The 72,089-nt window shown below is 38.9% G+C and overlaps 1 protein-coding gene across 1 annotated transcript; it reads right to left on the reverse strand.

Moving 5' to 3' along the window:
* Nucleotides 1–17,019: 17,019 nt before the first annotated feature.
* On the reverse strand, nt 17,020–40,577 carry LOC132842452 (E-selectin-like). Its single transcript, XM_060865124.1, has 5 exons — nt 40,543–40,577; nt 38,885–38,943; nt 38,432–38,731; nt 35,490–35,581; nt 17,020–17,118 (listed from the first exon to the last, which is right to left on the reverse strand). The coding sequence occupies exons 2-5, from the start codon at nt 38,919–38,921 to the stop codon at nt 17,020–17,022; spliced, it is 528 nt and encodes a 175-aa protein (XP_060721107.1). The 5' UTR covers nt 38,922–38,943; nt 40,543–40,577.
* Between the last annotated feature and the right edge of the window lie 31,512 nt (nt 40,578–72,089).

The following is a 72,089-nucleotide window of genomic DNA, read 5'->3' on the forward strand; positions in this document are numbered from 1 at the left end:
TTTCCACATGTTCTTGTTTCACCTGCAATATAAAAACAATAAATATAAAAAAAATATGAAAATATAAAAAATTGACAGTCATTGACAAAACATCATAAAGAAAATTATATTTTATTATAATTAATAATATTCAAAATTAATGTTATTAATAAAACCAGCCTAAACCAGCAAATATGGATAGGTTAGCTAGACAATTAATTATTGATTATAAATGTGAAGATGGACTGCTGAAGAACACTTTTTTCTTCCTAAAACCACACGATTAACTAATGTATAAAGAATTTACATCTTACAAGTCAAATTCAGTTTCTCAATATGATTTCTAAAATAATGTTCACAAAATTGATAGCAATGTTAGCAAAGTCTGAACGGGAAACACAACGTGTCTGAAAGATTTGTAATGATAACTGGGCGGTTCTTGTAAATGTAAAATTAGGCTTTAAACAAACATATTTGACAATTAAAATAATATTTTTAAGTTCATTTCTGCATAATAACTTTACTTACTGAGTTTAAAATGGCGAACGACGAGAAGATTAATTCCAGAACTTTCCGGCATCAGCAACAGGCATCAGCAACAAGCAAGGACCGCCTATTGTATATGATTATTCTACCAAACACTGCATTAGTTCTCTTTTTGCCAGGCAGAACTCCTTAAATAACCAATCGCCATCAAGGGAGACCAGAGTGACTATTTTTATGAATCAGGATTTTGTCTTTTTTTTTGTCAGTCAGAGGTATTTTGCGGCTAAGTAAGTTAATCTAACTTATTTTTGAGTTATGGTTAGAAAATACAAAATTTCAAGTAGTGTTAACTCAATATTAGTTGATTATTTATGTAACGACAGAATTAGGGTTTACAGTGCAGTACAACAGAGAGTGTGGAAAAGAGGTGGAGAGGTGAGTGCAGGTGGGTTGGAGTGGCTGAACAAATGTGTCAGAAGTGTTGTGTGACAAAAGATTTCAGCAATAATGAAAGGAAAGATGTAGAAGACAGTAGTGAGAGCAGCTCTGCTGTATCAGTGAGGAAAAGACATGAGGCAGAGATGGAGGTAGCAGAGATGAGGATGTTGAGGTTCTTTTTAGGAGTGCCGAGGATGGACAGAATTAGGAACAAGCACATCAGAGGGACAGCTCAGGTTGGCTGTTTTGGGGACAAGGTCAGAGAGGCTAGATTGAGATGATTTGGACATGTACAGTACGTACAGAGGAGGGAGATGGTTATATTGGTAGAAGGATGCTGGAGATGGAGCTGCAGGTAAGAGGTCAAGAGCTTCGCTGTGGTGACCCCTAATGTGAAAAACCAAAAGAAGAAGAAGAAGAAGAAGAAGAAGAAGAAGAAGGAGATCTTTTTATGCACTATAAAGTGCAACATAAAGTGTCCGAGTTGGAAGAAAACTCTGCTATAACAAGGCTGAGAGAAAAAGTAGCCTCACCTAAAAACTCAAAGTTGAGAACTTTGTATGTGCATGTGTAAAGTAGAGTAAATGAAGGTGGTATATGTTTAAGACTTCACGACTTCAAAGTACTACATAGAAGCAACCACATACTCATTCAGACATATCTGACATCATAGACATGTTAAGAGTAAGCCTGTCACTAGCAGTAGGTGCACTCATTTATATTACCCATATTCTGACGACGGAAGTCACACACACCATAAACTGGCCATGTATTTAAACTCCACTAACAGAGCAGCTGAAATTATCAAACAAAATTTGCAGCCTTGATCGTTTTTATTGAACTAAAGACTGGAAATGCATTAAAATAAGAAAGGAATAAGAAAGATCCTTTCAACTCTCCTCTGTACAATTTATGATTATTAAGACTATTTAAGACTCAAGGGTGGGTCAGTAGAAAATATACGTCATTATGTCAACCTTACATAAGGCTTAAACTCAGCAATAATGTTCCACTGTACAATTATTAATTTTAAATTTTGAATAATTTTTGTAAGCTGTATTTCAAAGTTGTAATAACTGTCATTGATTTATAATTAACTCATTATTAATTGTTTATTGGTTTTTAATGTGATTTTCATTAAAATAAATCCCTTAATCATGTTAAGCAAAACATTTCCTATCAAGTGGTAGGAAACAACAGAAGAATTCATAATAATAATAAAACATACCTGAAATGTGAAAGAGGTAAACTATCAGTGTTGTAGCTGAGAAACTCAGAGTATCTCAGTGTCTTTCAGATCTGTTCTGTGGTATCTGATAACCCAGCGTTGCTGTTTTTTCTGTTTTTGGCTTAATGACATATGTAAACCAGCACTGCGATCTTTCCCTACTTTACAAATCAGATTACATGGAAATCTGAGGTGGACAGGACATGACTGATCAAATGAAGGACTGGAGTTCAATGTCATGGTCAAGTTGCCTTCATGTTCTCTTTATTGTGTAATTTAAAGGATTCTGTTCAGTTTTGATTGTTAGGCCTACTGTAGATTGTTAGAAAGTTTTTAGATTGTTAGACAGCTCAGCATACTGATATGTAACCATGGATACGGCCTCATAAGAACAGGTCTGGAAATCTGCAACACTGCAGAGAAAAAAGTCAAAAAAGTGAAGGCAGAGAAATACAAATACAAGGAACAGGCAGAAGTCAGGTGATCTACAGCACAAACCAAGATAGCAGGGATAATCCAAATTACACAAGCAAGATGATTATGAAGCATTTTGAAAGACAGGCCATTGTTCATCTCAAAGCACTCACTCCACCCATACTGTATACCAACAACAACAATATGTATACAGATATAAAAACTCCATAGATGATTTAACTACAGATAATTAAATTCAGCTCTGCATTTGATAAAATTAGTCCAAAAACTGTAAACTGCTCTCACAAACATATCACAAATATTTTTGATAATCGAAACAAATAGAAAAAAGTGTAAATTACAAAAAAAAGAAGAAAAGGCATATATATATATATATATATATATATATATATATATATATATATATATATATATATATATATATATATATACATATATATACATATCCACAGGTGTTACAATATTCATATATATATATACACATATATGTGTATATATATATATGAATATTGTAACACCTGTGGAAGTGACCCTAACCCAAGGTGAACATAGAGAGAGAAGCACAGAGTCAGCAGAATGTTTCAGTTATAAGTTTAAACACTTTTTTTAAACCACTTTAATTAAACCAAATCAGAATTTTGGTGAAAGTGTGTTAAAGTATTGGGAAACATGTGAACACTCTAACTGTCATGGTTGGCGCACCTGCCTCGCCTCCTGAACGTCAACATAGAGAAGCGTCTCCAGAATACTAGTCACTTCCTGACTACACCCCCATCATGCATCACGGAGACTGATTGCTCCGCCACCTGTTTCCTATCAGCCATTTCCTATATATACGAACTTGAACTTGACTCCGGTGCGAAGTCTCGATCTGCCATAGCGATCATTCTGAGCGGTTCTCGTTTGTTTCTAGTTCTGGTTTCTGATCTAGTTTCTGTATTCTGGTTTTCTGATTGTTTGCTGCCTGCCCTGACCTTTTGCCTGTCTTCCCGAGTTTGATTTCTGCCTGCCCTACGTTATTGTGTTTGCTAGTTCTGACCCTGCCTGTTTGTTTAGGAGTTTGTTATTAAAAGATGCAAATGGATCATCAGCCTTACGCCTCCTCATTACACTAACCTTAACCTTAAGGGTTCACTTTACTATTAACTGGAATAATAATAATAATAATAATAATAATAATAATAATAATAATAATAATAATAATAATAGGAGTTTCAATTTTAATTTCAAATTTGTCATTCCCTCTCACCACAAATATGTTGCTTTAGGAACAAATTGCTTCCTACTGTGCAACATTTTACATGAAATAACAGAAGACAGCAGTACACACAATCAGACATTAGACTCTACACAATGCTGTACAATACCATCTGTTATACAATACTGTGTGGATGAGCTTTTATAGGAAGCATCATTAATTATATTGTTAGTACACAGACTTGGAGTCAGATACAAGTGCAGGTGAGTGTTGTGTTTATTAACCAGGAAGACAATCCTTCATCTGTGTCTTAGTGAAATGGTATCGATTATTCATTGACAGAGACATCAAAGTACCTTTTGGACATTACTCAGGATAAGGGAATCTGCCAAATGTTGTAAATGTCAATGTACTTTTTTCTTTTCAAATAGAGCATTGAGCAGTTCTCTGCACAGAAAAAGCTCTTATCTCTGTTAAGTTACATGCTTAAACAAATTTACATGACCAACTTCATCATCCTGTTCCTAACAAGACCCAATGCTCCCAAACATGTTCATCCCATTGCCAAAAGAAGTATTATTTACTTAACTGGACAGCTTGTTCTTGTTTTTCCATTCTACTGCATGCTACATCTTCCTATGAAAGGTCATGTAGGTGACTTTTGGACCTCAGTGTTCCAGGCACACAGGTCACATCAGCAAGTCCTTCACTAAGATACTGGAAGATTTATTTTGCTCTATATTTTTCTATACTAGTATAGCATTAAACTTTATGTTCATTACATTCATGTTTTGTGGTTAGTATTTTGTCATTAATGTATTCTGTTATCTACACTGTTATAAGAAAAAAAGAGACAGAAATGATGCTATTAAAAGGTGCTATTAAAACACAGAACAACCTAAAACACAAAACTAAGTACATTAACACAGTTCCAAATAAATTGAATGTGTGCAAATACAGAATACCGTGTAAGACTGAATACTGTGTAAGACAGGACACAGAACAGGATGCAATACAGTGCATGGCAGTGGACAGATGCTACAGTTACAAACATAAGACATTTAACATCATATTGTAGCAGCATTGTATGTCAACACCCTCAATGTAAATGCCTTTCCACACCATCATTACCAGGTATTCATAGTCTCCCCTGGTCTCGTTTTCCACTGTTTATAATAAGATTATAGGCACTGTGCAGGTCCAATTTTGTTAAAAAAATTGAGGTGGAGAGATGAATGCAGCCTAAATTCAATGCCTCTTTGATATAATTTTCATCATTCATATAATGATGTACCTGTTATGGCCATGACCTATTAATGTGTACTAATGAACTAAATCTGAAGTTGTTACAATGAATAACAAAACAGTTTATACTAAAATAAGGTGTATAGTATGCATGGAGTTTTTAGTGTGATGAGCATGTGTACATGGTAAAGACTCACCCCCTCTATGATTTATCCCAACTGTTGTGGACTATAGAGGAGAACATGGCCCCTGGGTGGGGCAGCTGGAGCACAAGAGCAATAGACAATTAGAGCAGCTGTACTGAGAGAGGAGGAGAGAGTTTGATGGAGCACGGCACACTCAGGGAGGTAAGATGAGTTCACCAGGCAGTGAATTGATGCATGTCTGTGTTTATTTTTCACAGAGCCACTGAAAGAGACAGAAGACGTCACTCCCTGATACTGCTGCGCCCTGGAGCCTCTTGGGTCATGTCTCATCACCGCTGATTTGCTTTACTGCACAGAGCACACACAAGGACACACACAAAGACAAACATGTCCTGCCTTCACCTGCACTTTTACCCCACCTCTTCACTTAATAAAAGGACACTATTTTTTCTCTACTTTCCCTGTCTTGGGTGTGCCTGTGTTCTGCCCTGTTTTGCACTGTGCGTTCCTACAGTGTGTTTACAGAGCGTTGCCTTGTCCTTACAGACAACATCATGGTCTGCACAAACATACCAATAACCACTATAAATAATAATTAATGTTTAAGTATAATGATTTATTATAAATACCTTTTCATCACATCTCATCTCATTTAACTTACCTTTTGTCTAAATTGGATCTAAGTGACCTGCGGTCAGAGCTACTGGTAAGCAGTCCCCTAAAGCTGGCTGCTGTTCTGTCTACATGGTTGTGGTGAGATTTCTTATACTTTTACCTATGCTTATATTCTAATATCCTTATTTTTACTCATTTAAATCTTGTTTTTATTTATAACTGGATTTCAATTTCATTATGTGGATCATGTGTTTTTCGAACAGAAATATCATACTGACTTTCCACACAGACCATCTGTCTGTCTGTATGTTATGCTATGTATAGTCAGTCTGTGACCTAGTGAACCAATGTACATGTTTTCATTTACAGAGTCCATACTGTACGTCTATAATTCTCTCTAGATAAAGTCATCTGTAAAATAGTGTAAATGTAAATGTTAATTCATCGCCCTGTGCTCAGAGTAAAAAAGGTAAATGTAGCTCTGCTGTATGGTTCACATTTTAATCATCTGTCTGAATGATCTGAAGTCAGTGGCATGCAGGAACATGTTAAGTAGAGTTCATGTAAAGTAGAACAAAGGGATGGAGTGATTTGCATATTTCCATTTTGCCTGAAGGAAGACGAATAAGCAGCTCAGTTTATCACATGAAGGATAGTAGAAGGGTACAGAATTAAAATCAAGGTTTTGTCTTCATATTTCAGCCCCCTACTAACACACTACTCCAAGATTGAGCTGTTTCCTAAAATAATTAAAAACAGTCACAGTTTTGAAATATTTACAATTACAGTCAGTTTTACTGTCAAAACCATGAGACTGTATTAGTTATAACTACATTCTCATCATGTCTGTCTTCTCCTTTTATTTTACTCTCCTTGCACTATGTTGGGACTCTTGTACCTACATTACTACACTGAAAAAGTGTCTTGGATTTTTTGGAGAAGTGTCTTGGATTGGATCTTGGAAAAAAAAAAAAAACATCAGTTGCACATATTATAGTTTTCATACTATATTTTGTATACTGAATCGTCATTCACCAGACTTACTAGTTTAGAGCCATACTGTGCATACCTGTTATTATGCTGAACCTTTACAGTTTGTTGTAGGAAGCGATGAGCTAGTCCCTTCAGCCTGTGCAGTGAGACCACATCAGACCCCAAATACTCCTAGTCCTGCTCTTCAAACTCTGTTGGTATGGAGTAAATTATTATTATTCTCTACTTTCTAAAAATATATAAGGCAACACATTGTTTTAAAGTTGTTCTGTCCAAGAAAATGTCACAAATCAAATGTAGTTAGTGCCCTCTATCTTCCTATAGTCCAGTTTTACTGAATGCTGCTATATGGCCAATAAGACAAAGCCAGAGAGCCACCCACAGGTAGTCTGTAGTCACCTGATCTTCCTTTGGATCAACCTATTGACAGTGCAACAAATATGTGTTAATATTATAGTCATTTTCAGACACTTTGTTCCAGCACATCAATGTAGAATACAGAAATACTTTCATAGTTTGATGCCAGGACAGAAGTTGAACGTTGCTGATATTATCAGTTTGTTTATATGACACATAGAAAGTAAGGTTAGTTTTGATGGAAGTTTTCTGTGCCTGTTGAATATTGTTCTTATGTCTGGAAATTTTGTTTCAGGTGTTCAGTCTCTGGTGATTAGATACATGTTTGTGGTTTGTAATGTGTCACCAGCGGTACTCAAACACTACTCATTGATTTTATTAACTAAATAACTCAATACGTAATTTGATAAGAAAATTCATAGGTTTCAAAGAATTGCACATTTTCAATGTATTTAAAAGTACATTACATACCAAATGAACAGATTTGACCTGTAATTTTACTGACAATTATTAATAAATATATTAAAGTTTACAAACACACATGACCAATAATAAAACTAATTTCTATATAAATAAACCTTTTTGACCATTCACAACAGATTTACGATAAGCCTTAAATATAAAAACAGATAAACAACATGAAAACTTCACTAATAAGAGGCATTAAGAACATACCTGGGTGAATAACACAGAACTGCATTAAAAAGGTTACACCAAGAGTTCTCTCTCTCTCTCTCTCTCTCTCTCTCTCTCTCTCTCTCTCTCTCTTTCTCTCTCTCTCTCTCTCTGTGCGTGCGTGGTGGAAGAGTGAGTGGAGCGTGTGAGAGCGGTTGGCATTTTGGCAATTTTTTTCGCCGTTTTTCGCAAGTTTTTCCTTAAAACATCTAGGAATAATCTAGTGTGTGTGTGTATTCTAACCTGCATTCTATTGCACTACACTTGCAGCTTCAAATCTCTACCATCAAAGAAGAAATGCAGAGAAACATCTTGAAAGAAATCAACAAACAATGCCATGATAATATGCCTTTGCCTACTTTTGTCGGGCAACATCTACCAGCGACCTGGTCCAACTGGCCAAACAACAGACAGAGCAAACCTTCCTGATGCGACTACCTGTGGCTTCGGTTTTTGGTGGCATTGCCCCAGGCAGTGTCTACGGGGATCCGGCGTTGGCTTGCGTGGATTCCTGCGTCAGGCTGGAATGGATTGGTGGTGTTGGCTCCTGCGCGGATGGTGGGCTGGAGCTTCGGCGTGATTTGCCGAGGGGGCAGCGGTTTGCGGTCGCGGAGAGTGCGACAGCAGCTGCCGATGTCAGCCCTGAGCTTGGTGGTGCTTCTGTGCGGCACTTGGTTCTGGATGGTCCGGGACTTCGCTGTGGTTCACTGGGTGGACCTCCTGGTGAGACGGGAGCGGCTCCCGCGGATGTAGCCGGTGGCGGTCGCCACAGAGCCGGCGTGGTGAGCACTGCTAACATCCACAAACTCTTTACAGTCAATAAAGCAATACGCATGAACTGGAAGTGGAAGGTTGTTCGAACTGTAAACAACGCACGTATAATCTGGGATCAAAAAGTCAAACCAAAAGGTCTCTTTGGCGGACATTTAAATATCCGAAGCTTAAAATCAAAAAGCGATCAAATTATCCACATGATGACTGAATCAAATCTGGATTATTTTTGCCTATCCGAAACTTGGCTGCATAAAAATTCCCCTATTGCTGCGCTCGTTATTCCGGGGTACGTCTCCTACAGGAAAGATAGGACGGATGCCAAAGGAGGAGGGGTAATGATCTATGTGAGAGACAACATACAGTGTAGTGAAATACAGTGGAAAACCCCAATTGATCTACAGTAGATTGTATTGGGTTAAATTTATCTCTTGCACCTCAGATGGCTCTCACATTAATAGCCTTATATCGACCACCATCTGCTAACAAAGACTTTTATGATAATTTAAAGGAAATGTTAAAGCAATGTGATTTTAAAAAGGAGATTATAGTGATGGGTGATTTTAATCTACATTGGAATGATAACAGTACAAGGAAAAAAATGCAGCAAATTATGGATGGATTTAATCTTGTCCAGATGGTTAAAGGACAATTGTAGCACCTTAATTGACTTAATTTTTACCAATCATCCGGAACGGATCACAAAATCGTACAATATGCTAATATTGTGTGCTGGTGCTGATAACAAGAAAGTTAACCAGAAAGCGATTTGTAGCTTATTCCGGAAAAAAGGAGTAAATCGGCATTCCAAGGAGTAAACAGGAAGAACCTCATACAGCAATAAGAAATATGAACTGGGACACTATTATTGGACAACGATTTGGAAATAATCAGTCAGAATTTTATTGAATGCTTACAAACTAAAAGTAATGAATTTGCAGTGACAATTAAACATAAAAATAGAAAGTGTTCTCTTTCCTGGCTTAGTGATGATATCAAACAATTAATGAAAGATAGAGACAATGCCCTTAAAAAAAGCCATAAAATCAAAACTATCTTGTGAGAGACAAAAATTCGCTTTGTTAAGTAATAAAGTCACAAGGCAAATACAAAAAGCAAAGGCAGACTTTTTATCACAATCATTAAAAACTGTCATGGTAACTCAAAAGCGATTTGGGAACAAATTAATAAACTAACAGGTAAGACTTCTAGTAGTAATTCAATAAAGCTAAAGAATAATGGCATGCTTTTGCAGGATCCATCTGCTGTGGCTCAGACAATAAACAGGTATTTTGTTGATTCTGTTGATACCATAGCCAAAAGTTTCCCTGTGTACAGTAAATAAACTTACCTGTTCAGAGTTCAGATTTGTTAATTGAGCCCCCACTATGTCCAAAATCTGTATCCATATCCGATGTGGAAAAGGTAATTACACAGCTTAAGTCCTCAAAAGTAAAAGACGTGTATGGGATGGTCACACTCATGCTAAAACAAATAGGTCAGTCAATTATGGGTCCACTAACACATATCATTAATGTGTTGTAAAAGGGTTACATGTTACCTGTTTTTCCTACTCTCCACTAGGGGCAGTTGAGGGCTGAAACCCCAAGTATTTTACCAGGTAGTAGAGTAGAAGAAGAGAGATTTGTTTGGAAGTGGCATGGTTTGGAAGAAGCATGATTTTGCTCTAGTTCCTTTGAATCATTTCTTTTTTTTTTTGGAGTCCTTATTGAGAAACTTTGTTTCCAGTTCAATTATGTAAGTTTTGTTTTTTCTTATGTTATTTGTATTTAATCTGTTTGATTTGCATAACTTGAGTGTGGGCTTTCTAGTTAATGTTAGGTTTTGTTCTGTTGTAGATGGACTTTTTGAATGCTACTTTTCATCTGATGTTGGATCTACATGAACTGTAAAGGTTCTACTTTCATGGAATTCAAGAATATTTCCCAATGAAGCGCTAGTGCTGCTTTTGCGTTGAGGATGATCGGTATCCCGAGTACAAGGATCTGGCTCTGTGGGCCTTTTAACTGTGGATTACTTGAACACTTGGGTGTGCAGGGTTTTTCCTCATGAGCGGGAGGGGATTTTCAGATATGAAACATTGACTAGTACAACCATCCTCTGCTTCCAGTATTCAAAGAGTTATTTGCCCACAACTCCGAACTCTCATGTTTCAATGTTGTTGTTTTTTTGTTTTTTTTTTTTGTCTGAACCCTGATATCATTTATAAAATGATTTAAAAACCTATTTTTGCACATTATTTGTGATAATTCCTGGGAAATACATTAAGATTTTTCTAATTAGTGTAAAATTAGTAGTTGGTAAGCCTGTCCCAATTTTCACATGTATAGCTACCTGCCTCTGTAGGGGGTGGGGGTTATAGTGTCACTAGATCAAGGGACATTTCCTGAGTCATGGAAACTTGCTAGTGTTATTCTTATATATAAAGGTGGTAACTCCCTTCTAATATCTAATTACCGACCTATTAGCATTTTGCCAACAGTATCTAAAGTTTTTGAAAAACTGGTTGCTAAACAAATCACTAATCATCTTAATTGCAGCTCCTTTCTGTTACATTCAATGCAGTTTGGCTTTGGGCTAATCATTCTACAGAGACAGCAACATGTTATTTTTTGGAAAAGGTTAAATCAGATATGGACAAAGGAAGGATAGTGGGAGCAATTTTTTTGGATTTTCGCAAAGTATTCTATACAATTAACCATTCAGTTTTACTGCATAAATTTCATGCATTTATTTTTTCTTCCAAATTCATTCGCCTCATTAATTCATATATTTTATCTCGCTCACAAAGTGTAAGAATTGACCAATATAATTCCACACCCCTACCATTATCAACTGATGTTCCACAGGGCTCAATTATAGGTCCAATTCTTTTCAGTGTATATATTAACAATTTACCATCTTTGTGTAAGAACTGTGACACTTTGATGTATGCAGATGACAGTTGTCTTGGCTTATGGAAAATCTACAGAGGAAGTTGCCTCAAAACTAACAGAGTCCATGTCATTGATCTTAATCTGGCTTGAGCAATCCTGTCTGCAATTGAACATATCTAAAACAGTTTCCATGTTCTTTTCAAAGAATAATATATTTACAAAACCCGAAATTTTAATATCTGGCGATAGAATACAGGTTGTCACAGAATTTAAATATTTAAGATTTATATATAGATTCAAACCTCAATTTCAAAACTCGCATTAAAAAAATTAGTAATAGAATCAAATTGTTTAGTAAACTTTAGATTCATTAGAGACTTCCTTTCAACAGAAGCTGCTAAATTATATTTCTTTTCCATGATTCTAGCCCACATAACATTGTTTAATAGGCTGGTCTAATGTGCATTCTACAACATTAAAACCATTAGAAACTCTATATAAACAAGCTTTAAAAATACTTGACAAAAAACCATACCACTACCACCACTGTAGTATTCTGAGTAAACATTAGTTACTCACCTGGGATAATCTCATTAAATTCAACAATATCTGTTTAATTTATAAAATCAGATGTGGTTTAGCACCTCCCCCACTATGTGACTTTGTACAGTTTAGATCAAGTGAGGTTAGGGTAACCAGAGGAGCAGTGAAGGAAGACTGCATTGTCCCTCAGAGAAAAACAGCTTTTGGTCAGGCTGCTTTCTCCGTAAGGGCAGGTCAGCAACGGAACACAGTACCGGAAACCATCAGAGAGTCTTTGTCATTCTTTTCATTCAAAAAGAATGCAAAAAAATGGCTTGTAGAGAGGCAAACCTGTGGGCGAATTATATTGCTAATTATGTGTATAATTTTATTTTGTAATTTTATAATTGTGATTATTTTTTAATGTGGTTACTCTTTGCACATCTGGCAGGAGGACTGGCAATAAAAATTAGCACTTTTTAGCTAACTTGGGTACATTTACATTATTGTAATGTTAATTAATGTACATTGTACTCTTTTAAATAAAGAAAGAAACAAAGAAAGAAAGAAGTGTACTGGGTTTTAATGATATTAAACCAGAGTGGAGTCACTGTACAAACCACCGTTACCAAAAAGAGCTGCCGACCTCCAGTGGAGGATTTTACATGGTAATATCTCTGTGAACTCATTTCTGTTTTAAACCCTGGTATTGCACACGACTGTTCTTTTTGATCACAGAGAGATGGTTTTATTCACTGCTCCACTGCTGCACTGCTTTCATGGTTTTATTCACTGCTCCAGGTTGCAGTCACTGTGTTTTTACGGAGCATTTTAAGGTCTTTTTATGTTGATTTTACTGTTCAGTGTTTTATCTTTGGTTTTAAAAACGTTAGGAAACACAGGTTCAGCTGCCAACTGGTTAACTTTATCCTCGGTCAAGCAAAGATGGTAATATATCTGAGCCGGAAAAACCAGATTGCCCAGAACAATTTTAATTGATTTTAATTTTTACAGAAGTATGCATGATGTGGATGTGTTTAAATGTGTGGTGTTGGGAGAATGTTTTGTACTCTGTTGAGGAAGGAGAAATAAACTTTGCACCAGAATTAAACTAACCACTCATGTTTTACGCAATTTAGAAACCATCTTAACACTTATTTATTTATGTATTAAGTCACCATGAATTTGTGTAAATAAAGTGTTGTAAAAAAAAGTCTCTGTCTCTCTCTCAAGGAAGCTGAAGGTGTGCAGGCCGCAGATACAGTTGGGTGGAGCTCAGGTTACTGAGAATACAAAGAATCCATGTGATAACGGAGATGAGATCACTGTGAGCATGAATACTGAAATGGCAGAATCAGAGGAAAATTGTGTTGAGTGAATTAGCTGAAGTCGGTGAAGTCAAACTGGTGCCAGAGAAGACAGGTTAAAAGCTGAAGACTCTGTTGATGCCAAAATGAGGGATGAAGACACAATGTCTGAGATTTCTGATGTCAGGTCACAGGAAATAGAAGACACTCTCTGAAAGACATTAATGATTTTCTGGATGTAACATTTGGCAAAGTGGTTGATGTGAAGGACTTTTTTCCGTATCTAGATAAATTCATAGCATCAGCAGTGCTGTTACAAAAGACAGTGAGCCATGAAGTTCTGGATAAAAAGAAGACAGAAAAAGATGGTAACAGAACTAAGGAAAATCAAAGTAAAATAAAATAGTTAAATGGATACATCACATCTGGTGTCAGTTTTACTTTACTGTCTCCTTTCTGTCTCTATCTTTTTTTTTCCTTTTTCTTATTGAGGTGTTTAAAATAGGAACATTAAACATTAATGGAGACTAATGGAGTTTATAAGTATTAAAAAAACTCAATGTTATATATATATATTTTTTTTTTTACAAGAAACACTGACACTGATAATGAAGTAGAATGGGGAATGTGGTGGAAAGGGAACATTTCCATGAGTCATTGGACAAGAAACAGTGCTGGGGTTGCAATTTTATTTTCTGAACATGTAAACAACATTTTAAAGGTAAAGGAAATAGTTAAAGGAATATTGTTACTAGCAAAAGTAGAATATAAAGGTGCAGTTTTTGTTTTTATAAATGGTTATGCTCCTAACATTGGCCCAGAGAGAAAGATTCTCTTTTTTAGAAGTTGGTTCAGAAATATGATGAAAGTGTGTTATATTGGGGGTGACCTGAACTGTACCACTGATTTTACTCTGGACAAAAATATCTTTTATAGTATATAAAAAAATATCTTTTATATATATTTTATAGTATACTAATAGTATCTTTTTATCCACGATTATCAAATAAACCCAAATGACTGATACTTGGAGAAATAGACAAAGGTATAAGGCAGTATACTTGGCATAAAGTAAATGATAACCGGGTCAGTGGAGCAGTTAGTGGAACGTTAGACTTGTTTTATTTAAAAAAAGATCTAGAATAACAATGTGATGAATGTTGTTATTGCACCCAATGGGTTTTCAGATCATCACATGGTTTTATTAGATATAAATATATTGAAAGAAAACTATTATTGGTTTTTAATGTTAAATTATTACAAGATGTTTCTTTTTGTGAGATATTTAAAACTTTCTGGTATAGCTGGAGAATGAAGAAGGGTTATTTTAAAAGTCTTAGCCAGTGGTGGGATGTGTCAGAATTATAGTCAGTGTCAGTGCAGTCTCTACAAAGAGACATTGAATTCTTAGAAAAACGCATCATGGACGCAAACATCATTGACTGACCATCAAACGCAAACTCAGCTCCCTGTTACAGGAACAATATAAAGAGGCACTGATAAGAGCAAGATACTTCTCCATTAAAGACACAGAAGCTCCCAGTACTTTATTTTTTAATTTGGAGAAAAAAAAGTGTTCAGCAGAAGACAATGTGCCATCTTTGTCACCCTGATGGATCCATCACATCTGACCCTGTGGTAATGAGGAGACTAGCAAGTAACCTCTACAGAGAGTTATACAGTGCTGAGAGCTGTGATGCTGAATATGCTGAGGATTTATTCAAAGACCTGACACAAATACTGCAAACTCAAAAGCAGGAATTAGACTGGACCATTACACTTCAGGAGCTTACAGAGGTAATGTCTCAGCTATCCAAGGGACGATCACATGGAATAGATGGATTACTCGTGGACTTTTATCAACATTTCTGGATTTTAAAGGGACAAGACTTACATGAGGTTTTATCAGAATGCATGCAGAGTAAAACACTCCCTGTAAGTTGTCGGAGAGCAGTCCTATCACTGCTCCCAAAAAAAAGGAGACTTGGGACTTTTAATGAACTGGAGGTCAATTTTGTGTTCAGATTATAAAATCTTCTCCAAGTGCCTAGCCAATAAACTGAAACTTGTTTTTGATTCAGTTATCAAAAATGATCAAACTTATTGCATCCCAGAAAGGTCTACAATAGATAACCTTTTTTTTAATTAAGTGACATAATCAATTGTAATCAGCTAAATAAGAATAAACTGTGAATCCTGTCACTAGATCAGGAAAAAGCTTTTGATCAGGTAGACCATGGGTACCTTTTTAATGTGTTGAAACACTTTGGCTTTGGAGAAGTTTTTATATCCTATTTAGAACTTCTGTACTCTGAGGTATGTGTGATGGTTAAAGCAGGGGGAGGTATAAGTGCCCCAGTACTGGTGACAAGAGGTATTAGGCAGGGTTGTCCACTTTCTGGACAGTTATACAGTCTTGTCATCGAACCCCTACTATGTAGGCTCAGAGCAACACTGAAAGGGACTTTAATACCAAAAGTTAATGTTTATTTTAAGGTGGTCTTAGTAGCTTATGCGGATGGCATTTCTGTTTTTATCACCGAGAAAAAAGACATTACATTTTTAAAAAAGACCATTGGGACATATGAAAAAGCTTCGTCTGCATGGGTAAACCGGTCAAAAAAATGAAGGTTTTATGTTTTATGAGCACAGAGCCGTTCCACAATTTCTAGGAGGGCTACAGTGGAGAAGAGATGGACTAAAAATCCTGTTTTTTTTTTAAAGAAATGAACAATTCCAGAAAGAAAATTGGAAGGGGCTGCTGGAAAAGGTGTCTGCCTGATTGTCCAAGTGGAAATGACTATTACCACATTTGTCTTACAGAGGAAGAGTTCTGATAATAAACAACCTGGCTGCCTCAACTCTGTGGCACAGAACTATTATTATGGACCACCTGAAGAACTGGTTTCTAACATACAAAGAAGAATAGTGGACTTCTTTTGGAGTGGACAACACTGGCTGGGTGCTGCAGTATTTTACCTGCCATTACAGGAAGGTGGGCAAGGGCTGGTAGACATGAGGAGCAAAATCCGTGCCTTCCGGATACAAGCTGTGCAGAGACTCCTATACCACAAAGATGTGGTGTGGGAGAAAACTGCAAACGCCATCCTGAGGAGAGTAGGAGGCCTCAAGCTAGGCAAACATCTGTTCTTAATGAAGCTGGAAGAGTTGAGCTTATCCGAGTTGACTACTTATTACAGATCCGTGCTGCACACATGGAAAACGGTAACAAGAACAGACAATCATGGACAATCTAGAGCAATGGACTCTGGAAGAACACTCTTCTTCAACTCTTTAATAAAATCGAGACTGCTGTCCTCGGTGAGCATACGCAGGTGCTTACTAGACAACAACATCACAAAGCTGGGCCACCTACTAGATAAAGTAGGCTGGATACCAACGGAAGAGCTGAAAGCAGTGAGGGGGCTGAGATCTTTGCGTCTAACAGCAAAACTGCAGGAAGAACTGTACAATTCACTACTAAGCAGCTACAAAATGTACATTGGACAGAGACGTGGGACTACTCATGACAGGAGGAACGACATGGAGTTTCTGGGAATTCGATTTCTTCCTTCAGTGAGAGCGGAGGAAGAGGACGAATTCACAGGCTCCATTTTTGTCTTTCAAGACGCCACAGTTGAACCTCCTTAAAGACATGTCTAAGAAAGCCATGTACCAAATAACGGTGAAAGTGCTGCACGATGATTCCTTGAGGAGACACAAAGTCTCAAGGTGGCCAGGGATGTTGAGCCCAGATGTTCTTGTGTGAGACAGGTGGAGGACCCTGTATAAACCCCCTGTAGAGAAGCGTAGAAGAGTGTAGGTTCTGTGGGGTAAAGCAAGACATAGAACACTTGTTTTTAAGATGCCCGAAATTAAAAGGTCTTTTTAAGCTACTCAGGAGCATTTTTCAAAAATCAGATGAAGTAATCTCAGAGAAGGTTTTTATAGGTGGAGTGAAATAGTGAAACTGGTTTTATTGAAATATCTGATCAGAAAAAAAAGGGTTACAACGAGCTACTGTAGATCCAGAGCTTCTCTGCAAGTGGCTAGTAGCAGCTAGGATAAAGATTAAATTTGCTTGCTACAAGCTGACCAGCAATGCAATGGGATTTTATGAAACATGGTGTGTGAATGAGGTTTCATGGCATTCACTAAATTCCAGGGGTTTCGTTACCACGATGTAAAGTGGGCGTGTTTCTGGAGGTCTTGGAAAAATGTTCTTTTTTTGAAAGTGAAAAGAACCGTAAGATTTACATAAACAACCAAAAACTACGGTTATGGTTAGGGTTAGGGTTAGATTATCAAATAGGCCACACCTACCCGATGACGCAATATCTGTTACGCTGTTCTGAAATCCCTGAAAATAGGTGCATTCCCAGTAAGTTCAGCAACTTGGTGTGTGAATGAGGTTTTATGCACAGTTCATGAGAATCAATTTGTTTTTAACCTTGGATTTTCTTTAACCTTTTAGCGGTTGATTAAGCATATACTTATTTTAAATGGGTGAAATGTTTGCAGCTTTTTTCTTTTATTCTTTGCCTATTTATTTATTTATTTATTTATTTATTTATTTATTTTTAAATTGTTTTTAATTATACACTAGGGAAGACCCATGATGAAAAATTGTGAAGCACACGTTTGTGTCTGGCAAATAACGGATAAAAGTATTGTTAAACCTCAAACCTTTCTCTCTCTCTCTTTCTCTCTCTCTGTCTGCATGCGAGTGTTTGAGCGAGTGTGTGAGTATAATGCAAGTGTGAGTAAAAACTCTTATCTTTTGGTTATTTCTTTATGTTGTATGTTGTGTGATTTGAGTGACCATTGAGTGTTTGGTGAGTACTGTGTAGCGAGTAGTGTGTGTGTGTGAGATGCAGTAGTGGCAAAGTCGGCACAAGCCTTGGGTTAGGGTTAGGTATAAAATACCCTGCTGGTTTGTTGGTGACGTAATATGTGGGCGGAGTTATATGCCTGCCCAGAGAAGTTCGGACTAGTTCAGTCGCTACGGACGCGGCAAATTATTGTTTGTTCGGATATGTGTGTCCTTGAGACTGTAAGTTACATTTATTTATGGTTAAGATACACATTATGCTACTGTTTATGTGCATTACTAATTGTGAGCATCACGTTTATATATGTGTACTAAATTCTGGTCATGTGTAATGAGAAGCATAAGCATGTTTAAAGGTTAGCTTGTTGTTGCAATCGCCCATACTAGTAGCAAGACTAGTGTTAGATGCTAGTTAAGTTATTACTGGGGCAATAGCGCTGTATAGTGGCTAATAGTGAATAATTATGTTGGTTTTGTAGAAGCCAACATTCTGTTTTCCTATTTAAGCTTAGACAAAAATTTATTAAGAGTAACTCCTCCTAGGGCTTTTGAGCCAGATGAACCAAATTCGGATATGTTGTTGACCCTGGTCTGACGTTGTTGCTATTACTTTTGTAAGGGATTTGAGTACCGGTACTTCTAGTACCGGGTCTCAAAATAGCCTTTTTTCCATAGACTCCCATTATAAAATTTGGAGGTTTATAACTCGGCAAGCTTTTGAATTATCTACACCAACTCGGCCAGCTCTTTTAGGGTGATACTCTGAACAAAGTTTAAATTGGTGTACCGACTGGCTTTCCGGTTGTGCCGCAGCCCCGCCCCCAAATTATGCAAAATTAAAAAACCTTTTACAACATGGACATGTGACATATCAAAACACTCACAACAATGAGGGGAACTTCCTCACGTGTATTCTGATGATGTCACATGATGTCACATGATGTCACGTGAAAATAAAAAAAATTGCACATCATGGGCATGTGATATATCAAAACACTCAGCCCAATGAGGGAAACTGCCTCATGTGTATTGTGCTCACGTCACGTGACGTCACGTGATGTTCTATTTCTATTTTGCAAATTCATATGTTAAGTGAATTTATTATGTTGGCTTTGTAGAATTAAATGCAAAGCAATTATTGTTTTCGTGCATACTTATTATTATTAATGGTGCTTGCAAAGCAACATTATTACTATTGTGCCGGACAAAATTTCGGCGCGTAACTTGTCCCGCAGCTTTTGTCCTAGACCCATGAATGACGTTGTCAAATCGACCGGCTCATTGAGGAGAGGTGTGCTATGACTTTTCTAAGCGATCTGAGTACCGGTACTTCCGGTACTGGGTCTCAAAGTGGCCTTGTTTCCCATAGACTCCTATTATAAACTTTGGAGGTTTATAACTCGGCAAGCTTTTGAATTATCTACACCAAACTCGGCCAGCTCTTTTAGGGTGATACTCTGAACAAAGTTTAAATTGGTGTACCGACTGGCTTTCCGGTTGTGCCGCAGCCCCGCCCCCAAATTATGCAAAATTAAAAAACCTTTTACAACATGGACATGTGACATATCAAAACACTCACAACAATGAGGGGAACTTCCTCACGTGTATTCTGATGATGTCACATGATGTCACATGATGTCACGTGAAAATAAAAAAAATTGCACAACATGGGCATGTGATATATCAAAACACTCAGCCCAATGAGGGAAACTGCCTCATGTGTATTGTGCTCACGTCACGTGACGTCACGTGATGTTCTATTTCTATTTTGCAAATTCATGTGTTAAGTGAATTTATTATGTTGGCTTTGTAGAATTAAATGCAAAGCAATTATTGTTCTCGTGCATACTTATTATTATTAATGGTGCTTGCAAAGCAACATTATTACTATTGTGCCGGACAAAATTTCGGCGCGTAACTTGTCCCGCAGCTTTTGTCCTAGACCCATGAATGACGTTGTCAAATCGACCGGCTCATTGAGGAGAGGTGTGCTATGACTTTTCTAAGCGATCTGAGTACCGGTACTTCCGGTACTGGGTCTCAAAGTGGCCTTGTTTCCCATAGACTCCTATTATAAACTTTGGAGGTTTATAACTCGGCAAGCTTTCGAACTATCTACACCAAACTCGGCCAGCTCCTTTAGGGTGATACTCTGAACAAACTTTTAAATTGGTGTACCAACTGGCCTTTCGGTTGTGCCGCAGCCCCGCCCCCAAAATATGCAAAATCAAAAAACTTTTTACAACATGGACATGTGACATATCAAAACACTCACAACAATGTGGGTAACTTCCTCACATGTATTTTGATGACGTCACGTGATGTCACGTGAAAATAAAAAAATCAGCACAACATGGACATGTGACATATTAAAACACTCAGCACAATGAGGAAAACATCCTCAAGAGTATTCAGATGATGTCACATGCTCGTCTCGACTAGCCTCCGGAATTTGCCATGTGCAAGCACCATTCACATTTTCTTCAGGAAATGTACGTTCTAGTTAATGTGCTTGCTAAAGCACATTCTTGTTCTCTTGCATAATTATTATTAATGGTGCTTGCTAAAGCAACATTCTTATTCTCTTGCATACTTATTAATGGTGCTTGCAAAGCAACATTATTACTATTGTGCCGGACAAACCTTCGGCACGTACAGATGTGGCCTTTTAAAAAGCCCACCTCGGAGAGAAGAATGCCGCGGGGACCTCCGGCATTCTGAGAGACTCTATCAAAGGGGGGTCAAATTGTTCAGCGCAGGAAATACAAAACCTGTAGAGGGCAGTCGTGTTTCATGTAGGCTGACGAGTCGACAATATGTGTTATTTTCTTTTGCCGGTTACATAAACAGTCACATCTGCGACTATCTCCGCTGTCACGGCTGGCTTTTTGGTACCACTCGATGCAACTTTGGATTTCCTCAGTCGACGTGCGGTGTCTGTTACGGAAAAAATGCTTCTGTTGGTTTGTTGATGGTAAACATCATTGTTGATGGGGTTATTAGCGATAGTTTTTCGGTATTGCAGCAAATAGTTTGTTTTGTATTTCCAAATCGCTTTTAAATCTGAATAAAGAGTGTTATTTGGTGTAATTAGTGGTTTGTTTTTTATATATTATGGTGTAGTAGAGGATATGGCAAACAGCTCATCCTGAATGAAATCCCTCATTCCATATCTAAAGCATTTTGAGCGCAATATAAATGTATCATATTGTTATTCTTATTATATATTAATAATAAGCTAATTTATTTAATTTAATTAAGCTACATTTAAACAAAAAATTTGTTAAAAAATTTTTTTTATAACTTTTTTGTTTAAATGTAGCTAAAATAAATTGATTGCGACCACTTACCTTAAATAAATTTAGTAAATTGAATGAATGATTTTTTTCAGTGTGTGTTGTAAGATCTGTAAAGTTTTATCAGTCAATAAATATCTGTTTTAGTTTTCTATATCGTGTTTAAGTCATTATTTATATATTTTATAAAATACAATGTTATCTAAATACAATATGTGATGCTGAGGTATTTTTATTTTATTAAAAATAAGCTCCAGTTCATGTTCTCTAAACAATAAACACTGTTTAACACATGACTTTTAGTCTGATTATTTGCATTGAGCATATCGCAATATAGAGGTTGTTCTTATGTAGTTATGTACTAATTTAGCATTTTTTATCTGATATATCACAATAGAGAGATTAGCAACCTGCGCGGCGCAGATCGATTGACACATGAGATCAATATAACGCGAGAGTGATAAGCTTTTGAATGGCTCTCGCAGAACTTTGATGTCATAGATTGATTTGTCTGCGCAGTGCTGCATGCAGTCAAATACATGTAAACAATACGCCTGTTTCATTACGTTCAGGCCGAATACAGATGCCCCTACACGGTTCTAGACCTTTTTTAGGGTGGCTTCTGCCCCCCCTGTGTGTGATCTCAGCCACCCTAAAACTATAAGGATAATTTTTACTTTCATAAATAAACAATAAAAAGTACGTTAAAATGCAGGACATGTCTTCGATGGGAAAGAAAATTATTTATCAGTTTGATCCAAGAGCGATTTTTTTTACTTTGCTTTTACGCACATCCGTTGTAGTCTTTCAAAAGTGCGTCTTCAGCTGTCTGCTTTATTTGAACGGAGAAGCACAGGTACACGCAGCAAGCACGCGCAGTCAGAGCTGGAGGAGTTTATCTATAACGTTAATCGGCGGAAAGACGCAAAGACGGCAACCAAAAGCAGTGAAATTTCACTATTCCTATTACCAGAGTTGTCATATAATATATAATATAACTCTTCTTTTAAATTCTCTCTGAGGGCTAAAACCCCCTAAAGATGAAATCCTAGAACCACCCCTGCCCTACACTCGTAATATATTCATTTATTAAAAAAAAACGACATCACCCTCATGTCCATGTGTGCACGTTTAAAATAAAATATGATTTATTAAAAAAAAATAATTATGCATTATTTATAAAAAATAAAATATGCATTATTTATGTCTCCCCACAGTCTTTATTTTAGCTGCTTCATAACATTTAGCCTTGATAGACCACTGACACAACCCCCAATACTAATCGATCTCCTCTCAGGGATTCAAAAGAAAACCGTTTTTTCCTGTTTTCACCATGTTGTGGGGTGATTGCAGTTACTGTTTAAACTGCCTCCCTCAGATTCCTCTTTATCCATTTTCAAATATAAAATACTATTTATAATATGACTTGGCTCTTGCAATATTCAACTAGTGAATTCCCCTCAATGAGCCGGTCGATTTGACACCTCTTTCATGGGTCTAGGACAAAAGCTGCGGGACAAGTTACGCGCCGAAAAAGTGTCCGGAAGAAGAATAATAATAACTAGAATGTACATTTCCTGAAGAAAATGTGAATGGTGCTTGCACGTGCCAAGTTCCCCTCATCGTGCTGAGTGTTTTGATATATGACATGTCCATGTTGTGCTAACTTTTTGATTTTGCTTACTTTGGGGGCAGGGCTACACGTGACGTCACGTGATGTGACAAAAACACGCGTGAGGCAGTTCCCCTCATCGGGCTGAGTGTTTTGATACATGACATGTCTATGTTGTGCTAACTTTTTGACTTCGCTTACTTTGGGGGTGGGGCTACATGTGACGTCACGTCACGTGACCAAAACACGTGTGAGGCAGTTCCCCTCATTGTGCTGAGTGTTTTGATATATGACATGTCTATGTTGTGCTAACTTTTTGATTTCGCTTAATTTGGGGGCGGGGCTACACGTGACGTCACGTGACGCGACCAAAACACGCGTGATGCACTTCCCCTCATTCGGCTGAGTGTTTTGATATATGACACGTCCATGTTGTGCAAAATTTATGATTTCGCTTATGTTGGGGGCGTGGCTACACGTGACGTCACGTGACGTCACCAAAACACACGTGAGGCACTTCCCTTTATTGGGCTGTGTTTTGATATATGACACGTCCATGTTTATGATTTCGCTTATTTTGGGAGCGGGGCTACATGTGACATCACGTGCATACCCGGTGGGGTGCCAATACTTTTGGACAAAAGTGTATTGACTGGGGGCCAATACTTGTGGAATCATTGGATTGATAGTGTGGAGTTGATAGTTACATGTATTGAGAGTGTGCTTTACATCTACAGAGAGAACAAAAGAATTTTAAGAATTCCCCATTCAAGTCTATGGGAAAAAAAAACCTCTTTGAGCTTCCGTACCGGGAATTCCGGAATTCCGATCGCTTATTAAAGTCATAGCACAACTCTCCTCAATGAGCCGTTCGATTTGACACCTCATTCTTGGGTCTAGGACAAAAGCTGCGGGACAAGTTACGCGCCGAAAAAGTGTCCGTAAGAAGAAGAAGAAGAAGAAGAATTAAAGCTGCAAGCAGCATTTCCCGGGTTCAAGTGTTTAAGGCCTTTAGGGAGTTAAGGTTTTTCACATACACAAAGTGACCCGCAAGTTACAGAGGGTGGCACCCGCTCCTAACCTAGTGTCTCTAATACAGAAAAGCTTACCAATGTGTTGCACAATATATGTCATGTGAAGTACTCACCTGTCCAGTTTTCCCTAAAATAAACAAAGTGTTACGAACCCCCACTTTCAATAATGCTCGTAGAGGAGGGGGCAAGTAACATAAAAGGACACGCGAGTCAAAAAGGACAGTTTTGTCGGTTTATTATTTAGCTGCACTCACGCATCATGGGCAACTAGGAATTATCACATAAAACACACCCCAAACACATACACAAAAACAAAAGGAGAATACAAATGAACCCAGAAAAGGACACACAGCGTATCAGCAATGGCTGGGCAACAAGACGCACACACGAAGCTCAGTTCAACACCACCGGGCGTCAGCACGAATCTGATGGCCAAAAAGAGCTTCCCCTCAAGTGTGTACCGCTCTCACAGAGAGCTAAAGACTGGTAGTCGCAGTGGCCTGGCGACAGGAGTTCTTTCCCCTCAGGTACGACGTCGGCCCCCCTTTTATCCCCACCTGGCGCGTCAATCAGAAATGGGCCGCAGGTGTGCAGGGGCGGAGCTTACCATAAAAAAAAGAAAAGGAAGACCCAGTCAATAGAACGGAAACACACATCAATAATCATAAATCAAGGCTTAGGCCGTAACAAAAGTCATATCCATAAAGCGAAGAAACACAAGCATCCAGATGAGTGACCCGCAAGTCACATACACAAAGTGACCGGCAAGTTATAGCGCCACCAAGTGGCCAATCGCCACGGTTTTTGAACTGTGACCTCAGTTTGACCTCTGACACATGTGAAAGACGTCAAACTGAGGTCACAGTTCAAAAACCGCGGCGATTCTCAGAATCAGAATCAGAATCTTAAGAATTCGATTCTTCAGAAAATTGGGTTTTTGGACTGTTGGTGGCGCTAGAGGGCTTTTTTTAAAAATGGCTGTTTTTAGTGATTTTTCCGTTATAGCACCACGAAGTGGCCAATCGCCACGGTTTTTGAACTGTGACCTCAGTTTGACCTCTTTCACATGTGTGCCAAGTTTGGTATTGATAGCTCATTTAGTTCTTGAGTTATTGACATTTTAGTAAAACTGGCTCCTCACAGTCCGAACGTTTTGGGGCCCCTTAGGGATCCTGAATCAAAATTTCGACTTTTTTCGAAGATTATTGACAGTGAGACTCCAGAGAATATTACTGCACTGGATTGGTCTCGACCAGGCAAAAAAGCTAGGACTAGTTCGCAAAAGTAGGTTTCGGACAAAATGCACTATAGCGAAAAAATTTAATGGCAGAGATGAAATCGGAGATATACGTTTTTTAAGTCATGAGCCAAGGATTCCAATGATATAAAGCACTTGAAATTTGGACATAGGGGTTTTAGGGGTTTAGGGGTTATGGGGACAAACACGTTTTGGGGCGCTGAAGTGCCCCAAATTGTCCGATTCCGCTTAAACTTTGGCCCTGAGTAACTGTGACCAGTACTACCATCTGACCAAGTTTGAGCTCTCTAGGCCTTCCGGTTTGGGCTGCACAATCGTTTCTAGGGCGGAATAATAATAATAATAATATTAATAATAATAATAATAATAATAATAATAATAATAATAATAATAATAATAATTAAAGCTGCAAGCAGCATTTCCCGGGTTCAAGCGTTTAAGGCCTTTGGATTGACATGACAATATATGTCATGTCATGCTACATATGTCATGCTACAGAGGGTGCCACAACATATGTCATGTGAAGTACTCACCCGTCCAGTTTTCCCTAAAATAAACAAAGTCATATCCATTAGAGATGGGCCGGATACTTGGCTGAAACGAGTATCCGGTACGGATAAAGCACTTCTGCCGAGTACAAGTATTATACGAGTAATACGAGTCAATATCTGTGCTCAGATTGTATGAAAATCATCATTGGCTAGCTGATTGTGTCAGCGTTCTGTGATAGGCTAGTCACAGCGCCCCTCCCCTACAGTGATAGGCTAGTCACAGGACCCTGAATCAAAATTCCGACTTTTTTTCAAAAATTATTGTCATTGAGACTCCAGAGAATATTACTGCACTGGATTGGTCTTGATCAGGCGAAAAACCTAGGACTAGTTAGCAAAAGTAGGTTTCGGATAAAATGCGCTATAGCGAAAAAATTTAATGGCGGAAATGAAATTGGAGATATACGTTTTTTAAGTCATGAGCCAAGGATTCCAATGATATAAAGCACTTGAGATTTGGACATAGGGGTTTTAGGGGTTTAGGACAAGCAGCATTTCCTGGGTTCAAGCGTTTAAGGCCTTTAGGGAGTTTAAGGCCTTAAAGGATTTTCACATACACAAAGTGACCCACAAGTTACAGAGGGTGCCACAATATATGTCATGTCATGCTACATATGTCATGCTACAGAGGGTGCCACAATATATGTCATGTGAAGTACTCACCTGTTCAGTTTTCCCTAAAATAAACAAAGTCATATCCATAAAGCGAAGAAACACAAGCACCCAGATACAGAACGAGTGACCCGCAAGTCACATACACAAAGTGACCGAATTCTTAAGATTCTGATTCTGATTCTGAGAATCAGAATCTTTGCCTTACGAGTCAGCAAATAATCGAATTCTTAAGATTCTGATTCTGATAATCAGAATCTTTGCCTTACGAGTCAGCACAAAATTGGGTTTTTGGACTGTTGGTGGCGCTAAAGGGCTTTTTTTAAAAATGGCTGTTTTTAGTGATTTTTCCGTTATAGCGCCACCAAGTGGCCAATCGCCGCAGTTTTTGAACTGTGATGTCAGTTTGACCTCTTTTACATGTCTCCCAAGTTTGGTGTTGATAGCTCATTTAGGTCTTGAGTTATTGACATTTTAGTAAAACTGGCTCCTCACAGACCGAACATTTTGGGGCCCCTTAAGGACCCTGAATCAAAATTTCAACTTTTTTTCCATAATTATTGACAGTGAGACTCCAGACAATATTACTGCACTGGATTGGTCTCGATAAGGCGAAAAACCTAGGACTAGTTCGCAAAAGTACGTTTTTCACATGATCAAGAATAATTAATGAACAATTTGATTGACAGCATTGGTCCAAGAAACAAAGTTGTTCACTATGTGGAGACCTATCAAATGATGTAAAGCACTTGAGATTTGGACATACGGTTTAGGAGTTATGGGCACAAACGCGTTGAGGGGCGCTGAAGCGCCCCAGATTGGCCGATTTCGCTGAGACCTTGGCCCTGAGTAACTGTGGTCAGTACTACTATCTGACCAAATTTGAGCTCTCTAGGCCTTACGGTTTGGGCTGCACGATCGTTTCTAGGGCGGAATAATAATAATAATAATAATAATAATAATAATAATAATAATAATAATAATTAAAGCTGCAAGCAGCATTTCCCGGGTTCAAGCGTTTAAGGCCTTTGGATTGACATGACAATATATGTCATGTCATGCTACATATGTCATGCTACAGAGGGTGCCACAATATATGTCATGTGAAGTACTCACCCATCCAGTTTTCCCTAAAATAAACAAAGTCATATCCATTAGAGATGAGCCGGATACTCGGACTGCTGCACTTCTGCCGAGTACGAGTATTATACGAGTAATACGAGTCAATATCTGTGCTCGGATTGAATGAAAATCATCATTGGGTAGCTGATTGTGTCAGCGTTCTGTGATAGGCTAGTCACAGCGCCCCTGCCCTACACACATACAGATGTATTGTGTTGCTGTGTCTCGCTCTGCTCACTCACAGTCACACACAGAACAGCTCTCTGTCTCTCCCTCAGTCACTCGGGTTCACGGGTCTTTTCCGTTAACGTTTAAGGTTTCTTCAGCTTTTTACTTCGGGTTGTAACGTTAATAATACGTACTTACTAACCAGTAGAGTTCTTGTAAACGTGGGTTCGTTCAGACGTGGTGCTTGCTTGGTAGAATGCGACTCACATTGCGTCTCTGCCTATCTGAGATTTTTTTTCTTTTTTAAACCTTCAGCTGTCTCTAACCAGTAACCAGACACTGAGTGTCTGACACGTTTTTGCTGTATTTCATAAAAACATAAAGGTATTAAGCTAGTGTTATAAATATTACAAATTAATTATTACCGGTTAAAGCCCCGCCCATTTCAAGACAAATCCCGCCTACTTCCGGGTTAGGAGTGGGTGGGGCCTAACCCGGAAGTAGGCAGGACTTCTAGAATCAGAATCTTTGCCTTATGAGTCAGCACAAAATTGGGTTTTTGGACTGTTGGTGGCGCTAGACGGCTTTTTTTTAAAAATGGCTGTTTTTAGTGATTTTTCCGTTATAGCACCACGAAGTGGCCAATCGGCACGGTTTTTGAATTGTGACCTCAGTTTTACCTCTTTCACATGTGTCCCAAGTTTGGTGTTGATAGCTCATTTAGTTCTTAAGTTATTGACATTTTAGTAAAACTGGCTCCTAACAGTCTAAACGTTTTGGGGCCCCTTAAGGACCCTGAATCAAAATTTCGACTTTTTTTCGAAAATTATTGACATTGAGACTCCAGAGAATATTACTGCACTGGATTGATCTCGATCAGGCGAAAAACCTAGGACTAGTTAGCAAAAGTAGGTTTCGGACAAAATGCACTATAGCGAAAAAATTTAATGGCGGAAATGAAATTGGAGATATACGTTTTTTAAGTCATGAGCCAAGGATTCCAATGATATAAAGCAGTTGAGATTTGGACATACAGTTTAGGAGTTATGGGCACAAACGCATTGAGGCGCCCCAAATTGTCCGATTTTGCTGAAACCTTGGCCCTGATTAACTGTGACCAGTACTACCATCTGACCAAGTTTGAGCTCTCTAGGCTTTACGGTTTGGGCTGCACGACCGTTTCTAGGGCGGAATATTAATAATAATAATAATAAAAATCTGGGCAAATACAATAGTGTTCCAGCGCTTCGCGCTTGAACCCTAATAGTATTAATAATAAAAATCCTAACAAAAACAATATTTTTCCAGCGCTTCGCGCTTGAACTCTAATAGTAGTAATAATTAAAGCTGCAAGCAGCATTTCCCGAGTTCAAGCATTTAAGGCCTTTGGATTGACATGACAATATATGTCATGTCATGTTACATATGTCATGCTACAGAGGGTGCCACAACATATGTCATGTGAAGTACTCACCCGTCCAGTTTTCCCTAAAACAAACAAAGTCAACATATCCATTAGAGATGAGCCGGATACTTGGCTGAAACGAGTATCCGGTACGGATAAAGCACTTCTGCCGAGTACGAGCATTATACGAGTAATACGAGTCAATATGTGTGCTCGGATTGTATGAAAATCATCATTGGCTAGCTGATTGTGTCAGCGTTCTGTGATAGGCTAGTCACAGCGCCCCTCCCCTACAGTGATAGGCTAGTCACAAGGCCCCTCCCCTACACACATACAGATGTATTGTGTTGCTGTGTCTCGCTCTGCTCACTCACAGTCACACACAGAACAGCTCTCTGTCTCTCCCTCAGTCACTCGGATTCGCGGGTCTTTTCCGTTAACGTTTAGGGTTTCTTCAGCTTTTTACTTCGGGTTGTAACGTTAATAATACGTACTTACTAACCAGTAGAGTTCTGGTAAACGTGGGTTCGTTCAGACGTGGTGCTTGCTTGGTAGAATGCGACTCGCATTGCGTCTCTGCCTGTCGGAGATTTTTTTTCTTTTTTAAACACTGTGTGTCTGACACGTTTTTGCTATATTTCATAAAAACATAAAGGTAGTAAGCTAGTGTTATAAATATTACAAATGAATTGTTACCGGTTAAAACCCCACCCATTTCAAGACAAGCCCCGCCTATTTTCGGGTTAGGCCCCACCCACTCCGAGTCAGAACCAGAATCAGAATCTTTGCCTTACAAGTCAGCGCACAATTGGGTTTTTGGACTGTTGGGGCGCTAGAGGGCTTTTATTTTAAAAATGGCTGTTTTTAGTGATTTTTCCGTTATAGCGCCACAAAGTGGCCCATCGCCACGGTTTTTGAACTGTCACCTCAGTTTGACCTCTTTCACATCTGTGCCAAGTTTGGTGTTGATAGCTCATTTAGTTCTTGAGTTATTGACGTTTTAGTAAAACTGGCTCCTCACAGTCCAAACGTTTTGGGGCCCCTTAAGGACCCTGAATCAAAATTTTGACTTTTTTTCAAAGATTATTGTCATTGACACTCCAGAGAATATTACTGCACTGGATTGGTCTTGATCAGGCGAAAAACCTAGGACTAGTTAGCAAAAGTAGGTTTCGGATAAAATGCGCTATAACGAAAAAATTTAATGGCGGAAATGAAATTGGAGATATACGTTTTTTTACGTCATGAGCCAAGGATTCCAATGATATAAAGAACTTGAGATTTGGACACTTTTTCGGCGCTTATCTTGTCCCGCAGCTTTTGTCCTAGACCCATGAATGAGGTGTCAAATCGACCGGCTCGTTGAGGACAGGTGTGCTATGACTTTTATAAGCGATCGGAATTCCGGAATTCCCGGTACGGAAGCTCAAAGGGGTTTTTTTTCCCATAGACTTGAATGGGGAATTCTTAAAATTCTTTTATTCTCTCTGTAGATGTAAAGCACACTCTCAATACATGTAACTATCAACTCCACACTATCAATCCAATGATTCCACAAGTATTGGCCCCCAGTCAATACACTTTTGACGTCACGTGTAGCCCCGCCCCCAAAATACTGTTCTATGCAGTATAATAATTAGAAAGTAGAATTCCATAATGACTGCAGTTTTTACATGAAATGTCAAAACACTTAGTAGTCACTTTTGTCCAAAAGTATTGGCACCCCACCGGGTATTCACGTGACGTCACGTGTAGCCCCGCCCCCAAAATAAGCGAAATCATAAATTTTGCACAACATGGACATGCCATATATCAAAACACTCAGCCCGATGAGGGGAACTGCCTCACGCGTGTTTTGGTCACGTCACGTGACGTCACGTGTAGCCCCGCCCCCAAAATAAGCGAAATCAAAAAGTTAGCACAACATGGACATGTCATATATCAAAACACTCAGCCTGATGAGGGGAACTGCCTCACGCGTGTTTTGGTCACGTCACGTGACGTCACGTGTAGCCCCGCCCCCAAATTAAGCGAAATCAAAAAGTTAGCACAACATGGACATGTCATATATCAAAACACTCAGCCCGATGAGGGGAACTGCCTCACGCGTGTTTTGGTCACGTCACGTGACGTCACGTGTAGCCCCGCCCCCAAAATAAGCGAAATCAAAAAGTTAGCACAACATGGACATGTCATATATCAAAACAGTCAGCACGATGAAGGGAACTTGCCACGTGCAAGCACCATTCACATTTTATTCAGGAAATGTACCGTTCTAGTTATTATTATTATTCAAAAAATATATATTTAGCTGTAATATAGTTGTGTTCAGAGGGGGGCACGGTGGCTTAGTGGTTAGCACGTTCGCCTCACACCTCCAGGGTCGGGGTTCGATTCCCGCCTCCACCTTGTGTGTGTGGAGTTTGCATGTTCTCCCCGTGCCTCGGGGGTTTCCTCCGGGTACTCCGGTTTCCTCCCCTGGTCCAAAGACATGCATGGTAGGTTGATTGGCATCTCTGGAAAATTGTCCCTAGTGTGTGATTGCGTGCGTGAATGAGTGTGTGTGTGTGTGTGTGTGCCCTGCGATGGGTTGGCACTCCGTCCAGGGTGTATCCTGCCTTGATGCCCGATGACGCCTGAGATAGGCACAGGCTCCCCATGACCCGAGGTAGTTCGGATAAGCGGTAGAAGATGAATGAATGAATGAATAGTTGTGTTCATAGTTGTGTTCATAGTTGTGTTCAGGGAAAAGACACGTATCTGCTTTGTACCTGCGACCCAATTTTAAAACCACTGTATGACAGCTGTTTATGATAATCAAAAAAAAGTATATCTGTATCTGTTGTATTAATTTGTCATATTTTCATTTTTGTCTCTCTGTTCTGATTATATCACTGACTGTTTAAAATATTTACCAAAAGATCATTTGTTTTGAAAAAGGGAAAAAAGGTACAAAGATATTTTATTATATGATTTATATAACTCGATCAGTTTCATCAGTTCATCAAACTAATCTACGATTTTCCATTCTCACTTATTCCACACCCCTACTGACACTGTGAGATCTCTGTAGATAAATACAGTCCTTCCACATGTAGAGTGAAGACATTTCAAAATGACCAAGATAAGCAAGCTTCATTCCGAAGATATCAGGGTGATGAGATCTGCTGGAAAATCAACTCGGGAAATAAACCGCCATCTGAATTCTGTCGGTGTATATTATGTGTTATTTTTGTTGTATTTTGACAGCCTATTAGATTAGATTACATGCCAGGAAAAAGCTTGTGCTTTGTATTAACCATTTGTTGATTACATATAACTTTCCACTCATTGCTGTAAATTTAAGTTGGTTTTATCAACATATGTCAAATTAAGTTATGCAATATCAACCCATTTTTTATGTTATAAACATTCATCTGAAATACCCTTTAAGTTATGCAGGAAATAGCATTTAAACAAAGTAACTGCAATCACCCCACAACACGGTGAAAACAGGAAAAAACAGTTTTCTTTTGAATCCCTGTATTGGGGGTTGTGTCAGTGGTCTATCAAGGCTAAATGTTATGAAGCAGCTAAAATAAAGACTGTGGGGAGACATAAATAATGCATATTTTATTTAGCAAATCAATCTATGACATCAAAGTTCCGCGAGAGCCATTCAAAAGCTTATCACTCTCGCTTTACATTGACCTCATGTGTCAAACGATCTGCAGTCAGATTACATCAGACTGATAACACTTTACAGATCTTACAACACACACTGAACAAAATTATTCATTCAATTTACTCAAGTTTTTTAAGGTAAGTGGTCGCAATCAATTTATTTAAGCTACATTTAAACAAAAAAATTATAAAAACATTTTTTAAACAAATTGTTTGTTTAAATGTAGCTTAAATAAATTAAATAAATTAGCTTATTATTCATATATAATAAGAATAACAATATGATACATTTATATTGCGCTCAAAATGCTTTAGATATGGAATGAGGGATTTCATTCAGGATGAGCTGTTTGCCATATCCTCTACTACACCATAATATATAAAAAACAAACCACTAATTACACCAAATAACACTCTTTATTCAGATTTAAAAGCGATTTGGAAATACAAAAAAACTATTTGCTGCAATACTGATAAACTATCGCTAATAACCCCAAAGTTGGCACCAAGATCTCATTTGTTTTTACCATCAACAAACCAAAAGAAGCATTTTTTCCGGAACACAACACACCGCACCGCACCGCACCGCACCAAAAAGCCAGCCATGACAGCGGAGATAGTCCGACGACTCACATTACATCTCTTCTCAGTGCACAGAAAAAAATAAGACACATGATGCGCATTGAGTCTGATTTGGATGAATAATATGTAACTGTTTATGTAACCGGCAAAAGAAAATAACACATATTGTCGACTCGTCAGCCTACATGAAACATGACTGCCCTCTACAGGTTTTGTATTTCCTGCGGCAAACATTTGACCCCCCTTCGAAAGACTGCCCCAGAATACCGGAAGTACTCGCGGCAAGTCCTCTTCCTCCGAGACGCGCATTTTTAAAGGCCACATCTGTAGGTCTACTGGCACTGAGGTGGTGAAATGAACTTCCCCTACGTGTCCGAACACATCTTCAACACGGTGAAGACAAACTTCTTTCTGAAATACTTGAACTAGACCTTTTTCCCTGCTTGTTGTATGTGTATATTCCTGATAGAATCAGTTGTAATTACTGTTTTTTACTTTTTTTAATTACTGGGGAGCCTGTGCAGGCTTCAGGCATCTTAGGCGTCATCGGGCATCAAGGCAGGATACACCCTGGACGGAGTGCCAACCCATCACAGGGCACACACACTCTCTCATTCACACACTACAGACAATTTTCCAGAGATTAACTACCATGCATGTCTTTGGACCGGGGAGGAAACCAGAGTACCCGGAGGAAACCCCTGAGGCACGGGGAGAAATGACACACACACACACACACACACACACACACACACGGCGAAGGCGGGAATCGAACCCCCAACCCTGGAGGTGTGAGGCGAACGTGCTAACCACTAAGCCACCGTGTCCCCATAGCAGAGATTCAGAGTTAATATTGAAAACATGTTGGCTGTGAGCATTTCTTTTCATATCATTATCAAATCATTATTTTATTTGTATCTTTGTGTGATACTTTGGCAATTAATTTATCTATTTATTAACATTTTGAGTTTTTTTTTTTTCTTCAATTTTTTATGCATAAAATATTGACATACAGCATTAATTCTTCACTGTTTGTTTACATTTATGACATTTGGTAGATTCTCTTATCCAGCATGACAAACAAAAATGCTTTTAAGTCTCTATCATTGAATACACACAATTTTTTTTCTTCCATATATACAACAAACAGGGAAGAAAGTGCAAGTATTTCATGAAGAGGTAAGTCTTCAACCATCATTTGAAGTTAGCCACTGACTCAAGGTGCAAGGACTGATAAGGGCCTTGAGGTATGAGGGAGCTGGTCCATTTTTAGCTTTGTTCATCTGTGAAAATAATCCACTTTAGGAGGTCTATTAGAATTAATATGTGACGTTTATTAATCACAAGCAGACAATTCAAACATGAAAAAAGTTCAGGCAAAGTTCAAAACATGGGCAAACAAGAAGTGTGGCAAATAAATGCTAAACAGAAACCAAAAACCAAGAATAGTAAAACAGGTCAATACACAATGAGCCAATATCAACAATAAAGAAGGCTTGGAACACACAATACTTCACAATATGGTGAATGAGATATTTTACCTTTACATTTATGGCATTTGGCAAACACCCTTATCCAGAGCAACATAAAAAAGTAATTTAATATACATTCTTTATTGACTATTAGTTATAGAAATAGATTTAACACATAAGTATTATGCTAATATAGTACATATAACAGCTAAACAGTTAATCCAAAATTAGCATTGATCTAAAGGTAACAAAGATAACTTAGAGGTAAATAGATTTAGAGGTCACACTTATTATTTACAACTGTAGTATTTTTTTCTTCTTTCAGCTTGTGAAACACAACTCCATCTGATTGTTTACGCCATTTCACTGTGAGGTTCTCTGTCCCTGAATGATCCTTCAGTTTCTGGTTGATCTGAAGAACAGAATAAGACTTTTATTACTAAATAATGCAGGATAGAGACTCACCTGTATGATACATGATACAGAAACTGAATACAACAGTCAGAATCTAATTACAATACAGTTTATATGTGTCAGAGTGATGAATACTGGGAAATGTACATTATAAGTCTTGTGGAGGATGAGACCCACCTGCTCCAAGATGGCCGACATCACTGCAGGATCATTCACATCCTTATCGGATAGGACCTTCACTCTTAGTGCTTGTTGTTTTCCTGTGACATCTAATGCAGAAATACAAAGAGTAACATACATTTAAACTGTCACACTGGAATCAGTTTAATTTGCCTAAATGTAAGACTGAATAAAACATTAACACACCTGAATAACAGAAGAAAGGCATTATGTCTGAGCACAGAGCATCAACAGCCTGACTGTTATTTATATAACCACAGTTTTCATTCCCCAGAGCATTATCAGGTTTTCCAGTCATCCAGCTGATGGTAGAGAAATTTGATTTGGTCTGTCACCTTCCAGGAGTCTCTGAACAGACCAAACCAAGTCCAGTCAAAGGTCAGTGCCTTTATAACTGAGTCTTCAGTTAGATCTCTTGAGCTGGCCAAGTCTGTGTGATGCTGTCTACAGTAAGTCTGAGCTTGAAGCCATGTCATAGTAGTAGAAACGTAAATGTACCTCTGATTTCCAGTTTTACTGGCTGTGAGAATAAAAAACACATGATGAAATGTGAGTATTAAGGCAATGTTAATGCTTCAAAAATGAAAAGGTATACAGATTACAACATTAAAACTCTAAGGAAATTTCTCAAAAATTGCTGACAGAACAGCAAGAAATTGGCACACATTTAGACCTGGGTTCTCATTTATAAAACTGTGCGTAGGATCCCTACTAATAGTTTACGTGCGCCCAAAAGCCAAAAATGGTGTACGGCAAAAAATATTCCGATTTATAAAACCGTGCGTACGCCGATTATTCCGATTTATAAAACCGTGTGATGTGCGTACGTGAACCAGCCTTATATCCCGCCCTGTACACGCCCATTTTTAAATAGTCAATGCAAATCACCTCATGAATGCTGTTCGGCATGTAAATGAGAGTGGAATCCCATATATAACTGGAAAACTGGCATGTGACCCGCCAATTAATTAATCCAAGAAAGTGAAAACGTGTATTTCTGTTACTTTAAATAATGGAGACAGGTGAGAAAAGAGGAGAAAAACTTACTTTCTCAGACACTGAGATTGAAACACTTGTAGGGGAGGTGGAGGCTTGGAAAACTGTGTTATTTGGTGACCACAGCAGTGGGGTCACTAATAAAAAGAAGCAGTGCGAGTGGCAAAGTATTGCTTCTGCCGTCAATTGTGTCAGTGTGCCACAATGTTTGTGAGGGTCATGTTGGAGTCACATATAATTTGCACATTAATAGAATGCACATGCTTTCTATTAACATAAGCAAATTCATTTTCAGATGGTGCCCTTATAGCAACATGAGTGCAGTCAATTGCGCCGATTACATTTGGGAAACCAGATATTGCATTAAAATGCACAAATTGCATTTTAATTTCGGCCTGTTATCGCACAGTGTAGGGGAACCTAATGTATCGACTATCCATATTAAGTATACCATTTAAAACGACAGATATTATGGCACTCAGGGACGGCTGTGATATACCAGACCTATAGGGTGAGATGATAGATTCCAATAGAATCATTATTTCATATACAAAAAGGTCTTAGAGACAAAGTTGAGGATTACTTATAGTTTTTTTATATAAATAATTAACCTGTCTGCCAATTCCCGCTGGAAACAGCCGGTTGCCAAGAACCCCAGAGTGGTGAGGACTTGTATTTGGACTGGGATGGCATGGTTCCGGCATGTTGCCCTCTCTAATACTGGACCCAATTCAGCACATAGATCCAAGAGCACAGCTCTAGGGAATCTAAATCGGCTTATTAGCCAGTCATCATCATGGGCCAGGAAATCATCATGGTCCCTGAAAACTCGTTCTCTCCTTATTCTGCCATTAGCGTAATCCTCCAACAGTGCCAGCAGTGCCATCATGAAGCATTACATACCCGGGTCACCGGAGGATTTATATGTTTCTAGCAATTAGACTGATCGTTAACACCTTGATAAAATCACAGAATTAATTTGTGGGCGAAATTTAAGACAAAAATATTATAGTGAACACATGCTTCTTCATGACGGTTTTGTAATGAACACCATAATAGTTAGGACCGATGATGAGTAGCGATTGTGCTTTTATTGACGTTTTATGATATATGTACATTAAGGAAAATATTTCATTTTTACACTGTGTTCTGCAGTTCTCTAATAAAAGGGTATTTCATGCTATCCTGTATCACATGTAGTCGCACCATCTCCTCCTGCGCTCCCGTTGTGGACAATGTGACTGTAAGGCAGCGCTGATTATTATTACATTTTTTTTTAATACATTTTGAATTAAGTTTGGATTTTACTAGATGTATATAGCCTAAAACAATCGGCACAAATAACACTGTTGGATTTAATCTTCATGACAATGTGGATATAATGTATGAAATGGAGTGAAAATTAAATGTCATTAATTAATTATTATAATCGTTCTTCTCACATTTATTTTCTACAATCTAACTTCAGTTCAGGACCTCACCATCTGTGTCGTCAATTCCCTTTGTGCATACGCACGGCTCAAAGTTTGCTTAAAGGTGCGCAGGTTCTCCCGTCAAGTTTATTTTTTAGAGATCACAACCTTTGCGTGGGAACTGGCGTACGTACGTTTCCAGCCCTGTATTGTGCGTATGCATGCTTTATAAATGAGACTCCTGGTTAGACTGAACAAGTATTTTCTAATTGTCTGAAATGTCAAAGTACATAAAGATAGGTGTCTGAAATGTGTTCCAAGTTATTCTTTTGAATACTTCACTTCAAGAAATATTCCACTTCAGTTCATTTAGCATATTATAAACAAACTGTTCTGAAATTTTATTACAAAATTCCATTCTCTACTGACAAATAGGAAAGTGATTAATATGTAGATTCATACCATCAAAACAGACAGTGGGGATTAACTTAGAACAGACCACATCCGCCCAACCCCAGGGAGAAGTCATACCACACTCCTCATGTCCATCACCGTTGTTGGGTTCACCTGGTTTCCACAATGAAGCTCCTACTGACACATTCCCCATGGACCAGCGCCAGCTGTTGATGGGATTGTAGAGTCCAATCCAAGCACTGGAACTGAATTGTTGTCTCTGTGCTTCATTCTGAAGTCGGACCATGTTGTCATTACTGTCGATGATAGCCAGGTCAATGTATGTGGCTCTGCAGTAAGCCTGAGCATCACTCCAGGTTTTCCCCTGCTGGATCAGATAGTACTGACGAGGGACAGACAGGATGAAAGGAACGAATCCTGTGGATAGATTTTAAACATGTTATGCAATATTAGCTGTCACAAATTTTACTTATTAACTCTTCTCATAATTTTCATTTGATTGTGCTATCTTTTTTCTTTTCAAATTTTTCTTTGTTACAAAACAAGAACACACAAACACACTTCTCTCACCTGTGAAAAACAGGAGTATGAAGAGACGGTGCTCCATTACTGATGTGTAGATAAACTCACTAAGACAAAAGAAATGTGATTAAAATCCCTCAGCAATTCTGATCAGCAGTAAAACTGATAACTGTAAGTACAGTACCACTACATATGATTAGAACTGAATTTAAACAGTTCAGTTAATAATGTAAGTATATCATTCCTCAAGCTGTTTTTCTAAGTTCATATTAAAGTTTAGTTTAGTTTAAATGGTCTGTCAGTATCTATTCCAGGATTTTTGCCATGTGATTTTGTTTACATTTTGTGATCATGTGTCTGACCCACCCTTGTCTATTTCTTCCCACCTCAGCACACCTGTTCCTTATGTGTCTAATTGTCTTCTCTTTCAATCCTTGGCTTTGTATTGTCTTTGCGTGCTCGGTCTTGGTTTTCGTTTTTCTTTTTTCCCCAGTGCTTCCCAATTTTGTTGTGTTGTGTTTCTATGTTATGTTTAACAAATCGTGTTTTCAGCTATCCTTGAATTTGGGTCTGAATTTTATCTCGAAGACACACCACATTTTTCTGACACACATGTACAATAGATCTTTCATTATATCTGAAAACAAATCCAAATGAGAGCAAAGGAAAAGACAGGTTATAAAACACCAGGTAATAGATCTGAAGCAGACTATGATCACACAGCGCGAAACACAGGCTGAACAGGAGGGTTTAAATAGATACATAAATCAGTAAGGAAACTGAAAACAAGTGAGTTTAGTCATGATACATGAAGGAAACAGGCAATGACAAGACAGGGGCAGAGACAAGACACGAATCAAAACAAAACACACATGACTTCATTAACAAATGAACAACAATGTAGAACAAAAGGAGATTCATGTTTTTCATTCAGGTTTTTATACAAGAATAATGCTTTTAATTAGTAATCATAGTTTTAATAAATATTTATAATTATTTATAAATAAAATACAATGCTTTACCTGCACACTGCACATCATGTAGAACATTTAACATTTTTGTATTTAATATTAACATTATTAGAGTTCAGTATGAATTTACTGTATTGTATTAATGTTTAAATTTGTATTTCCAAATATCACAGATGTTCAGGACAGATGTTCAGGACTGGGTACAGGATTTATTTATAGTCACATTTTAAAACGGATTACATCATTACTTTTATAAACACAAGAAATACAACAAATAAAACATCATAAATGATAATGAACTATGTATTAAGTAAAGACTGGAAATACATTAGTGAATAAGAAAGTTCATCTTAACGCTCCTCTATGTCCTGTGTGAAGTGTTCAGATGTTCACAGCTACTAATATATGATTATTAGGACTCTTTTATTAAGATTATTAAGACTCACAGGTAAGTCAGTGAAAAATGTTTTTCTTACATCAGGTTTAAACTCAGCAAGAAAGTTCCACTGAATAATGATAAATTTTAAATATTGTATACATTAGAGCTTTTCCATGTGTAACTCTCATTGATATATAGTTAATTTTTATTTGTTTATTTCTTATTGAATTAACATTTTCATTTATACCTTGTTTGTTAACTTCAAATATTGTAATCCCACATGTTAAGCTCTGGGAAACTTTCCCCATCAAGTGGTAGGAAATAACTTAAGAATTCAGTAGAATATTAAAACATACCTGAAATGTGAAGGAGTTAAAGTATCAGTGTTGTATCTGAGCTTATCTCAGTGTCTTTTAGATCTGTTCTGTGGTATCTGATATATATACTGATATACTCCACATACTGCAAACCAGTACTGCCTACTTTCTCTACTTTACAAATCAGATTGGATGGAAATCTGAGGTTGACACGAAATGACTGATGAAATGAAGGACAAGAGTTCAAGTTCAAGATAAAGTCACCTTCAAATGCACTTTAAGTGTTTAATTTAAAACATGGATAGGTTTTGAAGTCCTCAAGACAGGTCTGCAAATCTGCAGCACTTCTGACAAAAGAATACAGTTAATGGATTTATGTCATGAATCTTCACTAATTAGTCCATCATATTGTCATGTAATGAAGTTGAAGACAGATTCAGGTGCAGTAAAAGGTGTTTTATTTAAAGAGAAGCAGTCAAACAGGCACAGGTCAAGATATCAGGGATAATCGAAAACTCACAAACAATGTAACAGAACAAGATTCAGAACTACAATAGCACAACAAGGAACTAGGCTCGATACTTACAGGAGGATAAACACTGAACATTACTTTCTGTCTATCACAGAAACACAAGGGTTTACATACACAACCTGTTTTAAGAGTGAACAGAAAATAGATGAGAGCAATCAAAAAGCATGAGGGAGACAATTAATGACATACACATGATGATACAAGACATGAACTAATATAATGTCCAGGTAAGCAAAATATAAACACACGACAAAACAAGAAGGGCATGTCATAGTACGGTGAGCTACTATGAGCTCTGAGCAGCTCTGCTCATAGCATCAACATGAGGGGAAGATTCCTGACACAGAGAAGTGTGGAGAGAAATCAGTATAGTAAATAGAAATAATACAGAAACAACCATATCAATATACTTTTTTTTTACTATTATTTGTTTTTAATCATTAATTAATGACTCTCATCTGGGTGCAAGATAGAAAAAGTAATGGTGCAGGTTTTCCTTGTATTTTGATATACAGTGGATGAAGCAGTGCTAGAGTGTGCTTTAACTCTCTTCATTTGCATATATTGTCTTTAGGTAAAGTAGGTTCCTGACTTTTGTATACTATCTGCTTAACTCACTTTGTTCTAGAGTAGTGTGATTTGAATTTTGTTATATTCTATACCATTGTTGATTTTATAGTGTTGGTCTTAGTTGTTCTCTCAGCTGATTAATCAGGAGTAGTTTATGTCTCCCTTAAGGTGTAAATTGTTTGCAGTGCTTACCCATTTAAATTGAAGGTTTGTAAGTATCTCTTTCACATTGTAAAATAAATGTTTAGTACTGTTTGATGTATTCTACCATACCTTAAATCTCACTCTTGGTTGACCACAGATATTTGCCTCAAACCCATCTCTGTACTCAATTCCTACTGTCGCTCTTGTCCACAGAGTAGAGGTCACAATCTCAGTAACCTCATCAACCCTCCTCTGTTGTGTAAGTCTCAAACAGTGGTGGTAGGTGGGCTCTGGAATTGCTAGTCTGCTGTAAGGAAAGCTGATTTTATCTTTGCTTTAACCTGGATATCCCCACAGAACACTGCTACACCAGCTGCTTTATCATCTGCCTACGCTTTCTCTCACTCACCACGAGAAACAGGCAGGGGTGGTGGTACAGGTTTATCGTTGTCAAGGAGATGGTGTTTTACACCTCTACTCTTGTCTCATTTAACCATCACCTCTTTTGAATACCATGCCATTTCAGTTAACTCTCCAATCAATCTTGTTATCATTGTTGTCTATCGCCCTCCTGGTCCCCTAGGAGACTGACTGGAAGAAATGAACACATTGCTTAGTGCTTTCCCTTCTGATAGCTCCCCTCTGACGGTGCTTGGTGTCTTCAACCTCCCCTCTGACAAGCTTCAATATTCTTCCCTCCTGACTCTTCTTGACTCATTTGCCCTGAGCAGCTCAGCAGCTACATCCCACACACAAAGGAGGCAATGTCCTGGACCTGGTTTTCACCCGTCCTTCTCCAGCTACAGACGTGACTGTTACCCCACTACACGTCTCTGATCATCACCAGGTATCATTCATCATCACTCTACCTATCCTACCTAAAACTACCTCTCACCCCCTCGCTCTTACCCGCCGCAACCTTCACGCTGTCTCCCCTTCTTCTGTAGCTTCTGGCACTCTTTCTTCTCTTCCAGATTCTGAGTCTTTTTCCTCACTAGCCTTGGACTCTATCTCCCTTCTGGATTGCTTCTCTCACACTCTACCTTCGTTTAGTCTCCCATGTTTTATGTCTGATCAGCAGTCGCCTTCTGGGACAATCCCTCATCCAGTGATCGTTTGCGCTGCACACAAAACATTCACCTCCTCATCTTTCTCCTTTTCCTCTGCCCCTGCCTCGCCTCTTCCACAGCCTCGATGGTGGCTTCTTCGTTCTGAGGGATTCTGGAGTGCGACCATCTGAAGTAGCATTTTTGGGTGGCGTGTGTCTCTTGTACTTCTTCTGTCTCCCCTGATTCAATTTTTTTTGGTGTGTATGGCATGTTGCTTAGTGAGGTTCAGTTTACCAGTGTCCCAGGTTATGCAAGTGTTTTCAAAGTTTTTAAAGATGGCCTTTACAATCCATTCATGAATCTGTTTCTTAGGTGCAGCTTGAACCCGGTGACAGCACAACCTCAGCTAAGAATTCCCTCATGAACCGTCACGGACCTGCTTTTCCCTCACCGGTCTAAAATGAAGTTGTTAATTTTAAAGGCAAATTTTATGAAAACAGCAAGTAACTTTATTCTCTGCAGAGAGACTCTGTCACACGCACATAAGTGAGCATGTGAGGGAGAACGTCCTCTTCTTACAACCTCATAATTTGCTGAATTTTAGAGATGTCTGCGACCCAACTGTCTGCGAAGTCAAACAACTGCTTTTATGGTGATACCATCAACGGCTGACCATTTTGTGAATAGACAGTGTGTGTGTCTGTCTGTCGGAAAGGAGAAGCATTTTCATTCACATACACATTATAAGTTACACTACACAGGTCATATATGTTTATATAAAAACAAAAACAACAAATCCGGAAACATGTCCGTGAGCTCCTTCAACACAGCAAAAGAACTGCAAAAAGATGCTATACAATAAATAAGTAACAAAACGAATTACACAATTTAAAGGCTAAATTTTTTTATAACCCTTCAGAGAAAAAACTTACTATGATACTGCCAAAACACTTTAGCATTGGTGATTTTATTAGGGGAATTTGTTCTTATCATAATTTTAGAATTATGCAGCCATTGCTTCCTCTTAAATGCCTCTTTCAAACAGATGTTGGTCTCAGATTGAGTCAATCATTCCAAAGATTGCTATCTCTCGTTGATTCCTTTATCTGATGATATAGCCCACTAAGAGGTGCCAGCAGCACCCAGTTATCCATGGCGGTAACTTTCTGGTTTCACACATTCTTATCTACAGCATCGATTGGTCAAGGCTAGTGGTCAAGAAGTTAAACCTATTGATCAGTGAATATTTCCCCCCACTACCCAGGTTTGCATTTGTATATTTCACAGCATAGTCATTTACATAGGCAGAGGGGATGTGAAGGATTTAGGTGTCAACTGCTAAACCGATTTCACATCAGTTATCTGCAGTTCTCGACAATTATCTGTGCTGCCTGCACATTCCCGTGAACCAGAAACTTCCTCAGCAGTTTGCAGTGCCATTAACTGACAAAAATCAGCTTTTCGTACAGTAAATTTTACACTTTACAAAACCACACAAAATATACACAAAAGTTATATTCTAGTGCTGGGCAACATTTTTTTATAGCAGTATTCCCTTTACATATTAACAGTTAAAATATTTTTTATAAATCTCAACTTAAACATTAATGAAGTACTCCAGTGATAAGAAAACTTTGCAGTGGATACAATCTTAAGAGCTTAAGAGTTCAGTACCTTTCTCCATTTCTCTGTCACTGCTAGTGAGCGCTGCTGCAGTCTTAAACCAGGGCTATATAATTAGTTTGTCTAGGGGCCAGTTCATGAAAAGCATTTCAAATGAGGGGCCAGAGAGATTTGCAATTGGAGTGATGAGACAACAACTATATAGGAACCCAGATGCTGTATTCTTGATAAGTAATCTCTTTCCTAAATTTAAACATGTTTGTGTTGTATTTTGAAACTACAGCAACATCAGTGAATTATAAGATGCACAAGTAGACTTTATTCTACATGTAAATGTGTAAATCAGAGAGCCATATCACATCATTTAGAATTTAACTCATTTAACTGAGACGTAAGTTCACATAACAAAAAAGTTCATTCATTCATTCATTTTCTACCGCTTATCTGAACTACCTCGGGTCACGGGGAGCCTGTGCCTATCTCAGGCATCATTGGGCATCAAGGCAGGATACACCCTGGACGGAGTGCCAACCCATCACAGGGCACACACACACACTCTCATTCGCTCACACAATCACACACTACGGACAATTTTCCAGAGATGCCAATCAACCTACCATGCATGTCTTTGGACCGGGGGAGGAAACCGGAGAACCCAGAGGAAACACCCGAGGCACGGGGAGAACATGCAAACTCCACACACACAAGGTGGAGGCGGGAATCGAACCCCGAACCCTGGAGGTGTGAGGCAAACGTGCTAACCACTAAGCCACCGTGCCTCCAAAAAAGTTCACAATAATGAAAATAATAAACCATCTCAATAATTGGCAAACATTTAGGCTGCTTTCTAATGAGAGAAATTACTTTTTATATATTTATATGTTGTTAGAGCAGTACACATACAGTGCTGCAGGTGCTGGGCTGTGAGGGATGTGTTTTAATGACATTCATGTGCTAGAATGACGATTCACACATGTAAATAGAGCTAAAGTAGTAGAGTAGGGTTAAGGTTGTTTAACTAAATTTCATGCTTTTTTTGTACCACTTCTTTTACATGTGGTCTTTGAGGACAACAACCTCCTCATTAACACACATTTGTCAGACTGTATATTTATAATCACATCCTCCAGTGTCACCCACATGAGAATGAGGCTCCAAATTTATTTAACTGAGAATTAATTTGAATTAAAAAAAAAAAATAATAAGGAAGAGATGAACAGAAGTTCATCTAGAAATTATACTAGCTAAAGTTCTCATCTGCCATCATTCTTTCAGTCATTGTGTCTAACAGGAGTGGTTGCTTGCACCACTTGCCTAACGTCACATGACTTCTCTGTGCTTGGACTGCGGCTTGTGCTGAACAGAACAGATGTGTTACTTCATAACTGTAGGGTTCGGTGTCCGAATGAACTATGTTTATTCTAGAGATGTCTTTTTCACATTAGACTACTTGTAGGGCCAGAACAATTAAATAGCCCGGCCTTAGGCCCACCTCAAATGCTCTCCTTGGTTGAGATGCATGATGACGCCTATCTTAACCTAGTACTGATCAACATCCCAACACTCTCTTCTCAGCAACCACCTCCAGATGGACCACATCCTCTCCAATGACAAAAATTAAGCTTCGCGTTAGTTCAGGCAGGCCTCGGAGTCAAGTGCATCAGCTGCTAATCAGCTGTTTCCGGCACGCCCAATCGGGTACTACTTCCGTAATTTACTACCCTTTAAATTCCCTTCTCTCGAGCTGCTCTCGCGCACCGCTGCTGCATTTCCAATCCCCCCTCCAACCCCGACTCCTCCCAGACAGAACCCGTCGTCAGTCCATTAAGTTACCTTCACGTATTTGCGTCTCTTTCCCTTCTCCTTCTCTCGTCCCCTATCCCCTCTTCCCCCTCTCTCCCCTATTCTATTCACCAATCCATGCTTTTCCAACTGCAAGCAAAAAAAAAACAACAAAAAAAAAAACCTTTTCTATTACATGCATGCCATGGTTCTGTTTCTGTTGCCCCGGGGGGTCTCTCTTCGATTATCCAGCCGCCGATCTCCCCGCTCCGTCCATACATGTGCACTGAAGGCGCGTAGGAGAATTTGCCCAGAACAGAACCCTACCGCCAACACTAACTGTATGCCTATTGCTCAATAAATCTTCTTTTTGACAAAGTGGTCCTGACTGAACTTGCTTTTTTGATGAGTTTATTTAGCTGGTTAGCATCACATGCTTTTGCATTGGTGCCCCAGCACACCACAGCATCGAAGGGAGCTGACCACCATAGATTGATAGAACATAAGCATGTTATTGCAAACATTAAAAAAATTTTTTTGCAAAAAGTGTAGTCAACTTTGGCCCTTCCTGTAAATTGCTTCAGTGTTTTTAGTCCAGTTGAGCTTATTGTTATTGTATACCCCAAGGTATTTGTCCACAATATTTTTGTCCACAACCACTTATACAGGCAGGGGTGAGTTGTGCCTTTTTTTCTTCTGAAGTCAATGACTAATTCCTTTGTTTTTGTAATATTGGGCCATATTTGAATTTGAATTACTTTGAATAACCCCACTCCACAAAGCTACTGATAATTGATCTGTACTCCTCCTGCCCACCACCAATACATTCATTTAGTTCACAAGATGCTAAAGCACTCTACTCAGTTCTTGAGCACAGAGCTCAGAATTTTTGGAAAAAATACCATTTGGACCTGTGGCTTTGCCATATGGAGCCATCTCAGCTCCTTCCTAACCTGCTCCTATGTCATAGTCAGTCAAGTTTGGGGGATGTTGATACCCGTGGATGTTTGTGTGGGAATCATCTGTGAATTTTGGGGTTGGTATATGCTGGGGGGGCTGTTGCTTCAGACTCCAGAGAATTGCTGTGAGAGGATGGGTAATGGAATATTTTAAAAGTTTCAAATTAAGCCTGTTAAAAATCTGATTTAGCTCATTTGCCATTGACTGATCACTTTCTATTTAAATTTTCTAAGACACTTTTTGTTTGTAATGGGCATATGCAAGTAGGCGTCAACTATCATGAATATTAGTGTGATTCACACCTGAGAAGACAAAGGCCCGCATAATGAGCTGCATAATGAGCCTTTCAGGTAAGTGTGTGACTGAGAGAGGAGTTACAAGAAAGAATGTGAGGACAAAATAAATGTGTATATTTTTGTTTGTAGTTTATTTAGAATATTTAACTATCACACAAAATAAATTTAGAAGTTAGTAATAACACAGAAGACACAATCAGGGCAAAACTGTGCAACAAAAAAGTGTCAACAGGAAGAGTGCAAGTTAAAAAAGGGTGTAAGGCTTGTATATGCCGACTAACCTACTCTGTCAAATTGTATTTTTTTTTTGCTAACAAAGTCAAATAATAATACACAATCCTATTTTAGTTTTACATGAAAAAGTAGTAAAGTAAAAAGTATTACAACAATAATAATAATAACAATAATGGAAAGAAAGTAAAAAGAAAAAGAAGAGAACAAACCACCCCCCACCCGCTCACCCCAGGTCCTGCCCCTTTTTAATTATCGAATAATAAAAAGGGGACAATTTAATTATCGAATAATTAAAAAGTCATTTAAAATTTACAAAAGAAAAAGAAAACCTAATACGGCAAAACCTGAAGGCCTATGAAATATGAAATAAACGGTTGCCATTTATGAAATAACTTGACCAAACTTGATGAAATAACTTGACCGAGACATGACCAAAGCCATTCACAACACTATCCCATGACCCGTCCCCAAGCTGAAGCCCCACTTCACCCTCCCAAGCAGCCTTTGTTTTGGAGGTAGTTTGGTCACAGAAATCCAGAATATGTTTATAGATCTCAGAAACAGCACCTTTTTGTTGTGATTTATATGCAAGTAAACCTTCCCAGTGTTGGAGAGGTGGAGCTGAGGGAAAGCCAGGAAAACATTTCTGAACAAAATGCCTAACTTGAAAATATCTAAAGAGGTGGCTGGCAGGTAGCCCATACAATGACGACAAATTAGCAAAACTGTTAAAAAATCCCTCTGTGTAAAAGTAAAGAAAACAGTGTATACCTTTGCTATACCACACTGAGAAAAAGAATCCAGACATGAAGGGGGAAAAAGATGACTGCTACATAACGGACCTAAAGGAGAAGCAGTTACAAACTTGAAACGTTTCCTAAATTGATACCAGATTTTTAGAGTATTAAACACAACAGAATTTTTAACATACAAAGAAGTTTTATTTGGAAGAGAAGAGTATATAAGAGCAGGTATATAGGATGAGGAAGAACATGACTGGGCTTCTAACTTACACCAAGCCAAATGAGGTGACTCAACCCAGCACCGTATCTTATGAATGTGTGCTGCACAGTAATAGAACTGAAAATTTGGTAGCACCAAACAACCGTTAGTCTTACATCTGTGGAGTAATGACTTATGCACCCTGGGACATCCCCCAGACCAAATGAAAGCATTAATCGTTTTATCTAATGAGTCAAAGAAATGTTTAGGTAAGAACAATGGGATTATTAGAAATAAAAAAAGAAATTTAGGCAGAACATTCATTTTTATAGCATTAATTTCTCAATCAGAGACAAAGGCAGACTATTCCATCTATGAAGGTCAGACTTCATTTTAGTTACGAGTGGAGTAAAGTTTGCAGAAAAAAGACCTGAGAATTTACGTGTCACATTAATACCAAGATATCTAAACCTGAAATAGATATGGGATTCCCGTGGGATTGACTGATTTTGAAGGGCATGTCCAAATGCTTAAGTTGCAAAGCAGTTGTGTTGATTGGTTAACATTCACTCTTCTGAAAATTTGATTTATATGCGCTCCAACGCTCCAACCAGAACATCAGTCCGACACACAAGTCAACTTAATCGAATACAGAGTGTCGAACCAAATAAACCACAGGTGTGTGTGTTTATATCAACACGGAATGGTGCAAGAACTCTGTGCTTGTTTCTAGTTACTGCTCATCGTCAGTGGAGTTTGTGACTGTTGGATGCAGACCTTTTTATTTACCAAGGGAATTTACTACTGTTTTCATTGTCGGAGTTTACATTCCTCCTAACGCTAAAGCTAAAGAGGCGTTAAGTGAGCTATACGGAGCTATTAGCGACCTACAGTATGTTCCCCCCAGACAGACTTTTTATCATCGCCGGAGATTTCAACCATGCAAATCTCAAGTCAGTGCTCCCTAAATTCCATCAACATGTGGACTTTGCTACGAGAGGTGAAAACACGCTGGATCTTGTTTACACAAACATTCCCGGTGCGTACCGTGCGGAGCCCCGCCCCCACCTCGGCTACTCAGACCACATCACTGTTATGCTAATTCCAGCATACAGACCACTCGTCAGACGCTCAAAACCGGTTATGAAGCAGGTGAAACCTGGCCAGCAGGAGCCACCTCTGCTCTTCAGGACTGCTTTGAGTGCACTGACTGGAATATCTTCAGGGAGGCTGCGACCAACGGTGACTCTGTCAACTTGGAGGAGTACGCGTCATCAGTGACCAGTTACATCGGCAAGTGCATTGATGACGTGACCATCTCCAAGACCATCACTACACGCTCCAACCAGAAGCCGTGGATGACTGCTAACGTGTGTGTGCTGCTGAGGATTAGAGATATAGCCTTCAGAACAGGGGACAGGGCCAAGAACAGCAAGGGCCAAACTGTCCCGAGCCATCAGAGAGGCAACGCGCACACACGCCCAGACAATCCATAGCCACTTCCAGGACAGCGGAGACACCCGGTACATGTGGCAGGGCATACAGGCGATCACAAACTATAAGACAGCTTCACCTGCTTGTGATAGCGACGCCTCCCTTCCAGACGCGTTGAACGATTTCTACGCTCAGTTCGAGGTACAGAACAACATAACGCCAAGGAAGACCATCCCTCCCCCCGACGACCAGGTACTCTGTCTATCCACGGCCAACGTGAGGAGATCTCTATGCAGAGTTAACCCACGGAAGGCTGCTGGACCAGACAACATTCCTGGCAGGGTGCTCAGAGAATGTGCAGAACAGCTAGCGGATGTCTTTACGGACATCTTCAACATTTCCCTGAGCAGCGCCGTTGTTCCTACATGCCTCAAAACTACCACCATCGTTCCTGTCCCAAAGAAGTCTACAGTGTCCTGCCTCAATGACTATCGTCCCGTTGCACTAACACCCATAGTTATGAAGTGCTTCGAGAAGCTCGTCATGAGGCACATCAAGACCCAGTTACCACCCTCACTGTACCCCCTACAGTTCGCGTATCGTCCAAACGCTCCACAGACGATGCCATTGCCACAGCCCTCCACTTAGCCCTTACCCACCTGGACAATAAAGACACTTATGTACGAATGCTGTTCATAGACTTTAGTTCAGCATTCAATACAATTATCCCTCAACACCTGATTGGGAAGCTGAGCCTGCTGGGACTAAACACCTCCCTCTGCAACTGGATCCTGGACTTCCTGACTGGGAGACCTCAGTCAGTCCGGATCGGGAACAGCATCTCCAGCACCACCACACTGAACACAGGAGCTCCTCAAGGCTGCGTGCTCAGTCCACTGCTGTTCACTCTGCTGACTCACGACTGTGCAGCAATGCACAGATCGAATCATATTATCAAGTTCGCCGATGACACGACCGTGGTGGGTCTCATCAACAAGAACGACAAGTCAGCATACAAGGAGGAGGTGCAACAACTAACTGCCTGGTGTAGAGCCAACAACCTTTCTCTGAATGTGGATAAAACTAAAGAGATGGTTGTGGACTTCAGGAGAGCACAGAGCGACCACTCTCTGCTGAACATCGACGGATCATCGGTAGAGATCATCAAGAGAACCAAATTTCTTGGTGTTCATCTAGCGGAGAACCTCACCTGGTCACTGAACACCAGCACCATCACCCAGAAAGCCCAGCAGGGTCTCTACTTCCTACGAAGGCTCAGAAAGGCACATCTCCCTCCCCCCATCCTGACCATGTTCTACTGAGGGACCATTGAGAGCATCCTGAGCAGCTGCATCACTGTCTGGTTTGGGAACTGTACGATCTCGGATCGCAAAACCCTTTAGCGGATAGTGAGGACAGCGGAGATCATTGGGGTCTCTCTTCCCTCTATCATGGACATTTACACCACACGCTGCATCCGCAAAGCCAAGAGCATTGTGGATGACCTCACACACTCTTCACCCTCCTGCCATCTGGAAAAAGGTACCCGAAGCATTCAGGCCCTCACGACCAGACTGTGTAATAGTTTCTTCCCACAAGCCATCAGACTTCTCAACAACTGAACTGAACTGTACTGAGCACAACATACACACACATCATCTGTATGAACTGCACAGACCTACACAAAACACACACACTGAACACATCAAACTGTTTATATGCTGCTTACATCCATCAAACTGTTTACATGCTCTTTTGCACACTTTTTCTGCTGTTTTTGCACAAACTGCCCAACATTTCAGCCGTTTTTGCACATATTGTACAATATCTCAGCCATTTCGCACATACTATACAATATTTCAGTCATTTGCTGTTTTTTGCACAATTCTATATATTATCCCAAGGTCCTGCTGCTAAGAAACATTCTAAATGTTCATTCTAATGTTACTGCACGAAATATTGTTTGAACATTCAACATTCACATACAGTATATACACTGGTCGGTTGGTGCTGTTTCTGTTACTGATTACTGTTTATTGTCTCGTGTGTACTTTTTGTATTGTCTTACTTTTTGTATTGTCTTGTAACTTTGTGTCTGCACTGTCTTTTGTCCTGCACTGTCTTGTTTGTCTTGTCCTGCACTGTTTGCACCAGGTTGCAGTTGCACTTTATGTGGCACTATATATGGTTGAAATGACAATAAAAGCTTCTTGACTTGACTTGACTTGAGTACAGACAGAGAGAGAATCCCCCATTTCTCCCACTGTACCTCTGAGTGCAGCCAACTCTGCATCTGAAGTGGCCTTATCATTCACCAGCTGTGTTTTTACTGACTGTAGGTCAGCTCTAATTGTGGACAAATTATCAACGAGTGCTGCACGAAGTTCAGTCTTAAAAATCTCAGCAATGTCTTGCTTTAACGAGATTAGCAGTTCTCGCTTCAGGGACTCCGCATCAATTACCTGGGTGACTTCCCTGGGAGAGGTGGAGCTGCAGGGTGAAGACAGAGCCCCAGGGTCCAGGGTCGCTACCTGTGTAGCAGGCCTCAGTTGTTGGGTCACTGTGGCATGGGTTTTACCTGTTTCCCAGCCATGATAATATGCCCAAGTGGTGAAAAAATGCTTTAACAAAATATCCTAGGGTAAATATAAGTGTATCAGTGACCGCTAGAGTGGCTTCTTCGGTTGACATACTCTGGATCTGACAGTGCTGACCCAGCAGCGTTTTCAGCAGCAGCAGCGTTTTCAGCAGCAGCAGCGGATTTGGAGCTCTCGCTTTCATTTGTTTGCTTGGCTGAGTATCTTTACTCAATTGCGATTTATCTTGAGCTAAACTCTAACTCCTTACCCTTTGACATCTTTATTAATTTGTTTTCCCAGTGCCCGCTGCTAGCTGGTTAGCACCGCTAGCCTATTAGCCCGCTTCCGCTAGTACACACTACACTCTAACTCCCTATTTTTTTTTACACAGGGCGAACACATCTGCAAATACTTCTTAAAACCTAGAATAATCGCGCGATATACATTACGATATCGTTACATCCTATTTATTTGTTTTCCCAGCGTCCGCCTCTAGCCGGCTAGCATAACTAGCCTGTTAGCCGAGTACCGCTAGTACACCCTTTACATCAATTATCTCTGTTGCTCTTACTATATAACACCATGTCGGTTACATCTCTGCCTTTGAGTGCAGGTGAGGACACGTTCGAGCTGCACTCGGTGGAACTGGAGCTGGAGGCTGTGGAGAAGCAGATCCGCGACCTACAGGTGAAGCAGGCCGAGCTGCGGGAGCGGAAAGCAGCGCTGGAAGCCCCCCGGTCTCAGGTAAACTCCCGGCATTTAATCACTACTCCTTCCACCTCTACTCCGTGTGTTTCTCTGTCCAGGCCCAACGCACCCAGGAAGTGGCCTGGCCAGGGGCAATTCACTCCAGCGCCGGGGCACCGCGGATCCTGGGTGCAGCAGCGGAGGACACGTGCCGGGCCCCGGTCGAGGACCTCTCCCCCTCCACCACCGCCGGTCTTCGAGATCCCCACCGAGACCCCCAACCGCTTCGCCCCCCTTCGTGAGACGGACCGCGACACTGTGATCATCGGAGACTCCATCGTCCGCCACATCCGTGCTACTGTGGCTAAAGGTAAGGCTCGCACTCACTGCTTACCTGGTGCCCGTGTTCTTGATGTCGCTGCACAGGTACCTAGGGTCGTGAGCAGAAACACCGGAGCTGTGGTTCTTCACGCCGGCTCGAACGACACCAGCCTGAGGCAGTCGGAGATCCTGAAGAGAGACTTCAAGACCCTGGTGGAGACGGTTCGCAGCACAGCGCCCACGGCGAGGATCATCGTGTCCGGACCACTTCCAACGTACCAGCGAGGAATTGAAAGGTTTAGTAGACTTTTTGCTTTTAATGAATGGCTTCAGTCATGGTGTCCGGCTCAGAATCTACACTTTATTGATAACTGGAATGTTTTCTGGGAGCGTCCTAGACTGTTCCGCGCTGACGGCCTGCACCCCAGCAGAGTTGGAGCGGAGATCCTCTCGGACCACATCTCCAGGGCGCTGCACACCTTCTGACTGGTAAACTACGCCTTAAATTTAAATTTCAATAGCCATCCTTCACCTCAACACATCGATACAAATGCACACATACCTCTCCCCATAGAAACTGTGTCTGTTCCACGAGCAGTGAGATTAAAAACTAATTATGTAAGACGTTCTCGAAATAATCTTACTATAATTAGACCAGAAAAATGCCAAAGAAACAAACAAAAACAGTTCCTAAAATTTGATCTTCTGAACATTAGATCACTTGCACCCAAAGCACTTATCGTAAATGAAATAATCTCAGACAATAGCCTTACTGCATTATGCCTCACCGAAGCCTGGATTAAACCAAATGACTACATCGGTCTAAATGAGTCTACACCATCAGGTTATATCTATAAGCACGAGCCTCGACAGACTGGTCATGGAGGTGGTGTCGCCACTATCTTTAACGATTGCCTTACTGTTACCCAGAGAACACAGTATAGATTTAAGTCTTTTGAAGTGCTTGTCCTTAATGTTACACTATCACACACGCACACGAAACAAAAATCCCTGATGTCTCTTGCGCTAGCGACCGTGTATAGACCACCAGGGCCCTACACCGATTTTCTTAGAGAATTCACAGATTTTCTTTCTGACCTACTGGTTAGCTTTGATAAAGCATTAATTGTAGGAGATTTTAACATTCATGTTGACGACACAAATGATGCGCTAGGACTCACATTCATGGACTTACTAAACTCACTTGGGCTCAAACAAAACGTCACTAGAGCAACTCACCGTCGTAATCATACACTAGATTTAATAATATCACACAGAATAGATGTCACTGATATAGATATCATTCCTCAAAGTGATGATATCACAGACCATTATCTCATAATGTACACACTACCTGTAGAACAGGCTAACTGCGTTTCACCACGTTATCGTCTCGGTAGAACTATTATTCCGACCACTAAAGACAGATTCACAAATAACCTGCCTGATCTGTCTGGACTTCTTACTGCACCCTTAAACACAGACGACCTAGATGAAATTACTAACAGCTTAGGCGCTATATTCACTAGCACACTAGACACTGTTGCCCCAATCAGATTACAGAAGGTTAGAGATAAAACGCTTGCACCATGGTATAATAGTCATACTCACACCCTCAAGAGAGAGACCCGTAACCTCGAGCGAAAGTGGAGAAAAACTAAATTAGAGGTTTTTAGAATTGCATATAAGGAAAGTATGTCCAGCTATAGACAGGCTCTAAAAGCAGCCAGGGCTGAGCACCTGAGCAAACTCATAGAAAATAACCAGAACAATCCCAGGTTTTTATTTAGCACAGTGGCTAGACTAACAAAAAACCAAAAATCTGAACACACAATTCCATCACAGTTCAGTAGTGACGATTTTATGAGATTCTTCACTGATAAAATCGAAAGTATCAGGAATAAAATAGGTGACGCTCAACACATAAGAGCAACTAGCATCCCGGTCTCACCTAAGGTTCTAAACACACAACTACATTGCTTTACAAGTACAGGTCAGGAAGAGTTAGTTAAACTTATTACTACAGCTAAATCAACAACTTGTTCACTAGACCCCATTCCAACTAAACTACTGAAAGAAGTGTTACATAAAGCCGGTGAGCCTCTTCTTAATATTATTAACTCCTCGTTATCTTTAGGTCACGTCCCTAAATCCTTCAAGTTGGCAGTTATTAGGCCACTCATTAAGAAACCTAATTTAGATCCTAATGGACTTTCAAATTACAGACCGATTTCACACCTTCCGTTTATGTCTAAAATACTAGAAAAGGTTGTGTCTGTTCAACTGAGCTCCTTCTTACAGGAGAACAATATCCTCGAAGAGTTTCAGTCAGGTTTCAGGCCCCATCATAGCACAGAAACTGCACTTGTTAAAGTTACAAATGACTTGTTCTTAGCTTCGGACAAAGACTGTATGTCACTATTAGTTCTACTTGACCTTAGTGCTGCATTCGACACTATAGATCACAACATTCTCCTAGATCGCTTACAAAATTACACAGGTATTCATGGACAGGCTTTAAGTTGGTTTAGATCCTACCTGTCTGATCGATACCATTTTGTAGAATTAAATGCTTCCATTATGGAGTTTCCATTAGGGAACATTATTAGAAGACATGGGATTAGCTTCCATTGCTGACGACACACAGTTATACATCTCCTCAAAACCAGATGAAATAACTAAATTGTCGAAATTAACTCAATGCCTTAGAGAGATAAAAGACTGGATGAGCTGTAACTTTCTCTTGTTAAACTCTGATAAGACAGAAACACTACTTATAGGCCCAAAAACTAGTACACAGAAACTCTCACAACTTAATTTCCAATTAGAGGGATGTACTGTTACTAGTAGCTCGACAGTGAAAGACCTGGGTGTTATATTAGACAGTAACTTGTCTTTTGAAAATCACGTCGCCCAAACCACAAAAACAGCCTTCTTCCACCTCAGAAATATTGCCAAGCTGAGAAACATCCCGTCTGTATCTGATGCTGAGAAGCTAGTTCACGCTTTCATGACCTCTAGACTGGACTATTGTAATGCATTACTAGGTGGTTGTCCTGCATCTTTAATAAATAGGCTACAGTTAGTCCAAAATGCAGCGGCCAGAGTTCTCACTAGGACAAGAAAGTATGACCATATAACCCCAATTTTATCATCTCTACACTGGCTACCTGTTAAGTTTAGAATTGATTACAAACTGCTGCTACTTACGTACAAGGCTCTTAATGGTTTAGCTCCCATGTATCTAACTAGTCTTCTAACACGTTACAATCCTTCACGCTCTCTGAGATCACAAAACTCAGGACTCCTGGTAGTCCCCAGAATATCTAAGTCTACTAAAGGCGGAAGAGCGTTCTCTTATTTAGCTCCCAAACTTTGGAATAGTCTTCCTGATGGTGTTCGGGGCTCAGACACACTTTCACAGTTTAAATGTAGATTGAAAACTCATCTCTTTAGTCAGGCGTACACATAATACATCCCATAAATATTGTGCACTATCACACTAGACTTGCACATTCTTATGAACAGCAGATATGTTAATCCCTATGCACTGCTCTTCTCTTCTCTTTTTCTACCCATGCTGAGACACCCATGCTAAGATCGTCTTCCGTGCGTTGAAATTTCTGGACCTCCACTGAGACAAGGCTGACTCTGTGAGAACCCTGAGACATCTACAGATCTACCGGCTCCAGTTGGACTCTGTGATACTTGTATATTTGTAACCACACCATCTAGTGTCACCCATATGAGGATGGGTTCCCCTTGAGTCTGGTTCTTCTCAAGGTTTCTTCCTTTACCAATCTAAGGGAGTTTTTCCTTGCCACTGTTGCCTGAGCCCTCAGACTTGCTCATTGTGGACAAATACACATACACACATACATACATACATACACACTGTGAACTGTATATATCTTGAATTTTTATTATATTAATTCTTTATACTTCTCCTTATGTTTATCTTTTGTTTTATGTTTATGTTCTGTAAAGCTGCTTTGTGACAATGTCCATTGTAAAAAGCACTATACAAATAAACTTGAATTGAATTGAATTGAATATATCAAAAAGGTAATCCAAATTGCGATATAAAATAACAATAACCATAAACTCTGCAGGAGTCTCAAATCACACATCTTACCCCATTGGCTGCTCAACAGCAACCCCCAACCCCCCCCCCCCCCCCCCCCCCCGTCACATTGTACCCAGAATTGAACAGTTATACATCTTTGTGGCACTCTAGAAAACAGTTCCTTTTCAGCTGAACACACAAGTGAACATCACATGCCTGGCATTTCCAAGAAGTGTCCTGCCTCTTACCATGCTTTGTTTTGCAAAGCACACAGGTCTGCTCAGCTCCTGGAAAAGGCACATGGTCAGCCCTGGTCCGTTTTGGTGGTATTTTCTGTGGCACACCACAGAGCTCTGCAATTAGTTCTTCCATAAACTCCTTGTGGCTCATGGTGCCATAAAGCTCTTTGTGTACAATAAAAGCATTGGTGGCAGCAATGTCCAAGAAGTGTAGAAATAGCTTTCTGTACCACTTCATTGTTTTGTGCTGTGTACTGGAATACTGTAACAGCTGATCAGACAGGTCAACGCCCTCCATGTGCTGGTTGTAGGCAGTCATAGGTGCAGGACATGGAAAACTCTTTGTCCTCCATCCATTTTGTGTTTTCGCCCTCCTCTGCACATTGTCTCCTGTATAAGCAGCATGGATGGTTTAACAGACTGACACCTCTCCATCCATTTCACGAACACAAGATGTTTGTCTCGAATCAACCTGATGGAGCCCCTCACAGATTTTTTTGGTGAGTGAGTTAGCTGCATTCCGAGGGCAATCTTTCCTGTTGTCTCTGTATGTCCCACATGCACCAAACTTCAAAGCAAACAAATCTCTTAGGAGCTTGGGACTAGTGTAAAAATGATCCATGTATACATGGTACCCAGAGCCCAAAACTGTACGGTCTAACAGAGATGACACAGCGTCATATGACAGTCCATGGCCTGTGGGAAAGTTGTTCTTTCCTGTGTAAACTGCAAAATCTACAGTATATCAATTTAATGAGTCCGCAAGAACAAACAACTTGAAGCCCCACCTTGTTGGCTTGGCGCCACCATTCTTTCATACACTGGCAAATTTTTTCTTGGATGATAGATGGCCTTACATGCAAGCCGGATAGTGTCCATGAGGGGTCTGACCCTGAAAAGACGGTCGTGTTCAGCTGTGCCCCTCTTTCTGTCATTGTCCTGGTCTGCATCTTGGTGACTCATGTGCTGATTCCATGAAATGTTGCTGTATCTGTCCCTTGACATGATTTTGGCAGGAAAAGGAACAGAGAAAAGATTGTCCTGGCGCCAGTAGTCTGTGATGGAACTCAACTTCACCATGGCCATGTAGAAGAGTAGTGTAGTGGTACAGCTCACTGATGCTGACGTCTGTCCATTTATATTTATAGCCCTTTGCACATGCCCTGGCAGCCTGAGCATTTGTGTTTCGAAACAGAGTTGACACAGCAGTTTCAGAATAAAACTTTTTGAATAGACTCATGGGAGTATGTGCATCACATGGTCTTAGCTGTGGTCCAGGTTCCCGTGTGGGCAGGAATCTCAGAGACTGTGGAGCAATGTCAACATCAGCCTCTGTTTTCCATGACCAAGTGGGATGCTTATTTGCTTTAGCTCTCTTTGCCACTGGTTCTTTTGCACTGTTATTTTCACATCTGAAATAAAAAAGAAAAATAAGCATTTTTTGATGCAGGTAAAGGTGAGTCGGTAACATTTATTATCAGTGTTGTAAATACTATAATATATATACAGTACAATACAATTTACTATTGTACGGTTCAAAAACACTGTAATATTTACTATAAATTACTATATAATTTTTTTATGTGGGATATAGGCATAACAAAAGTACAATTTCTATTAACCCATACAGGAAGATTTGCTTATTGTGTCATCCCAACCACAAATAATGTTACCATATAGGCATAATAAAAGTACAACTACTGTGCACTTACTCAGTATGATTTTCCAGGGAACTCAAAGCACGACACTCGTGGGCCTTTCTTGTGCAAGGTGCCGGTGATTCAGCCACAGTCCTAAATGACTGTTGTTAGCAATTACCAGAGGATTCATAACTGACAATATATTGCATCACTGATAAGAATGGCTGTCATTCTTATATGGCTGTCGATAGGCCACTTATCGGTGACATCTACAGCTTTCTGTTACATTTACACCTCGGACGATCGCGAATGCCAATAGCTGGGTATAACGCATTTCTGACATTTACACATCTGATATTCGGCAACAAAAGCTAAGTTGGTGAACAATTTTGACCTGCATTATAGATATTTATTATATCATTATATAGGCTATATATATCATCATTATATATCATTATTTATAGTTAAATACGTGCTTTGTACAACATTCAAAAATATAACTGTCCGGTAAGTATATATTTCATATTACCAATTTTACTTTATATTGAAAAGTTGATTTTAGTCTGACAATAGCCTGTTTGGAAGCATCCAAATTTACGTAGATATAAAATAGGCTATAGCTGAGCAACATTTTAAATCATGAAGGTAATAATAAAAGGCTTATTCGTCAGGAATTATATCTTCCACTGGATCCAGACGTTCTTCAAAATGCATACATTCGTCATCCGAGTCATGTTCTTCCTCTGAGGAGAAAGTAGCATCTTCGTCGCTGTCCAGGACCATCCAAAGTGCTTCTTCACCTGTGTAGCGTGTAATCATGCAAAAACGCAGAAAAAGTAAGTAATTCTATGATGAAGATTGACATTTTATGTCTCGGGCGCGTGTATTTCTCGGGCGCGTGTATGTGATTACCTGAATCACCTCAGTTCTTTTCCATATGAACAGCGCGCTCAGAGGGAGGCGGGAACACATTAGCTATAATTAGGTCGAAACAGGACAAATCGGACCACTCCTTACTTGCTTACAGATTACATAAAACTAGATTATTTGTTTTTGACTTGAATTTGTTTATTTAAAAGTAGAAATTTCAAGCTTTCTATGCATATATTTATCTTGTATTTGAGTCAAGTATTCACTGAAATTCGAGTTGTTTTATTTATGTGTGTGTGAAGAGTGGTGACCGAGACCAAGATGGCAGAGAACGCACTCTGTTGCTTTTGTAGAATAAAGAAAATAAACAGAGTGCGTTCTCTGCCATCTCGGTCTCGGTCACCACTCTCGTAATTTAAGTTCTTTTCGGGCTTATCAGGAGATTATGCCACAAAACGCGTATCCGAGTTAATCGACTCCGGATGGTTAAAGACATGTTTATGGAAGGAGTCTCCAGTGTCAGTGCTTTGGAATGGTCAGAGAGCGAGAGAGAGACACAGAAGAAGACTGAGACTAGAGCAGGAACTACCATATTGCATGGACGTTCCAGCACATTAAATGTAACTATAAATGGATAAACTAAACTTTTAATTTAAAAACTGTTGTGATGTTCTAGAAAATGTTTCTCTAGAAAATGATTTCCTTTAGCTAGAGAGCTTTGCTAGACACTCTTACACACACTTACTTACACTTACACATCGTATCCAGGGAAAAGAAATGGACATCTATTGAAAATGTTATTAGGCAACTTTCCGTACATGCAGTAAATAAATTCCTTTTTCCCCATAAGGCGTTTTTTTTGTTTACTTTTTCAAAAATGAATATGTTTCTGCATGTCAGTCTGAAATAGCATAATAAAAGTTTAACTGTAGAATAAGTTTGCTGCTTTTATACATTATAGAGCTGTTTTATTTTTCCTCGGTTTATATATTTTTACCCTAAATGAGGTGCCTGGAAACCTCATCAGCTGCAGAGTAGAGCAGCGGCCCTGAGGGGCACAGGGCTGAACAGGAGACCAGTCTATCGCAGAACACTTTCAGACACACACACACACACACACACACACACACACACACACACACACACACACACACACACACACACAGGGTTCACAAAAGTAGCCATGTATTTTTGAGAAGAAATGTTGTAACTCCTCTTCATGCGCCAGAGTCTTCATCATCTCCTCCTTCTCTTCTTGGAGGATTCTGTGAGCCTCTCGCCCTCACCCTATTAAAACACACACATGGGGCAAGAGAGGTTTAAACTTGAGGGCAAATGACACAAAAAGGAGACATTTAGTGTATTATTTTTTGTTGCGTGTGTATGCATGTGTGTGTGTGTGTGTGTGTGTGTGTGTGTGTCCGTCCCTTAGTTCACATGTACATCAGATGCTTAAATGTTGTACAAATGAAAATGTTTTATTTATTTCTAAATCTATATATTTGTCTTTAATTATTTATTTATTAATATTTCTAATGCATACATTTAATGTTCTTTAATTTAAGACTCCATTTCCCTTGGTATCTTTTTAATTTGAATCACTTTGTGCTGCTAAAACCCTATATTGAATCACTTTGTTCTGCTGAAACATTAGTGTAGCCCAGCTAGGGTTATATTAAGTATCATTTCTTTTATTTTCATGTAATGGTGCATTTATGATTGTTTGTGGTTCATATAATATCATAACTATGTCTGTGTATAGTGATAAAATAATTGTGCACGTCCCCTTTAAGAGTTTGTTAGGAACACACTGTCTAAAAACATTGCTTTGAACAACAAGTTTGTTCATTTGTGAATTGGGAAATGTGATTGGCCCTTTTCCCTCTTATTCCCGCCTCTGCAGGTATACTGAGAATTATGATTGGACAAAGGGGTGGAGTTTAGAACTGCAGATCGGTGTGAGAGGTTTGTTGTTTGTCTCCTGTGAGTTTTAAGGCTAATATTGAGTAAATAACCACTGACAAAGTGTGTTAAAGCGTCTGTATTTGGCTGACCGAGTGTTATTACTACTTTTATTTAATTTTATTTGTGTATATAATCTGTACAAGAGTAAAGTTTACGACTTGTTTCTTCTGAGTCTGCTGCACAGAGCAACCAAAGCTACGCTAATTCTCGTGACTATCTGACTGCTTCCCTACAGTCCAACATTGCGTTTAGTTTAGTTAACGATGTGACTGGGAGGAATTCATGGACCAGTTGGGACTTACCTCGGACGTGCTTTGGAGTATCATTGCTATGGCGATAAAGGATCGTGCTGCTGTTCGGTAGAGGAGGGACCACAGAAAGATCTACAGCTTCAGAGGAGGGAATTTCATGTTCCAGCCGCCTGGGAAGGGTGATTTGTTTATTGTTTTATTTCAGCTTGTAAGGGTGCATAGATATATCGATACTGTGTGAAAACTACTTATCCATGAACACTTGTGCTCCAGACGCGCTACTGTTAGCATGTGGCTAATGTTCGGTCATAGATATATACACTAGATGTCGCCTTGTATACGGCAGTACATTGGAACAAATGCGTCAACTGTGCCGCCATCTTGGTACAGGGGACCCCCTCCTCTTAATGCATTAGCGTCAATGTAGGCAAAATAAATAAATTCACCATAAATTGTCATGAATGCCATTTTCTAGTTTTCGCTCCAAAGGTCAGACATGTATTTATCATTAAGTTCAGAGAAAATTTAAGGTTTTGATATTAAGATAATGTTCTTTTTCACAATATAATGCATAGTGCTAGTAGGTGTAAGTTTATTACTTGCATTCTTCCACTTGAGTAAACCTCAAATGAACAATCACTACTTAACTTATAGCCTACTGAGTGCTACACTGCTACAATGGTGTGACTATACACATTTATATTATACATTTAAATTGTATTGTTTTTTTAAATATGATACACAAAGCAATTTGCAGGTGGAAGCAAATCACAAATTTGAGAACATAATGTGAAAGTTAGATAGTTGAGGTGCCAAAGACTGTTCAATCTTTTATTTATTCTTTTCCCGCAATATTTTTCAACATTAAATAAGTAAAGTCACATAAACCAAAAAAACCAAACAAAGTTTGACCTTGAGGCTGAACTTGTGTGTTACACTGCCAACCTAACTGGTGACATCCTTCCAGGACTGTCAGCTGAGTTAACCATTAAAAAAAGTGTTTAGTGTCCCTGCAACTTTTCCATGACTGACGTCTCTGTTTATCACGTGGGAATCTACAAACAGATTCAGATTCTGATTATTTTATTTAATGCCATGTCAGCAATCAAAAGCTATTTTCATGGCAAAAATTCAATTACAAAAACACAAATATCATAAATACAATAAAAACAAAACAAATATAAACAGCAAGTCATATTATAATTTTTGTATTAACATAAGATAAAAAAATCCAAACCCTTTTGAGGCATAATGTCATTAAATATGTCTTTAAGTGAAGTAAGTTGATAAAAGAGCATTCTGCTTGTGTTAAGTCCAGGACAATCTAATAAAATATGTTTGACAGATAAGGGAATCTTACAGAACATACATAAAGTTGGGTCTTCTCACCTTTAAGCAAAAAAGCATGGGTCAATGTTTAATGTCCTTATTAAGAGCTTCGGAATCTACAAACATTGTCTGTTTTCCTAACTGTCAAAAACTAATGGGTAACTAGCATGGATTAGCTGCGGTCGTTAACCAAGGACTAAAACAAAACAAACGTAACCAGAAATATAATTTCCTAACATTCAATATCATAAAACACTCTCACCTGTGAAATGTAATCCCTTGCTGTCTGGTTTTTAGATTTCTTTTATTCGAACAACCAAACGCAGCTCAGAAGTCCGGCAACATCCATGCATTTCAGGTAAAGGAGCACTGTACAAAGATGGCGGCGGTTTTGACGCATTTTTAGGACCCCAATGTGACATGTAGTGTATATATCTATGATGTTCGGTAAGCAGCCATAGATATCTACACTGTGTGAAAACTACATATCCCATGAACACTTGCGCTCCTGATGTGCTACTGTTAGCATGTGGCTAATGTTCGGTCATAGATATCTACCCCTAGATGTCGCCTTGGCTACGGCAGTTCATTGGAACGAATGAGTCAATAGAGCAGCCATCTTGGAACAGGGGACCCCCTCCTCTTTAATGCATCAGCGTCAATGTAGGCAAAGGTCTACCGGAAATAAAATCACCATAAATCGTCATGAATGCCATTTTCTATTTTTTTTGGTTCGTTTCAACAGTCAGACATGTATTTATCATTACATCCAGAGAAAATTTAAGGTTTTGATATTAAGATAATCTACTTTTTCAAAATATAATGCTGACGTCTCTGTTTATCACTTGGGAATCTACAAAGATTCAGATTATTTTATTTAATGCAATGTCAGCAATCAAAGCTATTTTCATGGCAAAAATACAATTACAAAAACACAAATATCTTATAAATACAATAAAAACAAAACAAATATAAACAGCAAGTCATATTATACAATTTTTTCATTTTAATTCTTAGATAAAAAAAAAATCCAAACCTTTTCAGGCATAATGTCATTAAATATGTCCTTAAGTGAAGTAACTTGATAAAAGAGCATTCTGCTTGTGTTAAGTCCAGGACAATCTAATAAAATATGTTTGACAGATAAGGGAATCTTACAGAACATACATAAAGTTGCATCTTTTCACCTTTAAGCAAAAAAGCATGGGTCAATATTGTCCTCATGGGTCAATGTCCTTATTAAGACCTTCAGATTCTACAAACAAAATAAATCCATAGTATTTAGTTTACTTCAAGGGACATAGCCAAGTGAGAGCCGAGTAAAGGGCCTGGCTGAAAAGGTTTGTTCCCGGTTTTTTCCCGTCACGTCGTAGCTCATCAGATACAATCGGGGTAAACAGCCAGAACCAGTATGTTTGGATAAACTTGTTCAGATGGACGTTTTAACTTAAGACTCATCCCCGTTAGCTAAGAATGCTGACTGAAGTTAGCATAGCATGCTAGCTGGAAATATATAATTTATAAAAATTATATATATAAATTATAATTTATTTATAAATATAAAATCAATGATAATCTCATAAATATACAATCTACAAACTGTCAAAAACTAATGGGTAACTAGCATGGATTAGCTGCGGTCGTTAACCAAGGACTAAAACAAACCAAGTGTAACCAGAAATAAAATTTCCTAACATTTAATATCATAAAACACATTCTCACTTGTGAAACGTAATCCCTTGCTGTCTGGTTTTTAGATTTCGTTTGTTTAAACACCCAAACGCAGGACAGAAGTTCGGCAACGTCCATTAATTTGAATTACAAGACCCCTGTTCCAAGTGTCACGATGCAGGACAAAGGCGAGTGAGGATCCAAATGCAGATTTAAAGTTTAATAGTCCAAAACACAAGAAACAGATGAACAGACAGGCAGACAGAACAAGGCAGCAAACAGGGCTAACAGGACACAGGAACAGGCACACCAACATCCAACATGAGGCAACGACCAACACCAGGGAAGTGAACAAACAGAGTATAAATAAGAGACAAGAACCAATCACACAGCAGAACTAATTAGAGACAAGACTACACACCTGAGGGGAAGAAGGAGTACAATTAATGTCCATGGGAACAAAAGAGTGGGCGGAGCAAACAATTAACAACCGGGAAAGACAGCAGACAGAAACAGGACAGAAACACAGACAGACTCATTACACCAAGATGGCGGTGGTTTTGACACATTTTTAGAACCCCAAGAATGTTTTTCAAATGAAAACATATTACTGTAAGCCCACTCTAGTAGTTTTCATTATTTAATTAGAGACATTTCTTTTAAAATGTATTTATTGTGAGGATGAATTTTATATCATCCCACATAAAAGTTTGTTGGAGGTACAGTTATAAAAAGTTGTACTATGTGAATAGAAATTTTAGGAGTGGAGTAACTGCCATAACACATGTAACTGCCATACAACATGCACCTGGTTATCCTTATGTGACAATCTCATCAAATACTATAAAGAAACAGAGTGAAATTAATGCAGCAAAAAGACAGAAATGAAACAAAAGACAACAAAGACAGAGAGCAAGGAAAAAGGAAGCTGTGGAAAATAAACTAAAATAAATGGGTAAATTGTTATATGACATAAAGAAATTGAATAGATCTGATTAACACTGTGAAGAAAAGGACCTACAATAGAAGGAACCTGAGTCAACCCAAAGAGGAACAGACACTGTACCTAGTCAGTTGGATCAAGACCCATCATCTTGCAGAAAGAAGACTATAGAATTGTTATAAGTTTAATTTACCTTCATATGAACTTTCTTTTCCATTTTATAGAATGATAAGTTTCATTTACTTTTATATATGAATTTATGTAACCATTGTGTGATTGAGAAATTATATAATGTTTGATAGTATGTTTAGATATTAAGACAGAAAGTAACAATGAAAGCTTAAAAAAGAAATCACGAGTTCTGTGTCAGCAGCTTTATAAGAATACACAGTCAGCCCGTGCAGCTTAGGAGACCTATCAGGATGTTTTTCAGAAGCATGAGATCATCAGAGACCTGATAGAATGCTGACAGAAGCAGAATGACCATTATGAGATCATACTAAGAAATGTTATAAATAGGGTTTTAGAACCAGTTATCGGTGTGCATTCACCTTGAGGCAAGCTCATTGTGTTATACTCTGTTATTGCTTATAGAGGGTGCATCAGGAAAACAAACGGAGGCTTACACTAGGAGAGTGTTTCCTGGTTTGTTTTATCTTTGCATTTTATTTCTTTCTACTTACGCTAGAATTGTTTGACTATTTGAAGGAGATTTTGTTTGTAATTTTCTTTTCTTTTACATTACATATATTACACACACCTATTTGTATTACACTACTTTTAATAAAAACAAGGCCTCCCATTGTGAGGATCCTGAAAAGACAAAAAGGTCTAAGTCTGCCTCCTTCATCTAAAGGTTCAATCAATAGAATAGGTAGAAAAACTTGGAGCAGAACCTTTGTTAGAAGACCGAGGGACTTCGAAGGATATCTGCATACAAGGTAAGAGCAACTCTAATTGTTGATCTTGTGTTTTCAATACTAACCCATGCAAACTAGGACACATCCTTTAGTGGGATTGTGGAAGGGTTTCCTACGCAATCCGAAAACATGTGTCACTAAAGGACACGTATGTCAGTATAATTACTTCAACTACTACTGCATGTTTCTGCTATAGTAGTGAACTTAATGTACACATATGTGTGTGTGGCTGTAGTATATATACAGTACTGTGGTGACATTTAAAATAAATCACTTATACCAGTGAAATGTCACTATTCTTATTACCACAAACAAAATATTAATGCAAACAATCCATTCAATACTAAATAAAAATAACATTTATTGATTTGGTCTTTGTGAATATTTTTTTTTATTAATGACTGCATTCATTGGACACACTGTTTGATAAGGGAATGCACACATACATGAACTAATTTGATTCTGGCATCAAGACTGGCATCATTACATCATGCATAAAAATTTGGTGTCCACTTTTGCCATTTTAAATAATACCATAACTTTTGGCTTACTTTGTAGTCATATAATTTATCATATAAAACTCTTCTTGTTTTAAATTGTCACTGAGGGCTAAGCCTGTCATTGAAAACTTACTCTAGGATTGTGTCTATACTATGGGCATACCATCATCTCATGCCTCATTCGCCCACCAAGACACCTGTTGAGTGTTATTCAACCTGATCCATCTTTTTACTCACCATTGTAAACTCAATGTCTGATATGTGTTCCAAATCACTCTGTTTCAGTCTCAGCCCTCCTCCATTCAGGATTAACTAAATAAACCACATAAGTCCATCCCACACCACTGTATTATTAGATAAAGTGCTGTGCTGTCATTTTATATGGTAAAACATTTAATAAGGTGTTAATATGATCAATTCTGCTCATAAAACATTTCTCAGTAATGAATGAAATGAAAAAAGTTACCATTTTTGTTTGTTTACAATGTTTACAAACTTATTCATGCTGTACCTGTTCCATCCTCCACATTTTGCTCACCTAGTTTCTCTGGCACATCCTTCTCTACCTTTTCACACAAATGGACACTGAGCTGCTCACTAGGGAGGTATCACGTATGAAAGTTACCACTTGATTACTTGATCCCATCCCTACAAGCTTGTTTAAATCCTGTTTGTATTCATTGTGCCCTGCTGTTCTCAGTATTGTAAATGATTCCCTGCATACTGGTGTTGTGCCAGCAGCATTGACTGGTGACTGGTTTTGTCTGTATGGGTGTTCCTCAAGGTTCCATCTTAGGCCCCTTACTTTTTAGCATGTACATATTTCCACTAGGATTGCTTTTAAGATCACTTGGGCTTAATTATCACTTTTATGCGGACGACACTCAGATTTATATTCACTATAAGCTTAATCAAAATTTGGACCTTTCTGTTTTAACACACTGTATTGCTGAGATAAAAACGTGGATGTCTCAAAATTGTTTGTGCCTCAATGCTGATAAGACAGAGCTTGTCTTGCTTATTGGCACCCCTGGTTCACTGTTTCTAAACGTAGATGGCTCTGTTCTGGAAGTACAAACCAAATGAAAAAATCTAGGAGTAATCTTTGATTCAAGTTTGTCTTTTGACCCTCACGTTCGGCACATTGTAAAGAACTCATTTTTTCATCTCAGAAATATAGCTAGACATCACCCTATGTTATCCCGTTCAGTGACTGAAAGGCTTATTAAGACATTTGTGTTCTCCCACTTTGACTATTGCAATGCACTTCTGGCTGGGGTTCCTAAATCCACACTTAATAAACTACAATGTGTGCAAAATTCAGCTGCTAGGATCCAAAATGAGGCACATTACACCAATTCTCAAGTCCTTGCACTGGCTTCCGGTCAGGTTCTGAGTAGATTTTAAAGTCCTCATGCTTACATACAAGGCACCCCCCGTATCTGTGTGCACTTTTAACTTTATACACACCCAAGCGTTACTTCTGCTCCTCACAAGCAGGACTGTTGGTAATCCCACTGTCAAGTGTTTTTTCCAACTATGCGATTTCCCACACTTGAAGAGGATAGGGCTCACTGTTTGAATGATTAAACTGGATTCCACTCAATGATTAGGCCTTGTGAATTTTATTCATCCATTTATTTGGCATAGCATTAATCTATGTAGGTGAAAAACCTTTAAAGACAAACATACAAACAGTGTAAATTACCAGCAATCCCAGTAAAATGCATAAATTAGCAGATTTAACATGACTTGATTATAACTTTACACAAAACATTCAGAACCTTAAATTAATAAACCATTTAACAGTCAGAAGAGGAGGTGTCGCAGTTATTCATGATGATAAGGCCGGCATCAAGCAAGAATCTAGAAACATGTTCATATTCTGAATTCTTCTGTAAATTTGCAGATTTCATTTCAAACCTACCCAGTCAGCAAATTTCCTTTGGCCCAGATTTGGGCCAGATAAACAGCTGAGCTGTGGCCCAGATTAGTTTGTGTTTGTTGGCCCAGAAATAGCCCACATCTCCTTTGCCAAAACTGAACCAAAGTAGTGCCATAAGTCCACCAAGCATAAGCCAAATGTAATTTTATGTGGCCAAATATGGCACACCTCTTCTTTGAAAGAACTGAACCGAAGGAGTGCCATAACTCCACCAAACATGAGACAAATAATACAATTTAATGTGGCTCATATGTGAGCCTTATATGCAATTTTAGTATGGTTGATTTCTGTTAAAATCTAACGGCCCATACGTGCCCCACATGCAGCTGACAGTATGTAAAAGTCTTATTAACTTATAGGTAAATGAAACACTCAACAACAAATGTACTCAAAACAATTTACTTCAAAACAAGTGTTTAAATAATTACACCTTTAAGAGTAAACATAAGAATACATTTAAGAATGTATTCAACTCAGAGTAATAAAAATCACAGAAAAAAATACAAAAAAAAAGAGTAACTTGTACAGAGAACTTGAATTGAGAAATTGAGTTTTGATGTGCAGAGACGTTTTGATGTGGTCTTAATGTGCCCAATGAGGGTCTGCAGTGTTTTGTTGGGCCTTGTGTTTCTTCATTCGCTCCCTCCTACCCCCCTCTTGGTCTCCAGCGAGGTGCAACCATTTATGTTGATTTCAATGTCTTTATTTGAGGCTTTTGCAGTAAGGGGATTCTGCCTGACTGCACCTGCAATAAAGATGAATTTAAATAATGCTAGCAGCAATACAACCTGGAAGTTAGAGATGGAGGATAATGGGGGAAAAAATAATTTAATATAAATTATTTCCTTTAATATTTTTAATTGCAATAATTAACCACCTCTGATTGACCAAAAAAAAATTTCCAGTATATTTTCGAAAGGAATTGCAAATTGTATTTTTAAATATGTGGGCCATAATAATACCATAATTTCTTATGACAAATTATTTAGATTTTGTTTTTAGAATATATTTTTAGAATACTTTTTCACCAACTGGTTAAAATTTACAACACTGGATGTATTCTGCTTTAAAAAAGACATGCATGACTTTCAGTGCATGAGACAGATTCCAAGGGACCGTCTGCAAAGTGCAAATCCCGAAAAGCGAATACTAAAAAAGTCAATAATGTCACTGTAATACACTGTACTGTCACCAGCTCACACATCACTGTAATACACTGTACTGTCACCAGCTCACACACATCACTGTAATACACTGTACTGTCACCAGCTCACACATCACTGTAATACACTGTACTGTCACCAGCTCACACATCATTGTAATACACTGTACTGTCACCAGCTCACACACATCACTGTAATACACTGTACTGTCACCAGCTCACACATCACTGTAATACACTGTACTGTCACCAGCTCACACACATCACTGTAATACACTGTACTGTCACCAGATCACACATCATTGTAATACACTGTACTGTCACCAGCTCACACACATCACTGTAATACACTGTACTGTCACCAGCTCACACATCACTGTAATACACTGTACTGTCACCAGCTCACACACATCACTGTAATACACTGTACTGTCACCAGCTCACACACATCACTGTAATACACTGTACTGTCACCAGCTCACACATCATTGTAATACACTGTACTGTCACCAGCTCACACACATCACTGTAATACACTGTACTGTCATCAGCTCACACACATCACTGTAATACACTGTACTGTCACCAGCTCACACGTCACTGTAATACACTGTACTGTCACCAGCTTACACATCACTGTAATACACTGTACTGTCACCAAATTCAGCTCACACATCACTGATGTCCTGATAGTTATACTACAACACTTATTTGGGGGGAAATGTGTTTTACTTTTGGGGGAAATATTTTCATATAAAAAATATATAAAAATTATACAAAAAGATATTTCTCACAAGTTGACTGTTTTTAGTATTCGCTTCTCGGGTTTTGCACTTTGTAGACGGTCCCTTGGTTCGCACATAGAGACTTGTGTATTTTGTCCACCACGGAGGAAAGCTGATTTTGAGGAAAATTGGGTTGTAGCTGCATCT

The sequence above is a fragment of the Tachysurus vachellii genome, chromosome 3 (genome assembly GCF_030014155.1).
Source record: "Tachysurus vachellii isolate PV-2020 chromosome 3, HZAU_Pvac_v1, whole genome shotgun sequence".
NCBI classification, from domain to species: Eukaryota; Metazoa; Chordata; class Actinopteri; order Siluriformes; family Bagridae; genus Tachysurus; species Tachysurus vachellii.

What these genes read in the sequence shown, in the direction of transcription:
- LOC132842452 (XM_060865124.1), bottom strand. Translation starts at nt 38,921, where the DNA reads ATGGAGCACCGTCTCTTCATACTCCTGTTTTTCACAG. An exon ending in CATACTCCTGTTTTTCACAG is followed by an intron (nt 38,732 to 38,884) that starts GTGAGAGAAGTG and finishes ATCTATCCACAG; the next exon opens with GATTCGTTCCTTTCATCCTG. An exon ending in TGATGGACATGAGGAGTGTG is followed by an intron (nt 35,582 to 38,431) that starts GTATGACTTCTC and finishes TTTCTGCATTAG; the next exon opens with ATGTCACAGGAAAACAACAA.